The 71,512-nt window shown below is 41.5% G+C and overlaps 2 protein-coding genes and 1 long non-coding RNA gene across 11 annotated transcripts in view; all 3 read left to right on the forward strand.

Moving 5' to 3' along the window:
* The first annotated feature begins 329 nt into the window (after window positions 1-329).
* LOC140509863 (uncharacterized) lies at window positions 330-28,766 on the forward strand. Of its 7 annotated transcripts, XR_011968955.1 has the most exons (7): window positions 14,738-15,128; window positions 15,295-15,416; window positions 15,874-16,041; window positions 22,979-23,106; window positions 24,103-24,248; window positions 28,056-28,224; window positions 28,330-28,766. It is a non-coding gene; the product is annotated as an uncharacterized lncRNA (long non-coding RNA). The 7 variants fall into 7 exon arrangements; XR_011968962.1 differs by lacking the exon at window positions 14,738-15,128 and adding an exon at window positions 330-434 and having other exon boundaries at window positions 28,056-28,766; XR_011968956.1 differs by having other exon boundaries at window positions 24,042-24,248; window positions 28,056-28,766.
* Window positions 28,767-55,504: 26,738 nt separating this feature from the next.
* Window positions 55,505-66,485, forward strand: AEN (apoptosis enhancing nuclease). 3 transcript variants are annotated; one of them, XM_072617925.1, is made up of 4 exons: window positions 55,505-55,588; window positions 60,126-60,759; window positions 62,332-62,535; window positions 63,342-66,485. In XM_072617925.1, the coding sequence occupies exons 2-4, from the start codon at window positions 60,163-60,165 to the stop codon at window positions 63,543-63,545; spliced, it is 1,005 nt and encodes a 334-aa protein (XP_072474026.1). In that variant the 5' UTR covers window positions 55,505-55,588; window positions 60,126-60,162; the 3' UTR covers window positions 63,546-66,485. The 3 variants fall into 3 exon arrangements, with proteins under 3 accessions (XP_072474026.1, XP_072474022.1, XP_072474015.1); XM_072617921.1 differs by lacking the exon at window positions 55,505-55,588 and adding an exon at window positions 55,804-56,089 and having other exon boundaries at window positions 63,342-63,617; XM_072617914.1 differs by lacking the exon at window positions 55,505-55,588 and adding an exon at window positions 58,524-58,573 and having other exon boundaries at window positions 63,342-63,617.
* A 4,376-nt stretch (window positions 66,486-70,861) lies between these two features.
* Window positions 70,862-71,512, forward strand: part of ISG20 (interferon stimulated exonuclease gene 20) — a 13,140-nt gene continuing 12,489 nt past the window's right edge. Inside the window, exon 1 of the mRNA XM_072617936.1 lies at window positions 70,862-71,184. The gene's annotated coding sequence lies outside the window, so the exon portion shown is untranslated. The remainder of the gene's footprint in view (window positions 71,185-71,512) is intronic.

A 71,512-nucleotide genomic window follows, 5' to 3' on the forward strand; every position in this document is an offset into this window, starting at 1 on the left:
GAGTTTACATAAAAATAATATCTTTTAGAGATTCTCAGAGACAAGTCCTAGAAAAAAAAATATTGTTCTTACTGCCCTAGCCCCCACGTGCTCATCCAAGCCTTCCTCTCAGCGTCTCACACACTTCTCACCACCTCCCCCCTTTCCCTGTACCCATCGTGATCGATTTCCTAGCTCCCATTAATTGGAACTTGCTTGAACTGAAATGGGGATGAGTGATTTACTATTTTCTTTCAGGAAACAGTGTGAAGCTGACCTGCTGTTGGTTGCCAGGCAACCTTGATGACTGAACAGGAAAGACAAACTTCAGGATAGAGGTGGGTGTGAAAGCCTTGTTAGCAGCTATTGAATATGAGGCTCTTCTCTCCCCCTTAACGTACAAGAACTGTCTGGATGGCCTTGTCTTTTGGTTATTGCGACTATCTCCGTGAACGGTATGTGTGCGTCTGTGCTGTGTTAGGGGAGGCCATGGATACTCACAGGTGGAAAATAAGGCCTTCGAGGAAGAAATAAGTGTTAGAGAATCAGAGAGCTAGCTGGAAGACCCCTGGAGACATCACTTAGCTAAGTGCCATGGAGTCATTCTATTTCCTTGGTTCTTGGTTTCTCTCCTCCATACCAAACAAAGCTTTGCCACCCAGCCTTCAGTCCTCACCAGACAATTCCACTATGTTCTCACCTGTCTCCTTCCCGAAGGCTTTCACTTTCCTTTCCCAGCCTGCAGAGCCTTGTTTGCGTATCTATGTGACTAAGAGGGCAAATCTCCTAACTTGTTATTAACATCTCTTCATATTCTGTCATTTAGAATATCACTTTGATATTCTGTTATTTGGATTGCCTGGCTATCATTAGAACTCAACAAGTTAAGATTATTGTGGTTGCTTTCATTTTCTTTTTAAAATTCTGAACTTAAACATCAGAGAAGAGGATTTCCATACATACAGCAGAATACAAAATGAGGATTCTGTATGAACAGCGAATCCCCATTCCATATTACTTGCTTTAAAAAAAGGAATAAATTCCAGACCTTATTTTCCCAATTGCTCTGCTTGTCTGTGCTTTCTTTTGAATTTCTTTTCATTCTCTTTGGTGCATTTTTTAAAATGGTATAATGGCCCTCTTTTTTCTGTCATTACTAAAGCACTCCCTCATATTCTAGTGCTTTCCTTTTCTTTTTTTCTTTTAAGATCGGAAAGTTTGTTTTGATTGTGATCCTTCCCTCCCTGGTACCATCCTCTCTCTTAACCTCATTCCCTCCCTATCCATGTGTGTTTCCTTGTCAAGTTTGATGTATTCCTGCACCAGATGGCATGTGTATGTATTTAACCCTCCTTTATTATATTTCAGATAAAAACAAAGTTCATATCATGATCACTCCCACTCCTTCCTCCATGCTTATGTATTCTTCTTCTCATGTATTCCAGTTATGACAAGTAGTATGTTACACATACTCCTTCCACTTTTCTATATTAGTATATCCCTCCATTCAGCCTCCCTTCTACTCTCCCTCTTCATAACAAAATCAGTTACCTGCTCCTCCATTTTCCTTTCTTCCTTTTTTAAACTCTAGCCATTCCTTTGAAGACATTAGAGTTCTTAAGGTACATTTGTTTCTTCCTCTTCAATAGACTGTTATTAGGATTTATATTTGATCCAGAAGGTGTTCGGAAACCAATGGAACACAGTGATATCATCATACAGCTCCTTCTAGTTGCTCAAATTAATTTACCTTTCTAGGTTTATGTGGACTCTTGTGCTTATATTTCAAAGTTCCCACTCAGCTATGGTCTCGCTGTCAGAAATGCTTGAAATTTCTCTGTTTCACTAAAGATCCATTTTTTTCCTTGTAGAAAAAACTGTACACTCAGTTTTGTAGGATTGATTATCATTAGTTGTAAGCCTATATCATTTGTAATGTTTTATTCCAAGTTCTGACAAGTTGTGTGTGTGTGTGTGTGTGTGTGATCCTGATTCTGGTTACTTGGTACTTACAGTCCTATTTGTCGAATGCCTTGTAGTGTTTCTTTGGCATGGAAGCTCTAAATTTTGGCTATGAAATTCCTGGGACTTTTCCTTAACAAGTTTCTTTCAAAACTTTACTCTCTGAGATTATCTTTCATCATACATACATATATGTGTATATCTATCATCTATCTACTTATCTCACTATCTGCTTATCTGCCTTGTCACCTACATGCATCTCCCCTGTCATAACATTAACTCCTTAAAGACAAGGGTGATTTTTGCCTTCTTCTCTTTCCATCACTTAGCATGGTGCTTATCATATAGACTCTCATAGACTTCATCTCTACTTAGCTTTGTATCCTCCCTAGACAAGAAAAAGGAAACTCAGCCTATGATCTCCATTTTGTTGCTGGATAAACTGAGACCTACTGAGGAAACTAACTTTTAAAGTATTGGAGACTGCTTGAAGATCAGAAAACCACACAATCATAAACCTGGAAACTAAGAGGTACAGGTGAGGCTGGAGAGTATTACAGGCATGGGAATCAGCAGTTGCAAAGTATGGAGACAGACAACTGGGGCAGTTAACTGTATCACAGAATATGTGGAGGGAAGTAAAGTATAGGAAGAGTAGAAAGGTAGGAAGAGGCAAATTTAGGATATAAGAAGTTAAATTATAATGTTCCTTACTGCATAATTCCTATGAATATCTCAGAAAGAGTGTCTTCCTAAAGAAAACAAACTTCTAGGACCTTTCAACCAAGAGAAATAAATTTTGAGAGTCTTATAGTGACTCCATGTTGTGGAGATGATTGTTGCCCAGTCTTCAAGAAAAACCATTGAGGAAGAACTCTGAGCCAATGGCATCTTATTAAAGGGTCCATAAGAAGAACTTTAAATGCCAAATAGAAGACTTTAAATTTGATCTTGATGGTGATAAGGAACAACTGTACTTTAGGAAGATCATTTTAGCAAATGAGTGCAGAATGGATTGAAGTGAGAATTGATTTGAGACAAAGAGAGTAATTAGAAAGCTATTGATTCTGCCATTTCCAAAAATATTTTTTATTCTGTGTCTTGAATCCATCAGCCCCTTGTCAGAAGGTAGATAGGATGCATTACCATTGGTTCCTTAGAATCATGACTAGTCATTTCATTGATCAGATTTCTCAAATATCTCTAACTTGCCTTTACAATGTTGTTGCCTTTATATATCATACTGCATATAATATTGTTATTATACATATTATATGTTATATATCTTATGCTTCTAATTCTGCTCACATCATTCTGCATCAGTTCATACAAATCTTGTTAGGTTTCTCTGAAATCATCCCTTTCACCATTTCATTCATACTCTCTAATTTGTTCAGCCATTCCCCAATTGATGAGCATACCCTTAATTTCCAGTTTGAAACCAAGAAAAGAACTACTATAAATATTTCTGTACATATGGATCCTTTTCATCTTTCTTCTACCTCTTTCTATCTCTAAGTGCAATAACGGTAGTGCGGGTTGATAGGAAATTGTATGCATAGTCTAGTAACAGTGGCAGAGTTCCAAATTGATTTCCAGAGTGACTATGCCAATTTACAGTTCTACAACAGTGCATTAATGTGCCTGTTTTCCCTTAGCCGCTCCAACATTTGTTATTTTCATTTTTTGCCAACTTTGCCAATTTGATGGGAGTAGGCAGAATCTCTAGCTTGCTTTAATTTGCATTTCTCATTAATAATGATTTGGAGCATTATTTCATATGGCTGTCATTTGATTTCTTCCTTTGTTAGACTGCAAATTTGTAAAAGAAAAAATATTTTTCTTTTTTTCAATTGTGAAGGAGTTGGAAGGAGAGAAAATATTTATTGAAATTGTGAATTGTTAAAAATTGTTAGTTTTGTTCACTACAAAAAAGTCTAAAACAAAAAAAGCTATTATAATAGACTATATGAAAAATGATGAGGACCTGAACTAGAATGGTGGTTGTGTGACTAGAAAGGAGATATCTACAAGAGATGCTGTGGAGTAAGAGGATTGGGCAGCAAACTGGATGTGTGAGGTGAGTAAGAATGAGGACTCAAGACTGTCACAGGGTTGAAGACTTGAGAGATTATAAGAGAATGGTGGTGCCATTGCCAGTAATAAGGAAGTTCTAAAAAGGGGATTATTTGGGAGAAAATATAATGAATTCTCTTTCAGAGGTGTTGAGTCTAGATGCAAAAGTGACATTCAGTTCAAAATGTCTAAGAATCAACTGCTGATATTGGACTGCAGACCGTAAAGAGACTAGGGCTCAATATATGGCTAGGAATCATCAGCATGGTAAGGATAACTGAACCTATGGGAGCTGATGAAATCAAGAGAGAGCAGAGAACAAAGGTTCTTAACCTTTTTGGTGTCATGGACCCCCTTTTCAGAATAATGTTTTTAAATTCATAAAACAAAATAGATAGGATTTCATAGGAAACCAGTTATGGTAAAATACAGTTATCAAAGTATTAAACACACAAGCTCATGGACCCCAAGCTAAGAAGAGAGATATGGACATGGGGTAAAGTTCTGTCCTCTTATGATCCAACTTGTTACCCTTTAGTGGGCTTTATAAAAAAAATTATTATGCTAACTATATATGGTAGATGTAATCCTTGCTGCTGGGGGAGGCAAAGGCTGGTACATTGCTTGAGCTCAGGAGTTCTAAATTGAAGTAAATAGTTTTCACTTGAAGATGTATCTTGAGAGACAGTCTTGTGAGGAAGCCATTTCAGTTTTGAATAGCTCTTAGTATTAGAAAGTTTTTACAAATTTCAAGCCTTTATTACCCTTAAATCCATCCCAAGTCTCTCTTACATCTCACATAGATACTTTGGTCCTCAGGTCTTGGGTCTTCATTATTCACAGTCACTTTAAGAAGCAGCATTTCTCTTCCCTGGACCATCAATAACTTGAAGCTCTGGGCTCCATGGCCTTTCCATTCAGATAACTGATCTACTACTTTGCCTCCTAACTTCTATAATCAAGGGATTACCTGTAGATTTAAATTCATAGCTTCCACCCCTTTGGAGCAATTTTCAGAGACTTTAGTCTCCCTCTCAGGAAATCTTCTCTAGGATCCAGAGCCATTGTGCTCTGGTGTGTGCAAAACTGAATGTAGAACAGGCCAGCAGAATATCCAAAAAAAGGATTTCTCATTTTATCTGTAGTAAAGAATTAGAAGCTAATAGATTGACTCTCAAGAAGAGATGCATGTGGGTAGATAGATAGATAGACAGATAGATAGATAGATAGATAGATAGATAGATAGATAGATAGATAGATAGACAGATAGAGAGAAGATAGACAGATAGATAGATCTATATACATATATCAGCACCTACAGATCTTATACCACCAGCTTACCCTAAGGATTCTACAATGAAGATGAATTCATGAAAATGACCTAACTACATAGACTGGAAAAAGAGACTGTTTTATATTTTTCATTTGCTCAGGGAGAAGGGGGGAGTGTTTTTGTTTTAGGGAGGAAATATTATTTTGGAATGAAATCCCAGGCAAGGCTGCCATAGGGATGCAGGACAACAAAGAGAGTGATACTACCGAAGATCTACGGCACTTGTAATATGATTCCAGCTTGTGATGAAGGAAGAGGTAGTTTTCTTGCAAGTTGCCTAGGAAACTAATGCTGTGACTGTGATCACCTCAAACACTAACCAGAGGTCTTAGAGCTGAGTCCATTTTTCCTTCTCCAGGACAGAATTTCCCAAGTATGCTAAGTATCTCATTAATTATCTCATTCTAACAGAGACTTTCACTCCAGCCAACCCAGGGTGCTGAAGCTTAACTGCACAGTACCTAATCTCCCAGGTCTGCCTGTTTGCAGGAAGTCAAGATCTCAGCTCCTGAATATCTCAGATCATTTGCTTCAATAACAAACCAGTCTATGGCTGCCACAAGCTGCTTTTTGACTGCTGTTTTTCATTGAAAGGCTGCTTTAATGGACAGGATAATAAACTTCTCATAGGAAGGATTTGTATTCATCATCAAAAACCAAAACTGCCTGGGCAGAGGCCCTTGTTTTTACTGCTGAGAACACCCTAGATCATGGAGAGAGGAAGTACCTTCATGTGCTATCTTATACTCAATCCAACCATCAATTAAAAATCACACTTTATAGTTACCTATCTTGAATTAATTTATTCCTAACTCACTCTGAATTCTTTTTCATTGCCGTCATATTTGGTGTAAAACTATCAATGTCTGACATTAGTATAGCACATTGTACTTTTAACATGCTTCCTAATCTGTGGATCTATTCAATCTTCTTAACAACTCTATGAGGTTGGTAGGGCTGGAATTTTTGTCCCTATTTGACATAGAGAAACCTACATGCCAGGAAAGTTGAGCGAATTGGTCAACACTCTGTGGTGAATTAGTGACAGACCTGGAACAAAGACTTGGTACTCTCATCTCTGGAGTCTGGAGGATCTGATTTCAAATCTAACCTAAGACACTCACTAGCTATGTGACCTTGCGAAAGTCGCTTAACCCTGATTGCCTCCCCAAGACTTGGTGCTCCTTTTTCTTAGTCCTGTACGTTTTTCACCAGGACAAGCAGGCCCTTTATGCTATGGACAACAATTTGAGCATTAGCTAAGTATCCGAGAATCATATACTTTATAATTTAAAAGATTCATTTCTAGTTAGGTAATAAATACTCAAAATTGACATCAATATCTGATGAATTCCCACTACCATGTGATTCTCAAGGTATTTTGATCTAGAGCAATAATGACTTTCTATGACGGAAAAGTTTGCTTTGGGGATGGAGAAGCACATAGTCATCTGAGGAAAGGTAGCTAAAGGGACTATGGACCCCAAATGATAGAAAGAAATGCCTGTTATAGACTCCTGAAAGGCATTGACCCTTGGAGCTATGGGTATAGTAGACAGCTACACATAACATGGAATTCCCTTACAAATCTACAAAGGAAAAAAAAGACTTCAGCCAATTAGAAAACATTTATTAAGTGCCTACTGTGTGCCAAGTATTATGCTGGGTGCTAGGGATACAAAAGGAGGGAAAAGAGAGACCCTGACATCAAGAAGCTTACAATATAATGGGGGAGACAACATGCCAACACATATATACAAAGCAAGCAATATAAAGGAAAAATAGAAATAATTAAAAGAGGGAAGGCACTGGAGGGATTGGGGAAAGCTGGATTTTAGTTGAGACTTAAAGGAAGTCAAAATCAGTAATCAGGATGGAGGAGAGAAAGCATTCCAGGCATGAGGGATAAGTCAGAGAGAATGCTTGAATCTGAGAGATTAAGTGTCTTGTTCAAGGAAAAGCCAAGAAGCCAGAGTCACTGAACTGAAGAGTAGGTTTTGGGGAGTAAAGTGTAAGAAGCTTAGAAAATGAGGGAGCTAGGTTATAGAGGGTTTTGATTGCCAAAAAAAAAGATAATTTTGTATTTGCTCTTGGAGTTGATAGCAAATTATTAGAGTTTATTGAGTAGGATGTATGACATGATCAGACCAGCATTTTAGGAAAATCACTTTAGTGGCTGAATAGAGGCTGGATTGGAATGGGGAGAGAGTCGGGACAGGCAGAACCACCAGCAGGCTATTGCAATAATATAGGCATGAGGTGATAAGGACCTACACTATCAAGGTGGCCATGTCAGGGTAGAGAAGAGTTGCAAAGGTGAAATTGAATGGCCTTGGCAACATATTAGATTTGGGGAGTAAGAGAAAGTAAGGAGTCCAAGATGGCTTCTTGGTTTTGAGCCTGAAGGATTGGGAGGATAGTGTTACCCTCTACAGTAATAAGGAAGGTAGGAGGGAGAAGGGTTTAGGGGGAAAGTTAATGAGTTTTGTGTCTGGACATATTAAGTTTAGATGTCTACTGGACATCCAGTTTGAGATATCTGAAAGGCAGTTGAAAATTGCAGGTCAGTCGAAAGATTGGTGCAGGAAAAATAGATCTGAAAATCATCAGCATGGTAATTAAATCCATGAGAGCTTATGAGATTACCAAGTGAAGTAGTATAGAGGGAGAAGAGAAGAGGGCCTAGGACAGAACTCTGAGAGACAACTAAAGTTAGAGGATGTGATCTGAATGAGGATCCAGTAAAGGAGACAGAGAAGGAGCAGTCAGGTAGAAGGAAAGCTAGGAAAGAGTGCTGTCCTGAAAATCAAGAAAGAAGACAGTATGAAGGAGAAGAGAGTGATCACTGGTATCAAAGACTGCAGAGAGGTCAAGGAGAATGATGACTGAGGATTTAGCAACTAAGAAATGATTAGCAAGTTTTGAGAGAGTAGTTTTGGTGGAATGATAAAGTTAGAAGCCAGTAAGGAATTAAGTGGACTGTGAAAGGAGAAGTGGAGACATCTATTGTAGATGGCCTTTTCAAGGAGTTTAGCTACAAAAAGCAAAGGAGGCATAGGATGATAGTTAACAGGGAAGAAAAGGTTATGTGAGGTTTCTTTTCTTTTCAAGATAGGGAAGACATGAGCATATTTGTAGGCAGTAGGACATTTCCAATAGAGAGGGAAAGATTGAACATACGTGAAAGAGTGGAGATGAAAAAAGGGAAAATCTATTAGAGGGATTGAGTTTAGTCACTTGAACTTGTAGAGAGGTTAGCCTTGGTAAGGTAAGTTCTTTATGTGAGAGAGGGTTGAAAGGAGAGTGGCAGAAGGCACTTAAATGATAGGAACTAAGGAAGATGAAAGGAGAGGGAATTCATGGAGAATGGCCTCAATTTTTCCTGTAAACTATAGAGCAAGGTGTTCAGCTGAGAGTGATGGGGACGAGGGGGAGAAATAGGGAACCATGAGAAGGATTGGAAGAGCTACTGTGGAGAGTGGCATAGTGACTTCAAAAGGCAGGTATAATAAGATTGCCTAACAGCAATGAGGGTCCAATTGAAGTTATATAACATTAATTTGGAGTAGACACAGTCATAAGGGTTTCCTGATCTTCTCTACCTTTTTTCAGTAGAACATGTGTAGGGTCAAAGGTGATGAAGTCTGAGAGTGATCCAAGGTTGAGACTTGACTGGGTGTAATTAATGACATGATAAGGGAATTAGGGAATTCAATAGAGAGGGACAGTATGGAGCTGAATTGCTTCACCAAGGAATAAATATTCAGAGAGAAGTCAAGGGATTAGAGGCTACAATGTGGAGAAAGAATGGGGTTATGTAAGGGAAGGCAGAAGGAGAGGTGAAAAGCTAATAGATTGTGGTCAGATAAGGGGATTTCAGAATTCTTAAACATGGAAGTGTACATTTGGAAGTGATGGCAAGATCAAAGAAATGACTATCTTTGTGTGTGGATGGGGTAGGGTAGTGGAATACTCATGGGAGATAAAAAGGTTGAGGAACTTCAGTGGTTAGGATATTTGTGGAAGAATTAATATGGTATGAGGGCAGTTAGGAAAGAGAAAAAAAATTGTAAACCAAGTATCAGACTCACTAAGGAGGGAAGGGGAATGACGTGCGGATCTATAGACAATAATGAGACTGAGATTGGGTGGTAGATATGAATAGCACAAAGCTCAAAGGAAGGGGGGTTAGTGAGTAAAGAAGGAAGGGAGAGAACCTGGAAGTGACACTGGGGAGCAAGCTTCAACCTAACTGCCCTTCCTCAACAAATGACCCAAAGAGAATGAGTGAAGATGCAACCAATACTGGAAAGAGTATCCAGGGAGTCTATATCACCAGGGGGAAATCCAGTTTTCAGTTAAGAGCCAGTAGATAGAAGGAATGGGAGAGGAATAGATTTAAGATGAAGAGAAGTTAGGTTGTTTATAGAACAGAAATTCCAGAGGGAATAGTGAAAGGGCTGGGTAGAGTTGGGGTGAAACTTTGGGGTGGGAGGATTGAGGAGAATGCATTTCTAGTTCAGGAGTTAGATGTTCCCTACACCTATGCCTCTCTAATTGTACTCTAAGTTTAAATCTATTGTTGTTGTTGTCCTCTCATTCTTGAAGAGGAACACAACATCAAGAAGGTGACGGATGTCATGACTTTCAACTGAATTGATTTAAGTGAGGGAGGAAACCCAATCACAATAAGCACCCCAACATGGGGGGAGGAGAGGAGGAGAGTTTGTTAACCACGGGTTCTTTGATCTGCTTCTCTAAAAGGAAAAACAACTTTTGAGGGGTTAACAATCACTTTAATCAAGCACAGGTATCAGAGAAAATCAAAATCAAAATTTCAGAGAAATCAAAATTTCAGAGAAATCAAAAATCAACAGACAACACTTCCAAACTGCCTGACAATTAACATTTTTACCAGAGTGGGAAGCACCAACATCTGGGTTTTCAAAGCCAGAGGGCTTCTTAGTGGCTTCCTAGAGTCTCTGGCACACAAAGCTTCTTCCAAAAACTAAGCCCCAAAGTAAAACCTCACCCTCAGAGTATTTATACACTTTTCAGAGCCAGAGCACATGACCCTCTGTCCCAGGGCCTCAATAGAAAAAACAATAGGTACTTGGAACCCTCCTACAAAACAATTCCAGTAATCAAGCTTCCCTCAATGGGCTGGCACAAAGATGGGGGGGGGGGGGGAAGATCCTCCTTAATCACATTATTCAGAGGTAGTATACTTCTTAGGATAAAGAAAAACAGCAAAAGGACCCTAATTTGTTTGCCCTCATAGGAGGGCTGTGCAAAGTCTTCAGCCTGACTTTCTCCTCTGGAGCCATCTGGTCCAGTGGCAAGATATAGATCAGGACAACGAAAGATAACCTCTAAGGCCAAGTAAGAAATGAGGCTAAGAATGGCATCTTTTACCTCATAAAAAAAATCAGTGTAGGAGGGGAAGACTCTCAGGGTTTCTGGCCAAAACAGAAACAATGGCTATTTACGCTCACTCTGAGCCTCCACTCTTCTCTAGGATACCATGTGTATTTGTTAGAAGATATGCCCCAGTTGTTTGTTGTCATTTTTGTGAGGGTGGGAGGGGAATGTGTATACTAACTCTTCTCAGTAAATACCTTCTCAGTCAATACCTTTTCTAAAAGTTAAGTCGGGCAGGCTGAATGTTAATGGGGAGCACATCAGTGAAGGTTTATGAGTGACAGATGAACTGACTAGAAATAATAGTCTATCATTAGAATCCTGATAGAAGGCCAGTCACCTTCTGGAAATCCCAAACCACAAGTATGAAGATGAGTTGGGTAAGTGTTTCCAGAGCTGCCTATTAAAATAATAGGAGTGGTAGTAGTAGTGGTGGAGGCGGTGGTGATGATGATAGCTAACATTTATATACTGTTTTAAGGTCTGCAAAGTGCTTTACAGTAGGATTGAATGTTAGCCAATCCTAGGAGCCTGGGTTTGGCTTCTCACTCTGCCACTAACTTATATGGCCTTGGGCATCTTTCTGAGACTTAGTTTGAGCATCTGCAAAATAGGTGATCTCTAAGGTTTATTCTAGTTTTAGTATTCAATAACTGTGAAATAATTTTCCGCAGAGCTACCATGGGGAAACATGATAGCTGTCTTCAAGTATTTGGGGGCTGTCATATGAAAGAGGGATTACATTTATTTAATTGGGCCCAGAGGGAGAACAAGGTGCACTGAATGGACAAATCTCAGGAAAGCAAATATGTTTAATATAAGGAAAAATTTCCTTATATTTCCAAAAGAATAACAGACTGCTTCTGAAGGTTGTGGGTTTCTTCTTACTAAATACCCTCAAGAAAAGGCTGTATATACATTTGTCATGTGTAATTCCTGTTCAAGTACATGATGGCCTCCATAGTTTCTTATAGCTCTCATATGATGTGCTTTTTGATTAATTGGCACAAAGTAAGGTTTCTACCATTACATTGAGAGCCTGAGGCTCTAACAAGCAATACTAAATTGTCAAAAGTTGATCAGATGAGAAGTAGTTGAGAGAACCAACAAGAATGCCACATTAAATGGTGACTTTTCTATGCTGGGCTCAGAGAACAAGTCTTGCAAGAAGATGAATCTGTTGAAGATGAATGCTTTGTATTGAGAATGGGTAGTGTAATAGTAAGAGCAGTGGAGGCAAAATTTTAGTTTCAGTTCTGTCACCAGCTATGTGTAACTCTGATTAATTAAACCTGTACCTCCAAGAGCCTTTCCACCTTTGAATATTATGGCTTCTACCTTCACTTTTGCTGAATCTTTAAAAATTCACATCAGGAGCAGCTCCCCAAAGAGACAAGACAAAGATAAAATATGAGGATCAGTTGAAGGAACTGGGAATGTTTAGAATGGCATAAAGAAGATTCATATGGGCCATGATAACTGTCTTCAACATTTGAAAGATTTTCGTGTATAAGAAAGTATGAGATGGCAGAACCAGGACCAATGGGTACAAGTTATAAAAAGACAAATTAAGGCTTAATGTCAAGAAAAACTTCCCAACAGTTCAAGCTGTCTTCAAGTGGAAAGGGCTGTGTTTAGAGCTGGTCAGTTACCTTCCTTGGAGTCCTTCAAGCACAGGTTGTACGACTATATATTTTTTAATGTTATAGTGAGGGTTCATTTTGTGTATAGGTGGAAATAGTTTGCTCAGCTCCCTTCCAACTCTCAAATTTGGTTACTCTGTGATTCTGAGAGTTTTAATCAAGAAATACTAGTAGAATTATGTATTAGAAAAATCACTGGATTTGGATATAGAAGATGTGGGTGCAAATTCTGTGTCTGCTACTTGTGTGACCTTAGGTGAGTCATTTTGTTTCCTTGAGCCTGCTTTCCTAACTTGGAATATATAAGAGTTAGACTAGCGAGTCTCTAAGGCCCCTTCTAATTTTAAATCCTAAGTTGCTTTTTGAGGGGATACTCTCTTTAATAGAATTAAAGAAACCTATGTCACTAGGAAATTGTCAGGTAAGCCATCAGACTCTAAAAGTGGTAGAAGTAATGAAAATTAACAATGGTATTCAGGTGCACACATGTAGGACACATGGACTTCTAAGGAAGTGAAAGAGAATCTACATAAAGAAAGCATAATTTATTTGTGGATGTGAATATGTGAGAAGATATTTGTATGTACATCTGTATAATTTGTCTCTGCTGGTATTCATATAAATGACTGTGAGAGACACAGAGACAGAAAAATATACTTTTATAAGCACAGTTAAAGCAGAAATCTTCCCTTATTGCTATTGACATAGGAACATATACATATATTCTCTCAAACATTCATGCCAAAATAGACATAGAAACATAGATTTAATTTGTGGGGTGTGTATGTCTCTATGTCTGTGAGAACAAGACACTAACCATGGAGATGAAAGTGAAAAAATGATTTATTTAAAAATTTTCAGAGGTGTTATCAGATACCAAGTGTTTGACTAAAATTGCCTCCTTCATATACAAGGTGTTCCAAAAGTTTCAGTGCCATTTTAATAGCTTAAAATATTTGTAATAGTTCTGTTTATATAATGACTAGTTTTAATAGCTTCAAATTGAACTGAGACTTTTCAGACCACCCTGTATTTTACAGCTCTTTGTTTCCATTTAAACATCCTCAAAGTCTGAGTTGAGTCTATGACTAGGTCTTCAAAACACCAAGAAATCAGGTCCTAAAGCAAAAAATTAACTAACTACCTGGTCTAAGTAGTGTCAGCTGAGTTTCTAAGTACTGTCAAGTCCAGGTCTTATGCTTGTACCTTCTACTGATCTCTATTATGTATTCAATAGAGGAGCAGCATGGATAATGAAAAGCAAATTCTGAACTTGCCAGGTACATGTGAGTTCAAATCCCTCCTGTTAGATTTAATAGCTATGTGAATAGGAACAAGTTACTTAACCTCTGATTCTGAGTTTCTTCATCTAGAAAGTGGAGATAGCAATATTTGTTAGAGTATCTTCCTTGCAAGGTTGTTGTGATGCTACAGTGAGATAGCCTACATTCAGTGCTGTTCTAATTTTAAAGCCCTATGTAGACATTTGTTATTGGTTAATGCTGGTAGATCAATTATGTGTGTGTGTTTTTCCACAGATGGCCATTTTTTGATTGAGCTAATTGTGGTGCCTTCAGAAGCCTATGCCATTATGTCCCAGCCAGTTTAGACTTTTGTGAATCATACCTGTCTTACTCTCTATCTGAAAGGTTCCCCTTCAGTGTGTTTGTGAAAGTGCATGAATTAGTGTCTGCTTTCATGTTACTATGTGGGGAGATGAGAAAGATGGCAAATCAAACATCCACAAAGGGATGGAGAAGGAACTAGGAGCTGCCATATTTCCCTTCGTAAAAAGAAGCTTAACTCGTCTATTGCTCTTGTCTTGCCCTAATAGCTGCCGCTAGCCTTCCTCAGGTTCCCTTCTTCTCATACTGATTCATTAGATGAACAAGCAAATATGACACTTGAGTATGTGTAAATTTTTCTCAAATCCAGGAAGCAAAAGAGGATTTTCTTGACTGGGGCTGGGAGTCTTTCTCTGTCAAAGGTTTTAGGGATCTGAAGCTGTGTACGTGTGTGTCAGGTCAAACGGATATGGAGGGAACACCATCTCTGGTTCCTGCTCCACTTTCTGACCCCTTAATGCCTCTGCCTGAGTCGGAGAAGGCTGGTCTCGCAATTAATTGCAAGAGTTCTGCTCCTAATTCCTGGCAAAGGGCTGTGGGGGAGGGAAACGAAGAATGAGCTGGAAGGATGGCTGTGGAGTGTGCAACTGATATTTGCAATCTGTTGCCATGGTACCGTGGGGACTTTTGTTTTGAAGTAGGTTTTATCTCCTCCCTCTCTTTCAAGATGACGTTATGCATGTCCGTGGCATTGACAGGCCACCTGTGGGTTGATTGGGGTTTAAAGAGACTTCTCCAGTTGCAACAAGAACCAAAGCTATTGTCTCTCCACAAGCTACGAGGGCTGTGGTGCATGCAGGCTAGACTCCGGTCCCAGCACCTCTCTAACCCTAGGAGGCAGTGGCTCTTCACCCGGGGGAGGCCACTGGGGATGGGGAGGAGAGGGTATTCAGGTATAAACCCCTGCACATATACCTCCCTCTAATCCAAACCCTCACCCTATTCTTCGTGGTTTGCTCCCTCCCGGCTTTGGGGGAAGAAGCAAATAGGCAGGATGTGTGTGTGTGAGGAGGTAGATATCCTTACATATACATCCCGAAGTTGTGAGAAGGAATAGACACCTTCCCTCATCTCCAGGACAGGAGTCAGGTAAGCTTCTAGCTGGGATTCCCTACTTAACCCCGCAACACATCTCCGGTGGAGGGCAGGAAGCGGCCAGATGCCGCCTGGATTGAGGGTGGGAGGAGGTGAACCTGACACTGGGAACCGGCCACCTTTCAGAAGTGCTAAGAGATAGGATTTGGATCTGCAACAGGTGGACCGCTACGCTGAGCTCCATTGCCAAGTTAACCGAATGTGGAGGAGGTGGAGGAGGAGGAGGAGGAAACAGGAAACAGGAGCGGTAGCGGGAGCAGGAGAGATCTCTCACTGATCAAGGTAACCCTAAAGTCGCGACCGAGGAGTGCAGCGCCAATCTCTTCCAAGTGCGCTCAGCTCTAGTAACATTTGATACCCTAACCTGGAAGAACGGTCCCTGAGATGGTGAGAACCCCACATACCCTGCCATAGCTGGAACTTTGCCCTCGTCTTATTTAGATCAGAAATCCGCCATAAGTTTGCAGATTCTAGAGAACAAGCTATCGGGATCTCTCCCGTGGCTGTTTAAAAAGACAGACGAGTCTAGTCTGACCCCTAAATCAAGAAAAAGGCACACTGCAAAGGGGGCAAGGTTCATTCTAAGTCTCAACACTATCAATCTGGCCATTTCAGCTCCTCCCTGAGCACAGAACTGCTCTAGATCTCAAAGGCGCCACCCGATGGGATTGGCACAGACTTGTAGCATGCTGAAAACAGAACTGTCTGACAGGTTTCAGAGCTTGGTTTCATTCCTCAGGTCACCTCTGCTCAAGATGTCTCGGAAGAGATAAAGAAGACACACGGAGGGTGCCCTAGGTCCGAGATGCCTCTACAGAACCTAGGTTTCAGGAGCTAGATGAGGGCGGCTGCAGAAGGCTGGTGATGTTTTTATACCAAAGGTCCTGAGAGGTCTACTTTTTGATAGGTGGTTATCATTTACTATTAAAAGGTGGTTGGGAGAAGAGGGTAAGACTGCTGCTGCCAGGGTGTATCCTCTCCAGACAAAGGACTTCTCACAGCTCAACACACCCTACTACCACACCCCCACTCTCCCTCAAGAAATGATTAAAGAGGGTACCTGTAGGAGATCTCGAGAAGTCTTAGTAGCTAAGAAACAGGGATGTCCCCAGGGTTTGGGTCCTGTCTGTTGGGGTATCTACCTATTGAGTCCTCCTAGATCTCTTGCTGGGTTATGGGAATCACCTGCTTCACTTTAGGTTGTTCATTTTCAGGCTAAGGTGAAATGCCCTGTACTACCTGCTCTACTCAATTCCTCTGGGCTTACACCACCTTTGTTAATAATTTACCAGGCAGCAATAACTGGTATGTGTGCGTCTCCAGAGGTTGAAAATCCGAGCCTCTGGCCAGGCCTTTCTCTTCTCCTCCCCCCACCACATCCTCCTTCCGTTCCCCTCTCCATCCTACCCCCTCCCCGACTGGTAAGTCTTCCCACACCCCACAATTCTGGGAAAAAAATCAACTCCTTGCTGACAACAACCCTGCTCCTGGCCTATGCTGGTAGAGTGTTTCAGCACCAGAAGCTCGGACAGCGCCCCAGGAATACGTAACCGAATGGAGTCCCCGCCCCTTTTGCCTCACTGCATGTCTCATTTCCCCAACTCCCAGTCGACTTAGTCTTCACCTGATCGTGGAATCCTGTAAGTGAGAAGACAAGTGGAGAAGGGCAGGGTTTCTTCCCTCATTCCATAGGGTTATCTTCAGTCAGCCTTTTTCTTCCCTATTTCTACCCCCAACTTAGAACAGAATTATGAACTTGGGCTGAGTTGCAAACAAAAGCTTAACCGGAAACACTGGAAAGGGGTTGAGGAGGAGGGAATGAGAGAAGGTCTGAAGAGGTCCCTAATCCTGTGAAAGATGAACTGAAAAAATAAGTTTGGTTTCTCTGGAAAATATCTCCATGGCCATCCCATGCATCCCTTTCCCTCCTGTGCTTAGTATAGTGCATTTGAAATTTCTCACTCCCTCCCTCAATCTCCATTTTTCTCAATGACCCCTGTGGGGTGAGACAGAGCAGGGAGCGGAGCTGGGACATGAGCTGTTAGTGTAGGATGTAGGAATGGGCACTGGAGAGCTCTTCGAACAGTGAGAATAACAGAAAAGATTTTTAGATAAATACCTATAGGGCTAATTTAGAAAAAGGCAGAGACAATTGTCTCCTCCCAGCCGATGGAGACTGCAAAGTCCACTTATCTTCCAATACAGGTAAGGAATTTTAAAATTCTCTCTCTGAGATGGTAAGGGATTATTTGTTTTATTTTCAATCCAGTTTTGAAATGAATGATTGAGGTTAGTCTTAACTGTATATTTGTGTTTGTCTTTGGGAGAGATTATACATCTTTATACAAGTGAAATCTTTTAAAAAGTAACATCAAGTTAAGCTTTAATTAATGGAACCTAGAGGACAAGGAGTAGGAAGAATAGTAGATAGATTACTGGGAGAAAAAGGGCATCAAAGGAAAGATATCAGAAAAGGCAACCAGAGTGGTGTATGTGGAAGGGGGAAAGAAATTGTTACCTAGCAACCCACTTCAGTCACATCTCTTGTTGCCGTGGTCGTGGTGGGTGGGGTCACTTGAAAAAGAATGCTTTAGTTCCTTTTTGTAGTGGAATGTAGAGGCAATAGTACTTCCATCTCCAAAAGGCTATTCTCCTGAGGCATTTCCAAGCAAAACTCCTGCCCTCTAATCCTACAGCAGGTGGGGGATCCTCCCCCACAAAAAAAGGGAGCATCACACCTATTTGCCGAACTTCAAGCTGTGAGGTGTTAGGTATAGGGTTAAGTAATCTATAGGAAGGATAACTTAGAGCAATTACTTCCCTTTGATGGTTTGGTGTAGTGTGCTCTGCTTTGGCTGGGAATTAGAGCTGACCCACCTGACCCTGAGGATTGTAATAAAATATTTTGCTCTTTTAAATTCTAGTCCTTCAGTGACAAGGGCAGTCTTCTCTCTCTCCTTCAAAAAACACCCCCTGCAGGACAAAAGAGAGAAGAAAAAGAATACTATTTTTTTCTCTATCAAGCATAAAGGGAGGTGAATACAATGTATAGGGAAAGATAAAATGAGAAAATTTTCTTTTATGATCATAGGATTTTGAATCTAGAAGTTGGATTACAGGTTCAATCCAGCCCTCCTCATTTTACTGTTGAGGAGACAATAGAAGTGACTTGGCCAAGGTTCCACAGCTTTGAAGTTATTCCCTTCCCCCATTTATTTATTTAAGAATATCTGGGCTGTACTACATCATGAAAGTCGATTCCTCTGGTTGCTTGGATACAGGAACAGAACTTGGGGTAGAACTTAAGAATTATATTACCAATAGGGCAGGAACACTTTTGTGTGATGCAGGCAAGATTTGAAAACTGCTACTTTTAACGTCCATACACTATCAACCTTTGTTGTACTCTTGAGAGTTCGTAACTGAATATAGCTCAGAATTTTAGGCAATTAGAATCCGAGAACTAGGGTTTGAATTCTGACTCTAGCTGTATTATCTTTAACTTTAAATTGTTTAACCTTTCTAGGCCTCAGTTTTCCTCATATAAAAATAAAGAGTTGGGCTACATAGCTTCCAGCTATAATTATCTGATCCTATGAAAACATTTCTTCCTTTCCTTTCCTTTATTTCACCCATCTTCCTTTTATCCTAACACAGTTAAAAGTAAATTCCCCATCTGATCCAAATCAAAATTTAAAGCTAAAAATTTTCTCTGTTATCTGACAATGTTAGTAAAGGGACATTTATAAGGAAAGAATCCTTTATATTTCCATGATTGTATAAATGCTATCAGTTATTTTTAAGGAGAAGTAGGGCTGATTCTGTGTCTCATGCCTTTTGCGTTCTGTGTTTGGTTCTCAGCCAGGTAAGATTAGCATACCTTATCCCTTGGATTTAGTATGAAACTTTCTGAGACATCAATCTCTAATAGCATCAATATTGTCACATAGAAATATTCACTATTTTTTTTTCCAATCTTCATTTGTTTTCATGGACAAAAGATCTATTTTCATTTCAAAGAAGAGATACTGGGATTTCATTGGCTCACTGGGGAGAAATATCCTATTACAGATTGTCCTGTGTTGCCTTCTCAACCAATCAGAGAATGCCATTTATCTTTCTCTGACTAGTGGAGTGAAAAGAGCACCTTAATGCTATCAGATATTGCCTGATTCTTGTATATCTACAGAATGATCTGAGCTCTGGGATCTAGGATGTGAGACTTTGATTTAGCTAACCCAGATTGCAGTGGATTTCTATGGACTCTTTTGTTATATCCTTTTCTCTAGTTTAAAGACCAGGTAGCTCCCTTGCTATGTTTTTATTCATTTTAGCAACCATTTAACAAATATTTACTGAGCTTTAACTGTGTGTAAGACATTTAAAAACATGATTTATAAAATTTCTATTTATGGGCAACTTTTTGGAAAAATATTTATTTTTATATGTTTAGATATTTATTATTATTATTAATTTTAAAAATGTAGTGTTGCATAATGTATGGAGAGTCAGGCTTGAAGTCACAAAACCTGAATTTGAGTTCAGCTTCTGATATGTAATAGCTGTGTGTGAGAGACACTGGGAGCCTCACTGATGAAATGGTCTGGTCAGGGATAAAAAATAAAGAAACAAAACTCCACATAAGCTTTGAGAAACTCAGTGGTACAGCACAGTTTTCTTCTTCCTAAAAACCTCTCAAGGACTTTGATTATCTAAATTGTAAGATAGACATGAAGCCACAACTTACCTTTCTGCAGAGTGAGTAAAAGACCTGAGTGCTGCTCCTGTGGGAGGAGGGGAGGGAGAGGAAGGGGGTGGGGGGAGGGAGGAGAGCCTGGCAGGTGGCAAATGCAGATTTTTTTTTTTCAGCCTCAAAGCAGTTTAGTTATTTTCTTGTGCCTTCAGGACCTGAAGAGGTGATTCTAGCTACAATTTATGTCCTTCTGCTGGAAGATAAGTATCTGAGCAGGCACCAAGGAAGCCAATGGTATTCTGCATCTAGAAATCCCTGAGTAGGCTCTAGTTCCTTGGGCTTTTTGAAGGTACTTGGCCTTACAGGGAAGGAAGGAGGGAGAGAAAGGGGGAAAGAGTGCTAAGGTACTCAATAATGACATTCCCTTCGTGAGCTAGGTTGGAATATAGAAAAGATCTTTTGTCATTTTTCTCTTACGCCTCAACTTGTTTTAAAAATCAGGTCCTCCTTTGCCATTTCAGGTTCTTAGAACCTTCCTGGTATTTGATCAAGCCCCTTAACTAAATTACTTTGGAGGAGGGAGCATATACCTCTGGGAATAAAGCCAAATCAGCGGCTCTAATGACTCATGGTATTTTTTAAAAAGTAACTCTGTTACTCGTTACCATGGTTACAGAAAGCGATCAAATTGAGAGATCCATGTCACCCACCCATTGCCATCCCAAGGTGAAAGGAAGGAATGGTTAAGTGCTAGTGTTGTCATGGAGGAAACCATGACAACTAGCTTGCTAAGGGCACAGCTGAGAGTTCAGAGGCCAGAAACAAGAAGAGGGTGGGGTTCATGGGTCCAATGGGTAGGTCAATTTTCCTTCTATAAACCATCACCTCTGGAATTCTAGCATTCTCTTCACCACCACTTCCAAAGTGTTCCATAAATAAGAACTATTAGGACCTGGGACCCATGAACAAGTCCAGCTACTACCATCGGATGAGCTTACAAAAACAAGAATTTCTAGGGCTTATTCAGCAGGATTGACTAGAATGTATCGCAGATTCAGATGGCCAAAGAAATTATCTGAGACTATATGAACCCATTCACTGAAATGAAGTTTCTCCCACATAATGGCTAGAGGAGTTAAAATTAGATTTGGGGGCAAGGGAATTTCTCAAGGTTTCTATTGCCTTTCTGAAAACCACCAAGGTTTTGCCTCCTGAATTTGTGAGTACAGAACCTCCATAGTGAACTTAACCAGGGGCTGATTGAGCTCAGTGAAAAAAAACTTGATTTATGTAGTCACAATTCTTAAAAGAATCAGTGATTTTCAAAAAAATGAATTTAATTGCTTGCATCTAGAGCCATCTTCAAGTAAGGGAAACTAGATTAAGGTAAGATTACTTGGTAAGTGAACAAAAAGGATCAGAAGCAGGAAGGAAAGGAGAGATTGGTTTATCCAAGGCAACTAGACTGGGTACCTCTGAATTATGTAATTTTTCTTTCACAACTCTCTCTTTTTTTGATCTTCTGGTTGTATAAAAGAATCGCCACTGGATTTAGGGCAAGGGCTTCTAGGTGACATCCTTTCTTGTTATCTAGTACCCTAGTGACTTGGCCCCTGAAGCAACTAACCTAGCATCATGCCAGGCACATGGTAGGTATGTAATAAATACTTGTTTATGACCTAGGAATGTATGATAGATATAATAGATCATGCATATTATGGAAAAATGAGCATTTGTTTTTGTTTGGAAATAAAGTGAAAGGAAGACAAAATCCGTCTCATCAAATGAGTTAATATCGACCTGCAAATAAATTCTTAACACTTAAAGTTCATGAAACAATAATATCAATGAAGTCATTATTTCATAATGGTCAGTTCTTCATCCTGTATTATTATTATTATTACTGGTTCTGGAAACACAAGCAAGGGATTTATGGAAGGCTGAGGCAGATAGGTTTTCTCTGGAATCTTATTACTTTCTACCTCTCACTGTGGTCATTTGGGAAGTAAGGAGAGAGTTAGAGTCCTCCTGCTAGTTAAGAATGATGCAGGAAACCCAGTTGGGTCTGACTCATGCTAGTTTAATCCGATTTTTATGCTTTGAACACAAGAAGCTTTTCTTGTATGAGTATGGTATCTATCCTTTAAGTCTGTTGCTGTTTTCCAGAATCTCCTAAATTCTGGGTCTTCTTCATTGTCAACTCTTAAGGGCTCAAGAATTATGCTTTCTATAGTGTTCAGGAAAACATGATGTGAGTTTAATATACTAGATGTTTTTGATAATATTGATAAGAATACTATCTTTTCTATATGAGTACAATTACATAGACTCACAGTAGTATAAATATTTCATTGTCAGTTTGGAATTTTTTTTAGTCTTGGTGATGGATTTGTCCATTCCCCTTGTTTGCAAAGGTAATGTATTAGTGCAGAGGTTCTTTAAAAAGAATTCCGACTACTGTATTTTAACATAATTGATGTTTTTGTAATGCTAGGTATTTTATGCATTTTAAAATATTCTGAGAGGGAGTCCATGGCATAAAAAAGGATAAGAGTCAACTACATTAGGGAGACAGGTGTAATGTGTGATCGTGGGATTAAATGAATGAATGAAAAAGCATTTATTAAGTGCTAAGCCCTGGGGATATGAATACAAAAGCAAGCCAGTCTGTACTCTCAGGGAGCTCACATGATGAAGGAAGTTCACCCACCAGCTCAGGAAGGGATGGAAATCATGACCATGGTATTATTAGCATGATGACAAATGAACTAAGTGGCCATATATAGGGTGGTGCTAGTGATGATAAATTGGGAAACTTTGAAGGCAAAACTCTTTCTCTGAGGACATTTAAGATCACCTCCATAGAAGTTTTAGCTACATCCCTACACTTTATCTTTCAACGTCAAGTTAAATCTCATGCTAGCCCCCTAGGCAGATGGTCGCACCACCGTCACCCATTAGCAGGGAGCACACTGAAGTGCATTCAGGGGTACCACAGAGAATGATCACTAGACCAAATGAGATATTTGTAAAGAGCTTAGCACAGTATCTAGCACAGAAGCAGCTGCTTAATAAATGCTGCTCCCTTCTACTCCTCCCCTTTTCTTTCTTTCTCTCACTGTCCCCTGTCTTGTTTTTTTTCCCTTCACAGAGATTCTTTGATCTAGAGACTGATTCCCAGAGGTGGGACTAGGTCTAATCAAAGTCCAGTAATCACAGGACATGTGAACCGTAGGAAAGCAAACAACTCGTTCAGTCTGCCTGCTTGGATCCCATCTTGTATGTATCCTTTATCTTCTTCAGCCCCCATAACTCCAGAGAATGCTATATACATCTGGAAGGGATGTTAGATATGCTCTAATCAACTTTACCCTCATTTTACAGATGAGGGAGCTAAAACTGAGGAGTAAAGGCTTTTCCAAAATTACACAGTTAGTGAGTTGAACAGGCAGAATTTGAGTACATGTGTTTGCTTTTCTGACTCTACTGAGCTGTTCCCTTAGGCTTCCCAACAGTATCTGACTAGGGGCAGGAATTCATTGATCAATTCTTTCAAATGTAAGGATATGATTGTATAACCCCCTCATGATGCTTTAAGGATTGCAGAGGGAAAAGAAGAGCAACCAAGATGGAAGAAAGAAGAAAAATAGGACCTGGGTGAAAAAGCTAATGGAACAGACTAACTAGGAGGAAAGAAAAGCTAGGAGGGTTACTTAATCTCAGTCTTTGCATCCATGAAGGGTTATTGGATGGAGCAGTGTGACCAGCCACTGATATACACAGGGTGGGCTTAAATTGCTATATCGCTAGATACAAGAATCATGACAGCACATACCCAGGGGATATTGGAGCCTCTCAGAAATCTGTAAGACAAGAGTGGGGAGAAGCCTTAGAGACCAAGAGGCATTTCTTTTATTTGACAGAAGTGTAACCTGAAGCATAGTGAACTGAAGGGACTTGAGGGAGGTAAGAAGCAGAGCTGGTATCTGGGCTGAGGTCCTCCGATCCCTTGTTTTGTCTGTGATGCTGCCTCAGAGGGGGAGCTCTTCTCTGGATTCCACAATGGATTTTTCATATCTGTGCTTTAGCATTCTGTCCTTCCATTATAGGAATTCATTTGCATTATCTTTAAAGGTCAGCACTCGTAAAATCTCTCTAATGGATGGGAAAATAGGAACATTTCCTCTTCTCGACGCTGGTTGTCTCCCATTTAGGAGTCATCCTGTCACAGAGGTCCCCAACTATTTTCAAAGAGGAGTTATTTTCATCTCTCAGCAGCCTTGAGACCAGGGCAGAGGTTGGGATTCAGCCTGCTGTCTCTATGGGAACTTAGAGTGGGCGCTGCTGCCGTCTGTGCTCTTCCCACTCCGAGAAATTGCTGAAGTGATCACGGTGGAGACACCTGGCTCCCAAGCTACCATGTAAGGCTCTGGAATCTACTGGATGGGATTCTGCTTTCCACTCCTTCCCCTGAACAGAGGAGGAGCAAAGGACCCTGGGCAAAGGCATTTCATCTCCCTGTTTCAGTTTATTGATCTGTGTATTGAGATGTTTGAACTAGCTCATCACTAAGGTTCCTTTCAGTTCTGACACTCTCTGATTCTTAAATCCCTGAAAAGAGGAGTCCTGTGACTGGCCTTTGTAATAGCTTTGTATGGCCAATGTGGCCACAGCTGCAGTTGATTTGAAATAGAGTAACCCCTGAGGATGAGGAGAACTTCTAAAACATATACACCCGTTTCCCCTCTGAGATCTTAAATCAATTCCTTAATTTCTGGCATGGGATGAAGAGTAGACTAAGCATGCATTTAGGGAAATATCAGAGGCTGTCCTGGACTAACTAGAAAATACTGAGCTTCCTGCACTGGATGTGCAGTTCTCTCTCTCTGTCTCTTTGTCTCTGTTTGTCTCTCTGTCTCTCAGTCTCTATCTTTCTCTCTCTCTCTCTCCCTCCCCCTCCCTCCCTTCTTCCCTCCCTCCCTCTCTCCCTTCTTCCCTCCCTCTCTCCCTTCTTCCCTCCCTCTCTCCCTCTCCCCCCTTTTTCCTGTTCATCCCATCTGAGCAAAAGGATAGGGCCGGCAGAGTGGTAGTTGAGTGGGAATTGGGGGCAAAAGAGGAAGAGATCAAAATTAAAAGAGAAGATGAATTAAAAGCAGCAGCTATTGGGAACGGTAATTATCCCTCAGTTACAGCAGAAATACAATTAGGTCCATGCTCTCTGAGCCTCCAGGATATTGTGGCTTTTGCTAATTAGGGAGCGGATATGCATTGAGCCCAGTAGGGGCAATTTGAGGCCAGCCCAGGCAGCTAGAATCTTAATCACATTCAAGCTGCACCAATCTGCTGTGGAAATTAACAAGGGGAATGAAACAAACCTGGGAGGAATGGCCAGCAGCTCTTGGGACTGCTCTCTCCTACCTGCCCCAAATCTCTCCCTTTCTGACTGGCATTTTATCTCCCTCTTCTCACACTGGGGCTGGGGGCACTGAAAGATACTCTTTCTTGAGTCATTTAAAGGATGATAAAGGGAGGTAGGAATTATTGTGCATGTTGGAAAGGCTTTGAATATGGTCCCAGCAATAGACTTGGTCCGTTGTACGTCCTACGTTAAGTATGGAGAGGTTTATCACCAGAAGACTGGCTACTAGGTGGTGAAATCTGTGCCTACAGTGAGTCATGAAATGTATTTTTTAAAGCTCCCTTCCCTATGACTTACCCTCATCTTGCATACTGATTAATTTATAGCAGCTATGACCATACTGCTTGCAATAACTTCTCCTTTACCCTTCTCCTCTAACCTTTGACTGAGTCTGGAAACCGGAAGAATTTCTTCAGTGAGTTATTACAAGTTCAGGGTGTGGGTGTGCTCATGAAAGCACACATGTTTTTTGCTAATAGCAGAAGCAGGACTAGTACCAAGGTTTACAGATTTCTAGAGAGACTGTAGTGGAAAGGACACTTATCTACCCTGCTAGAGGGAGAAGTGAAACAAGAGAGAACTTTACAACTATTCTGATCCTAGAAGGCAACTAATATCAGCTTAGCTCTCCCTGACCTTCTCATCCAGCCCCCTTCCTCCTCCAGACTGAAAAATCACTGCTATTTATGAAAGAACATGTCTTGCAAGTCTGGACAAACCAGAGAAAGGAAATTACAAGACAATCCCATTCTCTGTTCTTCTAATATAACGGGCCATAAAGCATCACATCGAGGAGAAAGGAGGAATAGGGATCAGGAGGTTCTTTGCCACGTTGCAGGGAGAAGGGTACCCAACTGCTGCTTTCAAAAACATAGAGAACAAAGGAGTAGGAGAGACTCTCAGAATCAACAAAGGGGGAAATCACCTAGATGTGACAATAGATCCTATTCAATGGAGTCCTGCATTTTGATTCACACAATCACTCCCTTACTGTGTAACCTGGGTCAGGTTACTTCTCTGTTCCCTGTGTTAGTTTCTTCCCTTCAGGAAAACGAAACAAAACCAAAGAACAAGCGAACAGACTTGGTTCTGTGGAACCAAAGACATCATTGTGTAGAAAAAGGACAAGTCAGAAGACCAAAGCTTTGCAACCTAAGCTAAATCCTTTAATTCTCGGGGCCTTGGTTTTCTTATCTGTAAAATGGGTGGAAATGACTTAGGAAGGACTTTAGAAGTCATCTAGTCCAGCCTTCTACTCCATATAGAAATTATCTCTAGCATTCCTGATGGGTGGCCTTTTGCTTCTTTGCCTCACGCTTGTTGAAAGAACTAAATGAGGTGGGTATGAGAACATGCTTTGAAAACTGTACAGCATTCTAGAAATATAAATATTTTTAATATTCTCTTGGCATCCAGAACACTTCCTATGCATCCTTTTCCTTGCAATGTGGAGCCTGAATAGGGCCATCGATCCCCATTTCACAGATGGGAAATAGATGTCCTTTATGCAACTATGACTTGTCCTGGGCCATGCTGCCATGGTATCTAGTAGAGGTGGCAGGACCAGAAAAAGCACCTGAGTCTTCTGCTCTCCAGTGTTAATTTTGTCCCTATCCTACTTGCTGAAGCTCAGACTGCCAGTTCTGACATCCTTCCTGAGTTTGCTGTGAATATGATCCCAAATGAGGCTGAGAGCTGCTTTGGGCGAGCTGAGAGCAGCCTGTTTTCTGGTTCCCCTGGGTTGCTACCTTTTGGGAAAACCCAAGATCAATCTAGGCTAAGTGTTCAAGAGCACCTGACCAGGAAGGAAAGGATAACAAAACTTTGTCTCCTACCATAGTCAAAATGGGTGGGGAACTCATTGTGGGGAGAGGTTATCTGCAAAGAACCCAGAGTCAGACTAAAGGACTCTTTACCTAGGAATGGCTGCTTTTTTTTTTTTTTACAGTGCCCAGAGTTTGATACATATGCACAATTCGCATGTTTATTTATATATATTTGCATATTGAGGTCAAAAGGCTCCAACTATGAACATGTAAAATGAATAAATTTGTGCCATGCTATTCAAACTCATTATTGGCTGAATGGTATAGATGGAACAGATACTTGAGAGATTTTTAAAAAGTAATCAAACTGGAGATTAGGAAGGGCAAATAGAACTATGGACAGAGTGGGAAAAGACTCTGGGACATAAAGAGGACACTCAACGCAACGCAATTTTGAAGGTTTCTTCACAATTCTGTGGTCTGCTGCCTTCAAGATGGCTGTGGTACTGTTCCATGGAGCCTTTCTCACTCAGAGTAACGCCTACCTTAGTTAGACTATACTTTTCACCTGTATTTTCTCGAGAAGAGCTGGGATTACACATCACATGAATGAAAGGCAGAGAAACCAGAGCAACGGGGGAAGGAAGAGAAGAACATTGGAGCCAGTAGAGGGACAGGGCTGAAATGTTGAGGGAAGGTGGGTGTGAGTATCTGGGGACAAGAGCAGCCTAGGTTATCTCCTCCCTCCCAGCACACACTGAGGCTCCCCGCTCTCTCCGGCAGTCTGGAGATCTCCGCCATGGCGCTCGGGGCAATGGGGCTCAGCGGTGCGAACCCCGGCCTGGCCCCATCTGGAAGACTAGTGATTTTGTTGTTCTCTAACATAAAGATTGACAACAAATCCCAGTCTGCCTCATGGTGCCTGGCCACGTCATCGGGAATGGAATCTGGGGGAATGGCCGCAGTCTCCCCCCTCATGCCCCTAGGCTGCCTCCCCAAGCACTGTCTCATCTCCTCAAGGTATTTCTTTGTTTCCTGGAAAGCAGTGAGAAGTCTACGCTGAAATAGCCCCGAAAAGCTCTTGGCAACTATCTGCGCAGCCCCAGCATCTTCCAGAAGCAAGAGAATGAACAGCGTATGGGGAGAAGGAACTCTATACTGAAAGTTTCTGCTTTCTGAGGAAACTGGCAGCATGGCAAACAGCTGGCTAAAGTGAGGAGTGAGAGTTCCAGTCCCCTGTGGTCATTCAGAAAGTATTTGTGAAATTGTTAAATTACTACGTACTTATGTTATGGTCTTCCTTGCTCTCTTTCCCAGGGGCCACTCTCCAATGGGCTGCATGGTACCTTTTGTTTCTGCAAGGAGAGAATTCTATGAAAGAAGACAGGACTTAATATACTAAATGCCCAACGGTTGAGTCTGTTTGTCTGCATGTCCCATGTATTTAGAAACTATATCTGTTATAGGTATGCATATATAGCTCATCCATTCAACCTCCATCACTTCCTGAGAACAGTATGTCATGTAAATCAACAAGCTTTATTAAATGCCTACCTTGTGCCAGGACTGTGCTAAGTGCTTTACAAACATCTCATTTGATCCTCACCAACTAGGATATATGATTATTCTTTCCAGTCTATGGCTGCAGAAACTGTAATTGTATATAATAAATAAATACAAGGATGATAAATGTATATGTGATATATAGACAGTAATAATGAAATACAATAAAGTGAATACAAAGACAAGTGAAACACTCCCTGTCCTCAATGAATCTCTATTCTGTTAGAAGACATAGCAATTATATCTGTAGGAATATACAAAATAGGATGATTTTGAGAGGGAGACCACCAGCAGCTGGGGTAGTGGTGGTGGAAAAGAACAGTAAAGGTAGAAGAGGGCCTGAAGAGCCAGTGTATTCCAGGTAGGGGGTGGGAAAGGCAGCTAATGCAAACATACAGAGAGGGAAATGGAGTCCTGGGCCCAAGTAATAACAATAAAGAGGCCAGTTTGTCTGGACTTAAATGATGTAATGAATAGAGCACTGGGTTCAAATTCCATCTTGGACACTTGGCGGATCACAACCTCTTGAGTCTCAGGCAGTTCCCTAGGATTTATCTATCATGTCACAGATGGACTGCAGTCCATTTCAGGGGGAGGGGGAAAGCCCAAAGGCCCTTGGGAGTCTCCATGAAAATCCTTTTAATACTCCTCTGTGTATACATAGTGTTGAAGCACACCGTGTTTTGACCCAAGGGCTTGGAAGCCTGTCTTCCTGTACCCAAACAGAATGCAACAATACAAAGAAGTGCAGAGTCAAATGACCTGTGTTCAAATCTTGACTCTGCCCCTTACTCTCTAGGTAACCCAGGGCAAGTTTTTTTCTCTTTTGAGGTCTCAGTTTCTTCCTCAAAAAATAGGAGGGGGGATTGGATTATAGGACCTCTAGGGTCCCTTATACCTCCAAATCTATACTCCTATGTCCTTGTCAGTCACCTGTGGAAGATTCCTTCTAGCCCTGGCTCCTCTATTCTCAGGGAGCTGGTGTGCCCAGTAACACAATCCAGAAAGAAAATTTTCACCTTATTTGATCTAGACAAGCATAACATTTCCTATAATGCTTCCTGGAAGACAGTGACTGGCGACCAGTTCTTTCCCAGTCCATCCCCCAATCACCCAGGGGACACACTCCTTTCTTCAAACCCTCCTGACTTAATCAAAGGCAGAGCCTGAGATCTTTCAGTTGCTATGGTTATGGGCACCACAGCAACAAAGTACTCCAAGGGTAGTAAATTTTAAAGACAACACCTACACACAATCACGCTAATATACATGTTCCTATATAACACCACATAGTGGGCTGTACACAGAATCCAATGCTCACCTCTCAGAGGACATACTCTTTTGCCTTGAAATTGTTCATTAGGGCTCTGAGATAACCTATAGGGCTGGGGAAATCTCCCCTCTCACTTTGGGCCCCTCACCATGTCACTGATGCTCTCCATTAATTACATGGCTTAGATCAGGTGAAGCAGAAGATGTTAAAAGGCTAACCCACATACGTAGGACCAGAGTAAGACCTCCAATGAAGGGTCCCTCTAGGCAAATGTATGATTCATGGGTCAATCTGACTGAGGCCGAGGGCCCTTGTTACTTTTCCCAAATCAGTAAAGTGACTCCCAGGAATGTTACTTCAGCAAGTCAGTATCTGATTGCCAGTCTAAATTCTAGAAGAGTATGCCACTTCCTTGGGTTCAGCCTCTTTCTGTGGGCCCTTTTTGGTCAGAACTTGATGCTGAATTCCAGGAACCCAAGAAGCAGCATTTTGCAGATTCTGACAGCACACTTTTGAGAGAAAAGCTATCTAATCTGAAAACAAACCAAAGGAAGGCTACCTCCCTGGCAAAGAAACAAAAGAAGTTGTGATACCCCATCATTTCCGTCCAGGAAATGCCTGCAGTTCCTATAAATTCCCAGTCCCCTAGTTTTAGTTTGGTCTCATCTATGTTTTGAGTTTTGACTTAGCCCTGAGACAGGACCCAGACCTCCTTTCAGCCCAAGCTCTCTCTTCTTATTCCATTCCAACCCTTCCTGCAGTCAGCAGGCAGCCAGTCCTATTAGAAATCCTATTCACACTGTCAGAAGGCTGCAAATTGGTGTCACTCTGTGGGTGTCTTCTGTTCCTTGAGATCACACTGGCCAGGATGGGAGGGGCAGGAACTACAGACTCATAGAAGAACTAAGCTGAGTCTCTGCCAGGACAGCATCCTCCTCTCTCCCTCCCTCCTACCACTATGGCCTGAAGACAAGAGCCCTGGGCAGTAGTGGTCTCCCTCAGGTCCAAGCCTTTCTGCTGCTGCAGGACCCAGACTCACTTCATAGCCTTTTGACCCAGGGATAAATAGAAATAAATGTGAAGCCAGAGTATCATGGTAAGCATCAGGACAGACAGATGTATATAAGGGGAAAGAGAATCAGTAAGGGGTCTAGAAAGCTGAATGGGGGAGAACCTCCTTCATAGGAGCCAGGAGAGATGCAGAAAGGTAGTTCTCAGCTAGAACTGTAGAACCTGGGGAAATGGCCCCAGGAAATCCAGACCTGAATGTTGAGAATCCTAGCTGGGATAGTCATTAACTATGTTGTTTCCACTGAAAACCTGGATCGCTATGAGTTCCATATTGACTTAGAAAACCACATATTAAAACAATGTTTTATTGTATATCTATTTCATTAAATATTTCCCAATTACATTTTAATGTAGTTTAGGATTCAACTGGGGACTGTTGAGATACCTCTGGCCTATGGGACAAACTCAAATTCCTTAACATGGCATTTAAGGAACTCCACAATCTAACTCTAACCTACTTGTTCAGCATTGTTTCACACACTCTGTTCCAGCCAAATTGAATGGCTAATTGTTTCCTGACCTCGCCGTGTACTTCTCTGCCTCTCCTCTGTACATGCACACCTGCCTGAAACCACTGCTTCCTCATCCCCACCCTTGGAAATCCTCCTCAAGGTCCCAGTCAGGTTCTGCCTCATCTATAAGGCTTTCCCTTATCCTCCCAGCTGAATAGAACCCTTCTTCCTCCAGTTTTCTTGAGCACCTTCTTCCTGGATCTCTCCTTTTCCCCTATCCCATTCTACCTTGTGCTACAATTATTTGCATTGTATTTCCTAGTAGGTTCTAAGCTCCATCAGGGCAGGAACTGTATCCTTTTGTATGTTTGCATCAATGCAAGGTACATGGTAGATACTAATGGATGTTAAATTTAATTAATTTGACAACTTTAATTTTCCTAAACCATGACAGTCGGGCATAGGCAGACTTTTAAAATAATAATGTAATCTATAATCCATTGGATACCAGACTGAGACTGGAATAAAAGCAAAGGCTAGGCAATGAGAGAGCTGAACAGGGGATAATTCCAACTGTTTGGTGGTCTTTGTACCATGGTCAGGAGCCATCAAAGAGTGGTGGTGACATTGCATTCCTAGGGGCTTTTCAACTAGGGTACAAGCTTTGGCAGTTCACCACTCAGCTACAGATACAAACATAGGCTATGTGTATGACATTTAAGGCCCAGTCTAGCTAAGTCTGGGGAAGCTCACCAGCAGAAAAAAAAAATAGAGAGAGAGTAAAAAAAAGAGAAGTTTTTGTAATTATAATCAGCTTAAGTGGGAGGAATCCTGAAATCATGAATCTTTTAAATGATTAAAATTAAGTAAGAATCTCAATGCTCCAAGAAACTGAGAGGTACTAGCAGAAAAGAATTTTTTTCTTAGGTGGCTGTGTCATAACAACTATCCCCTTCACCTCCACCATTTTTCTGTGGACTCTGCTAGGATTGGGTTATAAAGTGGAACTGATTAGCCCAATAGTTTGTCATTTGCTTGGCCATCTGAGCACTTCGGACTTTTCCAAAATGGACAGAAAAAAAGTAGAATCCTGTCACCTTTGGAAATTTTACCCCAGAAACAGTATGATGTAATAGAAGGACTGCTGGACTTTAAAACGCTGCTGTCGGGAAAGAAAACCTCATTTCAAATCTCTGATATGCAATTAAACAGCTATGTGACCTTAGGTCATTTAACCTCTTAGAACCTCAATTTCTGCAAAATGACGAGAACAATACCATATAACTGACTTTTCAAGGTTGTTGGGAAGGGTGGGGGAGAAAGTGTGTGGTAAATAATCACTGTACAAATGTGAGTTATTATTGTAAAATTCTATTTCATACGGGAGGTAGCATAGTATTGTGGAAGGAATACCATGTTTGGAGTCAGAAGACCTGGGTTTGAATCTTTGCCCTTTGGCTTACTGACTTCCCTTCTCTGAAGCTCAGTTTCCTTATCTGTAAATTAAGGAATTGCATAGACTGCAAGGTCTCCGGGGCTCCTCCTAGCTCTGGATCTTATGATTGGCATGACAGGATTTTCCTCCAGCGTTATTACTCAGGTTATCAAATATGATGGCCCATAGGGTTGTGAGAACAGTACCAGGAACAAAGCACATGGCATAGGCGGGGTTGCAATATTAGATGCCCTTGGAGGAAATGAAAAGCTCTAAAATCCTGAAGCTCTTTAGGCAGCAAACACAATTGATTTCTTTCCTAAAACTTGGTGATGCAACCATGAAAAAACAATTGACAGAGTGGTGGACTAGTGCCCTCTGCTGGATATATCAAGTAGCTGCACCAAAGAGAAATTCAAAGACCACAAGGCAGAATGTACAGAACTCATCTGCCTGGAAGTCACCAGGAATGTTATTGGCAAGTATCCATGCCAGTTATTGCCTGGCCCCAAGATCTGTGTGCTAACAAGGGTAGAATAATCCAAACACAAATTCCCAGTAGTTTTGTGGAACTGGGTAAGTAAAAGCAATTGCTTTGGGATAGACTGTGGGAAATGGTCCACTCTGGAGTAAACTGAACTGGTAGAGAAAGAAAGAGTCATTAATAATACAAAACAACAGAAGAAAAAATGTAAATTTGTCTTGGCTATATAGTCAGAGATATACATTTATCCCACTCCTCTTCCCCCCGCCAAAAAACCAAGTATACATACAAAATATTACTTCTCCCAGCCAAAGTTCTGTCAGCTGCCTGGGATTCAACTAAGTAGTGGGCAAGTGGAAATCTCAGTCACCATAAATAATCCTTCAAGTAGATATCCCACAAAGATTATAAAGACTATGGTAGACTGCAGATGAAAATCAGATTGAATGTTATTAAGCACTGTTATCATGAAACAATGTGCCACTGTGCTTTGTCCAGTTAATCAGTACGGTTATGGTTCAGTGGAGTTGTGGAGACTCATCAGTATCTTAGAGGCTTTGTGATGTCCACTTGCTCCAGAGGGGCAGATTGCAAGCTCTCCTCATTCTTTCACCTTATGTCATTCTTGTCCATGGCTTTCTATCTTATCCATGGAGGGTATGCCCAATGTGTTGGAAACTTTCTTTGGATTCTTTTAATATTTCAAGGATACCAGGACAGTACTTGACTGTCTATATCTCTTATTGTCCTTCACTCTCATAGTATGACTAACCTATTTCCTTTCCCAGTCATAATGAGTATAAGAAATTAAAACAGAACTATATCCCATGGCTAGTTTCTTAAAGTAAATGCCATTATTATACCACTACTTTTTTCTTTTGTACTCTACTGGGTTGAAATTATAGCTCAGTGGCTGACCTATCTTAATTGGTATCCTTAGACAAATGACATACTGATCATCAATATATAGATCTCTTCTATTCTCTGAAACTCCAAAGAGTCAATCAATGGGCAGTCATAGCTCTTATTCAAACATCAACACGTATTGAATAAAGCCTGTGGCATCATGTCTAGTAATACATATGGGGAGCTCTTAAAATACCAAATGCTACTTCCACTGAGCCTTCTGTTTGGGCTCCAGTATACTTGGCATGTGTAGCAGAATGCAATTTAAATGTTGTGGATGTAGGTCTCCTTGAAGAAAACATGGTCTAGTTGTAGACATTTTCCTTCTTTCCACAATGAGTTCAGCGCATGGCTTATAGTCTTTTCTCTCCTTGCCATCTCCTGACCTTATACTAGGGAACTTCTAAATACTTATTGAAACCTTCTCAAAAATTCTAATGTCTCAGGCCCCCAATCTACTTCTTTCCTATGACCTACTCCTCTCCTCCACATCAGTTACACAGAATGATCACACCTCCGACCTTATCATATTGCCCACAAGGGTTCTACTTCCAGGTTCATTAATTCCAAAATTCTCTTAGCTGATCATAATCTTTGATCATTCTATTTTTCCTTCTGACATATGGCTCCTAAACCTGTTCTTTATCCTCATTGTGATCTCAATTCCCTGAACTCCTTAGTTCTCTTCTCCCACTTAGTGAACCAGGTCAAATCTGTACTATTCTCCTTGATTTCATTGCCCCCTGGTCTTATTGCAAACCATGTCTTGCCAAGCCCCAACCCTGGATTACTGGATTATCTGCCCCTCTTTGCTCCTATTCACACGCTGTCCAATGGAGCAGAAAGAAACTATGAAATGATGCTGACTAGGCTATAAATTTTTTGTTATTTAATCTCAGCTGGGTCTTCACTCAAGAAGGCAAACATTCTGTTCCTCTCTAATTGATTCACAATCCTTATCTCCGTAGTGACCTTTCGAAATCTTCTTGTCTCTCCCAATTCTCCCACAGTACTCATCCCTCCCTGTACTATCCACTGTCCTCATATGCTTCACTGAAAAAATTTGAGACCGTTTACCAATAACACTTCCTTAAGTCACATTAGTCAGATGTTTTCCTCCCTAACATTCTTCACATTGGTCTCCAATGAAGAGGTGGCCCTTCTTGCCAAGGCAAACTCCTCCATCAGGTATCTTAGATTCCATCCTTTCTTGAATTAGCCAACAATTTCCCTCCACTATCATTCTTAATCTCTCAGTTTTAGTATCTTCCTATCTATGGACTCTTTTCCTGCTGCCTAGAAAAGTGTGGTATCTTCCCTATCTTTAAAAAATTCTCATTTGATTTGATGATACAGGCAAGTTATCATCTTGCTATATCTCTCCTCTACATCATGGCTAATCTCCTTGAAAAGGCAATCTAGAATTGGTGCCCCCACTCACTCTCTTCTAAACTCTATGCAAATTGGCTTCCTAACCTCATCCTTTAATTGAATCTACCCTTCCAAAGATACCAACAATCTCTTAATTATCATGTCCAGTGGCCTTTTCTTAATCCTCACCCTTCTTGACTTCTCTCTAGCTTTTAATACTGTCAACCTTCTTCTAGATACTTTCTCTGCTTTCTCCTCATGATGCTGCTTTCTCCTGGTTCTCCTCCCATCTGTAAGACTATTTGATGTCCAGTCATTTCAGTCACTCCAGTTGTGTCTGACTTTGTGACCTCCTTTGGGGAGTTCTCCTGGCAAAGAAAGTGGAACAGTTTGCAATTTCCTTCTCCAACTCATTTTACAGACTGAGGAAACTGAGAGGAACAGGATTAAGTGGTTTGCTTTGGGTCATCCAGCCAGTAAGTGTCTGAGGCCGAATTTGAACCCAGGAAGATGAATCTTCCAAACCCAAGGCTATACGCAAATGAGAAGTTATTAGTATAATTCAGGAGACTCTGCAGTGTTCTAAGATGATGCAATCAGTAAAATGCCATCTACCAACTGGCATCCAGAAGACCTAGTCCTCTATAGGTAATCCTTCTCCTATTTGCATCGTGGCCTGTATATCCTCCATAATAAAGTAAACAGCTGAAGAGGCATCTTGGTATAGTAGAAAGGGACATGGTTCAAATCCTCTTCCTGTTGCTTACAATCTGTATGACCTTAGACAAGTAAGATAATCCTCTCTGGACCTCAGTTTCCTCATATGTAAAATTATGAAGTTGGACTAGTCCACTCAAAGATCCCTTACAGTTCAAAATATCATCCTATGATCTGATAACTTTTTGAGGGCAGAGGTCACTCTATGCTATGCTTCACATGACAATGAAAAGATTGTAATTATCTCTTGTTGCATCTATCAAGAAATACCATCTGATTTCAACATATGCGTGGAAAATTCCTTTTTGGAGAAGAGATTTTAAGACTAACTTTTAAGCTACCAAATCAAGGCTATTTTTAAAAAATCTACAAACAATATAGTAGGATCTTGTATTTCTTTTCTGTCAATTTTGTGGCTAGAAATATATGAAGGTCTCCTGTATTTTCTGGGAAGCTTTCAATACTCATGTGACCATGTTTATTTAGATTTGGTAAAGCTGAGAAAGCAAGTATATGAGCTGTTAGTCACTGATATCTTCTCTACTTAACCTCAATGCAGAAACTCTGGAAATATGGTTCATGTCTGGACCCACCAGAGTATACACCTCTTTGCTGATGCCCATGACTTTCCTAAGAAACTTATAGAATCATAGATTTTAAGCTGAAATGGAACTTGGAAGTTATCTAGTCCAACCCACTCTTTTTTACTAATGAGGAAACTGAGATACAAAGAGGGGAAATTATTTGACCTAGATCACTCAGCTTGGTGATAGTAAAGCAAGGTTTTGAATCCCTTTCACTGACTCCAAATTCAGCCCCTTTTCTACCAACCCATGCTGTCCTCAACTTTGATAAGATAGCTGTGAAATTGTTGGTCCTTTCAACTAAAGCCACAGAATTTGGTCTTCTAAGACAATATAAAAGACTATATCTCAAATTATCTTCATAAAATGATTTAAATATAGTCATCACAGGTGAGTCACTGTCCAGCCCAAACAGTTTGCTCATTATAGCTTTGATACTGACACTGCTTCATGGGTTCCTATGAGTTCTAGTGGAATAGACCCAAGGAAAGTTACTGGGACCTGTGAAGGTCCCTGTCCTCTGCCCCATATCTTATTTCCTGACAGTACTTTCTGAACAAAAGAGCATGATGTGGGAAGAATAGTGTTTAGCCACAACTGTGGATGAGATTAGGACATTTGAAAGCAGATTCTGTCACTGGTCTTTCAAGAGTTGAGTTCTACAGAAAAGATTCAAGTCTTGACTGAGGATGATCTGCCTTCCTCTCCTCTGGCAAGGGCAGATGCAAATAATAACTGATAATAAAAATAAATGATATTTATAATTTGCTTCAAAGTCTTCGAAGGGCTTTATATACATTGCCAAATATAAACTGCCAACAGTTCTGAGATGAGTGTGGCTAGTATTCCCATCCCCATTTCACAGATGAAGAAACTAGCGCTCAGAGAAAATATAATTTCCCTAAGATCACAAAGCTAGTTAAACTCTGAGGCTCAATTGGAACTCTGGCAAAGACCTCTTGCTTTTGATAAGGAGGGATTCATTTCATTTTAACACCTTGTGATCACAGAGATGGAAGGTTCTTGAGCAAATCCAGGAAAGGACTGCTGCTGCTGCAAACTGTACTCTCTTCCCTAGTGAAAGTCCTGGCACACCTCAGAGAAAGGTATGTGTCCATAGTTACCAGTTAGTTTCCCATATAAGATTTACAAGTAGATCTCAATTGACTGATTGGAGAGCCCCATAATAAAATGAGGGACATATTACATAAATACAAGCCAGCAAATCATTTAATGAACAACAATTTAAATACCCATTGTGTGCAAGATATTATACTAAGTACCATACATAAAAAGGATATAAATCATCCCCTGTTCTCAAAGAGCTCACAGTCTAATGAGTGAGACTATGTATAAACGACTATTTATAAACAAGCTACATACAAGATAAATAATTGGAAATACTATTTTCATGATGGCCTCCTGGCAATTAAGCTATTTAATATGAAAGCTGTCAATTGTCTGATTTCAGAACTCAATCGTTTTCTTTTCTGTGGCACCCAGATAATAATGGAAAGATACAAACCCATTTTATATTTTGCCACTTGGTACACAGCTGTTCATTCAGTACTCACTTTCTGCTGGTATTTTTCTCTGGGTCCTTCTGAACATCTCAAAGTCAGGAGCTCACAGAGTCTGCATATTTCTACTTTGAATGCATGCAGCCTAAGTCTCAGGGGTTTTCTATTTAAAATATTAGCACCGCTCTCCAAGGTCAGACAGTTCTTGGCATGCAAAAATAAAAAATCCTAGCTTCTATTTTTTTTAAAGCAAAGGCATTATTAGTCTATAAGGTTTAGAAGCAGCACCACAGACAGCACAAGGTGGATCCCACAAATAGCTATTAGTGACACATGCTGCTCATGCATGGGTGTTTGGCTCCACTTGAGTCAAATAAATTTCCACTGCATAAGGTCCACATATTCAAGCAGTAGCTACAAAGAAGTTAATTTTGACATCAATAATGTTCCCTGAATAACATCCCTATATAGATTGCAGAGACTTTTGTTTCAGGATAGGCTTTAGGATCACAAGGATGAGACAGTTAAAGCTGAGAGGTCTTAGAAGACTTCTTGTCCAACCCTCTTATTTTACAGATGAGTAAACTGAGACCCAGAATAGGGATTGGCCTGTCCAAGGTTAACATGTCTTATACCAGTCCCATTTTGGTATTGTAGCACTTTCCCTCTGGGGTACTCCATCATCCACCAAACTATCAAACTGATCTTCCTTAAATACAGGTTTGACCATAGCAACCCTTACTCCATACTCCATTCACTAAACTCCAATGTGTCTTTCTCACCTCCACAATCAAATATAAAGTCCTCTGTTTTGCTTTTAAAGACCTTCATAATATGTCGCTTCTCTACCTTTCCTGTCCCTTACATCCTTACTCCCCTCAGCGTACTCTTCAGTCCAGTGACACTAGCCTCTGCTTTTCCTCACACATGACACTCCATCTCTGAACCTTGGGCCTATTCATTTGCTGTCCCTCTATACCTGGTGTTGACCTGAAAGTTTGGTTAAAGAAAAGGCAACAGGCTAAATGCATACATTTTTATTATTCTTTTTAAGGTAACAGTTACGTGGATCCACAGAGCCAGGATTACACCTGACTGTTCAGTACAGGAATGGTCAGGCTTAAATATCTTTTACCGTGATAAAGAAACTCCCTTAGTTGAACAAATTCTAAATTAAGTGAGACAAGACAATTAACAAAGTAGCATCAGTTGGAATTTATGATTCCAGGATGTGTAAATTTCCTCTCTGTAGCATATGTCTCTGTGACATATGATAATGAAAAAATCTCAGCACTCCAATTGTAGGCATCCAGTCATAAACAGGACGTTGAAACTGCTGACACAGGAAAGGGTATTTTTAACAGTTGACAAAGTTTCAATTGAAATTACGACCCAGGATATCTGTGTTTTCTTTACCATTAACATGCCATAGGAAATGGAAAATGTCCCATTATTCAAGACAGTGTAAGGGTCTCTTAAGGAATGCTAAGTCAGCCCCATCTGCTTTGTTGACATAGCAAAAAGCATTCTCTGAGTTTACTTCAGGGAACAAAGAGACTATTAGGTCTAGACTCTTCTTAATTCAAGCTCTGGCCCTTATTAAAGTCCAAAATTTATATTAATGATTATCACTGGAAACTCTCCTTTCTCATCACTCCCTCCTGGCTTCCTTCATGTCTCAGCTAAAACCTCACCTTCTGCATTTCTCATCACACTATATTCTTAGGGCCTGCCCTCTGAAACTATCCCCAATTTTTTCTGGCATAGTTCTTGTTTATACATAGTTTGTTTGGCATCTTGTCTCCCCTTTGAGACTGTAAGGTCCTTGATAGCAAAGACTGTTTTTTACCTTCCTTTGTACCTCCAAGACTTTCAGAAAGATGAGGGATCTTTATCCTAAGGATGGCAGAAGTTTCCCCAGTTTGCTCTCTCAGGTCCTCAGCTCTTTAACCTGTCACTTCCTAGGCAGGAGGGCAGAGTTTGGTTTTCCCAGCAAGCTAAATGCCCTTTAGACTTTTCTCTTCAACAGCCTTTCCTGGTACTGGGCTGAGTTAACTTATTGACTCACTTGAATTTATGGTAAGTATTCAGTACGTTTCTCAAATCTCTGTTTTGAATGCTAGGCTATGTAAGGAATGACAGAACTTTTGTTTCCACAGAAATCATGGGGTACATAATTTGCGAGACCTACAGAGTCATACACGTCAGAAAATCTCTCCTTATTGGTCACTTACAGCTTAGAGCAGGAAATAAACTGATAGTAGAAAAAGTAGTTGAGGATGTTACTAAAGTGAGCACCAATTTAGCAGCACATTTCTTTGTTTTCTGATTAAATTTAGAGAATACCTTTTCCTGTGTCAACAACTCTCCATTAAGAATGAGCCACCTTGGCTCCAGGCACAGTCTTAAGTAATGGGACTTTTCTTATGTTAATGGTAGGGGAAACACAGATATCCTGGGTTGTACTTTCAATTGACACTTTGTCTACTCTCTTATTAAGAAAATTCCTTTCTTATGCTATGGTTAAACACATATGGAGATCATAAATCTGAGTGGTGAGGACCTCCTGAGTTGGGATTGTTCTAAAAAGTTAGGGCTCGAAATGTGGGAAATGGGAAATGTAATCAGGTGCTGAGACTCATGTGGAGTTAGACATTTTTGATCGGCTGTCAACTCTGCAGTACCCACTCAATGGGGAACCAGGAGAAGGATTTGAGTTTGGAACCGGAAAATAAAAGATTGTATTGTTGCACTACAAAGGTGTGCCTACTTGCTAGTCACCCTTCTCTTGCCAAAGAACGTTAAATAAAAGTTCTTCCTGAATTCACCAATGGCCATGGGGAGTTCCTGATAAGGTACTTGTTTCTTACATCTATAACCAAGCAATGGCCTTTCACCCAAAAATCATCATATAGGTTTGGAGTTCAGAATCCTATAATTTAAAAAATTTCCTAAGTCTCTTCTGTCAGTTCATGAATCAATGAAAAAGCATTTAGTTGCTATGTGCCAAGTATGTATTAAGAAATGGGAATGAAAATATAGAATCAAAAGCCCTGCCTTGACATAGTTTGCATTTTAATAGGGACAAACAACATATAAGAGAGGTGTCTGGGCTTGGAAAGTTGCATGGATGGTGGGTGTATCTATAAGAGAACAAACCTCATGGTTTGATTATGGAAGGTAAGCACCAAGTGGTAGGAAGAAGCCTGGGAAGTAGGTCGTCAAGTGAATCATGGCAGAGGTCTTCCTGAAATAGTGGGTCAGGTGAGGCATCCACCAATCAGGATGGGGGGGATCAGGTCACAGTTGTGGGGTGAAAGAATAATACCTCTAGGACTTACTCTAGTCTAAAGAACTAGGCTAATGAGTTGGGGGGAAATGATACTAAAGGCAATCTATGCCCTGGTCAGGGGTGGGGAACCTGGGGCTGTGAGGCCATATGTGTCCCTGTAGGTCCTCAAGCTGGCCCTCTTTGACTGAATCCAAACAAAGGAAGTTCATTGTCTTGGACAGCCACCTATTGCAGCTTTCCTAGTCTTTTTAAATGAGATACCTCAGAGCCTCCTTTCCTTTCTAAGGTATAAAAGAGTCTACTCTGATCTGTAAAGGGTCTACCCTTTAAAAGGTATGGAATGGGACACATTCATATATCTTATTGTCTTTGTTACTTGTTCCTTATATTCTTCAAGTTTGGTAAAGTCTAAAAGGTACACCAACTTATAGTATTTTAGTTAATAACATAATAGCAATAATTTAGTTAATGTTGATATCTTGTTGATACTTTCACTATAATATATTGTCAACCTTTTAAAGTTTGTTCTGAGAAAGAGACAAATGAAATAGGTGTGTGTGTCCATGTTTTAATTTTTCTCAAGCTGGTGACACACATTGCATGGGAGTTACAGTCCAGAACTGGTTAAATTTGGGGGTTGGGGTGGCCATTTTATATATCTTTTCAACAGGGTTTGATATCATCCTGTTATAGAAATACCTGTTCTATCAGACCACCCTCCAAACCAGACCAGACCACTCCCAGCCTTGGGCTGTCTTGGCAGAAGAATCTGTCTCCACCCAAGCCTGAGCAGCTTCCAACACAATCTTACTATCAGTTGTTGTTATGTGCCTCTTTTGTTTTCAAAGAAGACCATGCCATCAGAGAAATGATGACATGACTTGCACTTGACTTTGATTTGAAAGCAGAGGGCTGTACAAGGTCACCAGCCTCACTTTCTCCTCCAGGGTCTTCTGGATCCAGTGACCAGATATTCATCAGGATGACTGGAGATGGCCCAGGATGAAATCTGAGACCTTGGCCTTTTAAGACTAAGGCCTTTTCAGGTACTCACTTAGAGGGAGGTAACACCCATTCAGTGAATAGGCCTCTTTAAGAAGTAGTCAGCGAATGAGCAAAAGCAAAAAATAACTAAATCAAGCTGGAAGGCAAAGGGAAACAGTTACTATTGATAATCACTCTAAGCCAGTAGGGTCCAGAGAACTGGCTACCCAGTTAACTTGGAGTTTCCTGGCTAGATATCTCTCTCTTTCTTTCTTTCTCCTTTTTTCTTCCTTCCTTCTTTCCTTCCTTCCTTCAGTCTTTCTCAAAACTTTAAACCCAGTGCACTCTGAAGCCAATAGATTGGACAACAATAGGTCCCTGCCCAAACTATTAGTAATGTCCTTCTAAAAGACTTACTAAAAAGGCAGCTGGGGGTGGGAGCTCTGAGTCTCCAAGATACTGATTACTAAGGATAGTCATTTTCCACACTATTAAAGGTAATGTAACCTTTTATTAACAGAAACAAAGCATCCTTGTGCTGGATGCCCTATCCCACTGCATACTTCAATGATCAGATCACTTCTGATGTACTGTATTTACTTCTGAGTGCCACATTTGAGGAAGGAAAAGTGCTTTCCCTCTGTTGATTATTTCTAATGTATCATGTATATCATTTGTTTGTACAACAGTGAGTCTTGCTATAAGTCTTGCTTTGAAAATGCAAATTTGTCCCAGTGTATTTGCTATGTTAGGGAACCACTTGGGCATAACAGGAATTTCACATTTATTTAAGTGGGATTTCATAATGGAGAAATAGAAAACTAGCCTGCTGAACTGAGTACAAAAGGTACACACCTCAAGCATCCACCAGTTATCCTTGTTTACCATTTTTGTTATTCTGTGAGGCTGGATGATAACTCACAATATGCAACCCTTCCTCCACCCATTTCCACAGGCAAATTCAAGGTAAAATTCCATATTTATTGTATCTTTTGGTACAGCAGGAGCTGTGGGTGGAGAGTCAGTGATACACTACCACTATTCATTAGAGTATTGATGTATTTCTTAAGCATTTAACATATAAAACTGTGCTTCCCTTTTTATTAGCTTCCTATCTTTTTTTTCACTGTGTCACTGCTATAAGGTTTTGAGTATTGTTCCCTAAACCCCATTTTCCCCATAAGCCCTGTGGTTTTTATTGTGTGATTTTGCATAACACAATAAATTTAGGAACATATATGTTGTATTAATAATAACAGCTAACATTATATAGTGCTTACTATGTGCCAGGCACTTGTGCTTAGCACTTTACAATTATTATCTTATTTGATCCTCATAACACCCTGAAAAGTAGGTGCTATTATTATCCCCATTTTACAGCTGGGATAACTGGGGCAAACAGAGATTAAATCACTTGCCCAGGATCAAAAAGCTAGTAAGTGTCAGAGGCTAGACTTGAACTCAGACATTTTGGACTCCAGGTCCAATGCCCTCTATCAGTTATAGTTATTTCTGCCTCTGAAGTAAATATTCCTTTGTTAAGGGGTTAAATGGAATTAGTGAATGCCAGTTAACAGGTACCTAACGATGTGTATGGGTGGAACAGTAATGAGAACAAGGTTACCTGGGGCTCAAACTAATAGCTTTAGAGAAGAAAACACCCTACACTTTCAGGTTACCCCAGCTCTCTAAAGGGGTGATGTAAACCAGAACAGTTCTGGGAGAGGGATCCAGAGCACAGATGAGGAAACTGAGTTCTAGGGAAGTGACTTGTACAAAGTCACACAGGTAGTAAGTAACAAAGGGAAGAACTTAAGACATTCATCCTATCTTCAGAGGGAAAACTAGGAAGAATGGATGGAAATTTGAGAAGCACATTTTATTTCAAAATGTCAATGTGAAATAAAGACAACTACCAAAGTAGCAACAAAGTAGCAAAAGTCTTTAATTGAGGCAAGGGAATTGTACTGCAGGACATCATGCAGCACTGAAGTACTAGAGTGCCTGAGAGGGGTAGAAGGGGCAAGGTTCAAATATACTTCAACAGAGAGGGAGTCTTATGCTTGTGAAGCTGTTACTTAAGTTGTTTTGCAAAATAGATGAACGTCCATAGAGAAGGCTGAGGAAGCTCAAGGAGTGGTGACCTCTGATCAGAGCAGTGGATTCCAGGTTGCAGCAACAGGGAGTTTCCAGAGAAATCATAAAATTGGTTCCAACTGTCCCATGGGGTCAGGATCAGGTAGCCCCTCTGATGGCTGGATTCAATAAATATAAGAAAGAACTTGCTAATAATTTGAGCTTCCTGAAAATGGGATGTTATTGCGGTTGCTCAGTTGTGTGTGACTCATCATGACCCCATTTAGAGTTTTCTTAACAGAGATACTGGAGTGGTTTGCCATTTCCTTCTCCAGTTCATTTTACAGATGAGCAAACTGAGGCAAACAGGGCTAAGTCACTTGCCCAGCTTGTGTCAGAGTCCAGATTTGAACTCAAGTTAACCTGACTACAGTCCTCTATCCATTGTGCCACCTAGTAGATTGCCTCAAAAAGTACCGAGGTCTAGTTGTCTGAGCAAAAGCTATGTGACCTTCTATCAGTGACATTGTAGGGGGAGATACATGCTGGGGGGTGGGGGTATGCCAGGCCTAGAGGCCTGTGTGGGCTACCCGAGTCTTCTTACCTCACCTCCGAGGTCTTCGGTTGGCCGAAACCGGATGCTCATATGAGAGAAAGGACGTTCCAGAGTCGAACAAGGGTTGAGCTTTATTTCAGGGTCTAGGTTACAAGTGCAGGGGGTCTTCCTTAGGAGGAAGAGGGGGAGATTTCCTAAGGAGGCTAAGATCTTAAGGGACTGGAAGTAGAAGTACAAGCGGGGAGAGAGGGGGAAGGGAGAGAGGAAAGAAGAAAGTGGAGCCTACTGTCCTCTTGGCTCCTCACGTGCTAAGAGAGCTTTCAGGCTTCCTCAATCCTACTTAACCTTCAGCCGCATAGTTTGCATCTGAATACCGTGCTGTTAGGTAACTAGGTGTGCCCAGGTCCGGGACCATCTTGAGGGCGGGGAGATCTCTCCCCCATCACGTTTCTCACGGGAAGAGGCGGAATTACTCGAGATAGCTCGGTTCACCTCGATCCCCTGCCGTTTCCTGGGAGGGTCTCGTGAGAGCTCTAAGATTTAGAAGCTCCCACCTTTACCCGCCCGAGACTGTCCACACGGAACTGAGCTTCCAATCCCAACAGGGGTAGGGAATGAAGCTGGATGTGCAGAGTGCCTTCCAAATATAAGATGCTATAATGATAATGGGTAATTATGAATATCACAATTGCCTCTAATTAAGCTTTGACCAGAACATGCATACTAATGTATACATTTTCTATATTCCTTCTTCCTCAGCTTCTCTGACTGAGTCACACAACTTACTGCTAGAATTGCACATTAGAGAAAATAGAGAGAGTAGGCAGACACGGAAGGCCAGGAATGGACCACTAGAAATCTATGCTAGGTCATAAATAGCACCAGGTCCAATTTTGGAAAATGTCTTATTACATTGCCCATTTCCCTAGCTGTTGCATAGACCCAGATGGCAATCTAGAATTCTATAATCCTATCTCTCCTCAATAAATGCTTATTGAATTGGAGCAGGCATAAGATTCTTTCCTTTGGGTTAAAAGATTATTCCTCATTAAAATACAATTTCCTTTAGGAGGTATTTGGCCTTGCCTGTCATTTGTGCCTCTTTCCTTCTGGATAGTAGGTTTTGAAAAGGGAAGGAGAAAAATGGTCTTTGGATACTGGGAGCATAGTCCCCCCCAGTGAGGGATACTTACAAAAAAAAAACTTCATTATAAACAATAACAAAGACAATTAAATTTACATTTATAATTAAACTATTTTAAAAGTTTTTCTGCATACTTCGGAAAAGGGAGAATTTTTAATTTTAAAAATAAAGGCTCATACTTTTATATAAGCCAGAAAATTTAGCTATAACATTTTAATTTTGTGTGAGTCAAGTTCTATGAGTCACAATAAAGACTCCAACCATGAGGGGAAAAGAGGACAGGCTGTCAAATCCTTGCCTAACTTCAAAAAGATTCTGTCTGGAGTTGCCATCATGGACCCTAAAGTGGAACACAGGAGAATCTGAAGTTGAACTTTACCGGAGTTTCATCCATTCATTCAACAGATATTTAATCAGCATTAGATGTCTTGCTGTGCCTGGTGCTCTAGGAAACGGAAATATTTGAAAGGTTGTAGGAACCTCTGAACTATATATCCCAGAAGCCTATGTGTTAGTTCAATAGTTTTTAGGGGGCTCAGTTTGAAAGAGGGGTGGGAATCTCATTAGCCTGATCGAATGTTGTAAAGCCAATGTGATATTCATAGCAGCTGTTATGAATATACATATGTATTTTCAGAATTGAACCACAAAATATAATAAACTCTCTTCATTCAAAACCAAACCAAAACATTTATTTGGAGCATCACTATTGAGATACCAGAAGGCAAAACTTAATAAAATAACAGAAATATTTGTATGATCACCAATCCAGGGAACACTGACATTTTAAGCATTCTTTCCCTCCAGCCTCCCTGAATCAAGCAAGTTCCCCTAGGGAAGTTCCGCTCTCCACCCCCTCCAAGCAATATATGTGGTTTTCAAACAAAGACTCAGAGGACATGGGTTAGCCCTGGGAAGTTTGAAAATCTACATGGCTCAGCATGCATTTAGCAAAATATCAGAGGCTGTCCTCCACTACCTAGAAAATGCTAAGCTTCCTGCCCTTCCTTCCTTCCCTCCCTCCCCATGGCCCAGAGTTTGACTGGCTCTGCATCAGGGCTCTAGGTGACTCAGGATGTGTCAAAGCTGTGAAATGGACTGGAGTTCAAAGCAGCAAGACATCAGTGATTGAAGTATCTATGTACCTTAAGACCTGGAACATGGCCCATGTTCCAAGGGAAAAAGGAACACGTGGTCACACAGGCCTAATAATAGACAGGGAAGATCTTATATTCCACTAACCCCACAAATGTAAGCCCTTTGAGAACAAGAATTGTTTCATTCTTTGGAGCCATTGGTGTGCTGGTAAATGTTTAACAACTTGCTAGGGGACATGGATGATATACTGCAGGACACATTTTCAAATTTAATCTGTTAAGTTTAATCATTAACATTTTCTTCATCACTTTTTAAAGTGTAGGTTAGGGGTTAGAAAACTATGGTTTCAGGCCAAATCCAGTCAACATCTTGTTATATTGTAAAGAGCCAAGAATGGTTTTTATATTTTAAAAAATAAGCTATGGGCTGAGGATTTGGCCCAAAATCATCATTTACTGTCTCTCTCTAGTCTAGACAATGAACAAATAAACAAATCTCCTATCTGTGGTGGATTTTCAAGGTGTAAATGTTCACAATAAAAATTTAACAATAAGTTCTTTCCCCTTCAAAAGCTCTACAAAGTGCTTGTATCCCCAGAACTCTGTACTGTGCCTGGTCCATAACAGGCACTAAAAGCTTGTTGATGAATTGATTGACTCTGATTAGATCCAGTAAAAAGAAAAAAAAAGAGAAGAAAATAGGGACTATCCATCTACCCCACACTAGTGCTAACTCACCTAGTAGAAAGGAGTTTCTCCCAAGAGGTAACAGCAAATTCTCTGGAATGTTTCTGAGCTGTCTAGGCATTCAGGCTTTATCATTGTTCTGCTGGGCAAATCTTTAACACCCCTTTTCTCATGGTCGGTATGAAAAGCCACTCTGGGAACTGGGACAGGTAGACTCATAGCGTCCAGTCCTTGGAAGTTTGGAAAGTGGTAGCCTTGGGAAATGGGTGGTGAGAATGCTTGCTGTTCTATTAAACAACTCGTTGTTAACCTTGCATTCTATTATAAGAAAATGTCTTTTGCTTTATCACTCTGCTGTATGTATTATTCTGGCTTCTACTGGGAAGATTCCATGAAAATGGGTGCTCCTTAACTGTGGATTAAGATAGATGATTATCCCTGGAGCACCAAGGACCTTCTAGTAGCCAACAGGGGAAAAGTGAGGGAATCTAGTGGCTAAAAAAGGTAATATACAACCTCTGGTCTCTAGGAGCTTTAGACTAACAGGGGAAGAAAAGTCAATAATGAAATAATTAAAAAGTAATTAAGATTCTAAGTTCTCTAAGAGCAGGAGCTGGGTTTTTTCCCTCTAGTCCCCACCATGTTTGTACCCCTCAGCACAGGGTCTAGGGCATCGTTGGAACTTCATAATCAAGAAACATGTATGAAGTCCTACTATATGGCAGTCACTATGCCTGGAAATACAAAAACAGAAGTGAAAGAATCCTGGCCCTCAAGTAAAAGTCAAATGAGAAACACAGATAAAGGTTGTTCTAGGACTTCCAAAGTGAGATAAAGATTGTGCATCAACTAATTCACAAGTTGATTCATCACCAAAGGACCTTCCATCTCACATCTGGGATGCCACTTTATTTTGCAACTCTTTAAGTGTCTGGTTTGGTTTCAGAACACAGCAATAAAGAAAATCGCAGAATTTTTTTTGGTTTCTCAGTGCATAAAAGTTATGCTTACACTATACTGTAGGCTATTAAATGTGTAATAGTATTATGTCTAAAACAAACCAAAACCAATGTACATAACTCAATAAAAAAATTCTTTATTGCTAAAAATGCTAGCCAGTATCTGGGCCTTCATTATCTGACCCATCTTTTTGTAGGTGGAGGGTCTTGCCTCAATGGTGCTGAAGACTGGAGTAGCTGTAGCCACACCCTGGAAAACCCATAGGTGAGTTGGGGGGGTGTCTAACCCAAGTATTCCCCTGCCAAATGGGCAGATGAGAGAACAGTTTGTTCCAACAGAACAATTTGTTCCAACAGCCATGAAGGCAGTTGTGGAATATTTACAGCTTGATCAGACATCAGACACCAATGCTATCCACCACATCCTGGGCCATTGCTAGTTTTCTCAACTTTTGAGAAACTTTATCAAAGTCACTGGACTTTGATAACTATGGAAAAAAGAATGAGGCTGATGACTTTGTGCAACTCTGCCTCACTTAAATCCAATTCACACGCAAGTCAAGATATCAACCCATGATGTCATTGGCCTTCTTAAAAAAAAAAAAAGACAAACAACATTAATTGGCTTGATTTCAGTGATGTCCCAGGGAACAGGGAGGTCTGAGGGGCTGGTTAGTGAAGCAGTCAAAACACAAACAACATTTATCGATTAAGTTCAAAGTCTCATATGGGCCTGGTTAATGGCATCCCAAAACAATTATGATAGTGATATCAAAGATCACAGATCACTATAATATGTATAATAATAATGACAAAAATTTTGAAATATTGTGAGAATTCCAAAATGTGACTCAAGGATACTCTGAGCACATGCTGTTGGAAACACAGTGCGGATAGATTTGTTCAATGCAGGGTTGCCACAAACAAATTTGCAAATTCCATTTGTAAAAATGCAATATCTACAAAGTGATATAAAGCTAAGAGCAATGAGGTATGCCTGTACTTAGGATCATATAGACCTAGATTAAGATAATTTAGAGATTACCTAGTTTAACTCCCTTAGTTTCTCTGTAGATTCTGACTATAAATTTAAAGCTTTAGAGGACATCTGGTCTACCCTCCTCATATGAGGAAACTGAGGCAGGGAGGAAAGTGCCATCCACAGTCTTACTGGTAGAACCCTATGTTTTCAACAGTACCTGCTTCCTCCTTAGATAGCACTCTTTAGGGACAAAAGTCCCATATTGAAGTGGGAAAACATGAGAACACTATATATGTCTAACACTATATACGTCCCCTTGACTAGTCTCACATGATCTGGTAAGAGATATTGCAACGGTCAAATTAACAAACCCTGGCAACAGATTGGATATTGGGGGTGAGAGAGGATATTGGGAGGGGGGATTGTTAAGGAGAACACCAAAAGTTTGATCCTAGAGACTAGAGGGATGGTGGTGTTTGTTAAGAAGAGGGGAAAGTCTGGAGTGGGGGCGGAGCAGAATAATAGGTTTGGTTTTGGACATGAGTTTAAGATAAATATTCATCTAGTCTGAAATGTCCAATATGCAGCTGGAGATGGGACACTAGAGGCTGAGGTTAGGGCTGGATAAATAGATTTAAGAATCATCAACAGTGATAATAACTGAATCTATAGGAAATGATGAGATCACAAAGTGTAATAGAATAGAGGGAGGACAGAAAGGGCCCAGGACACCCAGGTTAGTGGACATGATCAAGATGAAGATCCACCAAAGGAGACTGAAAAGTAGTTACATAGGAACCAGGAAAGAACAGGATAACCAAAACCTAGAGAGGAGAGAATATAGAAGAGAAAGGGGTGATTGACAGGCAGTGTCAAAGGATGTAAACAAGTCAAGAAGGATGAGGATTGAGAAAAAAAAGCCACTAGACTTAGCAATTAAGATTGTTGGCAGTTTTGGAGAGAGCTGTTTGAATGATGAGGTGGAATGCTGGCCTATAGAAAGTTAAGAAGAGAGTGAAAGGAGAGGAAAGAAAAGGAAAGAAAGTGGAGGTATCTATTATGGACAGTCTTCTCAAGAAGTTTGGACGCAAAAGAGAAATGGCAAGTATGGATGGATCAAGTGAGGACAGGGGAGACATGGATATGTTTGTAGGCCATAAGGAAGGAACAGGTAGATGCAGAGAGATTTAAAATAATCGAGTGGGGATAATGGAGGGGGTGATCTGCTGGAGAAGACAAGATAAAACAGTATCATTTGTAGCAAGTAGAGGAGTTTGCCTTGGAAAGGAGAAGGGCAGACTCATTATGTGAGACAGGGATGAAGGGAGAGACAGTGGGAAAAGGCATCTGGGTGATACAAGTTGAGTAGGAGAGGAGAAGCAGCAGCTCTCGAGAATGACCTCAATTCTTTCAGTGAAATATCAGGCCAAATTCTCAGCTGTGAGTGTAGGGGCAAGGGGAGCTATGGTAGGTTTGAGAAGGGAAGAACAGGTTTGGAAAGGTTGCTATGGTGAATGGGAAAGTGAGTCAATTAGAGAAATGTAAAAGGATTGATTTGCTGCAGTGTGGGTCCAGTTGAGATTATGTAACATAAATTTGCAGTGGATCTAGTTAGTCCAGTTTTGTGATTTTCTCTAATTTGATTTAACAGCATATGAGCAGGAATCAAGACACCAGATGATGGGAGTATTCTAGGACTGAGGTTTGGCAGGGCAAGATCTGGGACAGGAGAAAGGGACAAGGGATTCAAAAGACAAGTACAGTGTCAAGCTGAACTGGTTATTAAGGGGTCAAGACAGCGAAGGGAGGAGTGTTGCCATAACAGGGGTGATAAACTAACAATTCAGGAGTAATATAGGGAAAGAACTAAGGGGATATGGGAATGGAGGTCCATGATGTAGCAACAAGCACCTTGGCATACACAGGAGGACCTGCTGTACAAGTTCTTAGATCTGCTTTTCTAAAAGGAAAGCAACTTTTGATGGGTCAACAATCTACTTAATTACATTCACCAAAAGAGAAAATACAAGCAGAGAAATAAAGACCAACAGAAAGAGCTTCTGCCTGACCATAAGAAATACACACATCACAGATCAACAGACAGATCCAACTGTCTGACCACTACATACATAGTTATCAGAGAGAAAAGCACCAACACCTGGGTTTTCAAAGCAAGGGAAGGAAGGAGGCAGGCTACCCAGAGTCGCATCTGGCACATGAACCTTCTTCCAAGCCCCCAAGGCAAAAACCTCACCTCAGAGTACGAATACAATTTTCAGAGTGGAGGGCAAGACCTCCTGACCCAGTGCCTCATTAGTAATTAACCAAATGTGTGGGCCTTCCGGCAAAACAAGCCCCCCCAATCCCATTATTATTATTAGAAGCCCATTTTTGGGGGGGGGGGGAGAAGAAAGCTCTTTCATGAACATAAATCCCATTAACGTTATACAGGAGAACAAAGAACAGGTTTGGATTTGCAAGGAGGAGAGAGGTGGAGTAACACCAAATTATGATTGGATAAGGGAATTTCAGAGTTCATAACATGGAAATTTGTGGTTGATGGTAAAACCAAGAGTTTCCCCATCTGTGTGAAGCTGTGGTAGGGTGGAGGGAGTCATGGGAAATGAATAAACTGGGAACTGAAAGGCTAGAGTATCCAAAGGAGAATAAAAATGTATGTAGAAGTACTCTAATATGAGGACAGGAGTTGGGGAAAAGAGAAAGACTAAGCCAAGCACTGAACTGATAATCATTTAATATAAATTTTGGACTTTAATGAAGGCCAAAGCTTGAATTAAGAAGAATCTGGACCTAATAGCTTTTGTGCTCTTAAGCAAACTCAGAGAATGCCTTTTGCTATGTCAACAGAGCAAATGGGGCTGATGGCATTCCTTATGAGACCTTTAACCCATGACACTATCTTGAATAATGGGGTGTTTTCCATATCTTAATATTTTGTAGACATATACTATGGTATGGCATGTTAACAGTAAAGAAAACACAGACATCTTGGGTTGCAATTTCTATTTTGAAACATTGTCAAATTCTGTTATCTTATTGTATTTACAACCTATGCAATTAAGAAATTCCTTTCTAATGGTCTAGTTAATTACACATGGAGACCATAAATCTGAAGGACACAGACCACTCTGGATTGTCCTAAAATGTATTTAAGTCTGTGGAGTCAGGTATAATCCTGGCCCTGTAGGTCTACTTACTGCTAGCTTACAAGGGAATTAAATAACAAAACATATGCATTTAGCCTGTTGCCTTTTCTTTAACCAGACTTTTAGGTCAACAGAACTCATTGAGGAAAGGACAGTGTCCTGGAGTTGGGTTAGACAACAGTAACCAGAATTTTGATTGGGTGGCAGATATGGACTGAGTGAACCTCAAAAGAGAAATTACTGAGTGAAGAAGGTTACTGAGTGAAAGAGTATTCCAGTTTCCCACCCAGACCAGTGAGTTGGGGTTATGAGTGGAAGTGCAATCAGTGTTGGAAAGGGTATTCAAGGGTGGCCAGGGAGGTTGTGTCATCAGGAGGGATCCAGATCCCAATGGGAGCCAGGGATGAAGGGAGTGGAAAAGGAAAAGATTTAGGATGAAAGTATTGGTTACCTACTGAGTATCTATTCCAAGGAACACAATGGAAGAAGTGGGTAGCTTCAGAGTGGGACACCGCAGTCAGCAGTGGGGAGGGGTATATGTGAATAGATTTTGTATAATGGAGGAGGGGCACTTCAAGATGATTTGGATGGGCTGTATATGATGGGGTTGGGTATTTTTTAATCATTGTCAAATGAGTTCTGGAGAATTAATAACATCACTAGATCCATTAGTCTCAGGGTGATGACCTCTCAGGTTGTTAGGCAGCTCAGGCTGGGGACTAGTACGAGGACTTGCCAGAAAAGGTTTTCTCTCCTAGTGCTTCAGGCAAGTCAGACCAAGCCAGGAGATAAGTGGAAGAACAAGAAGGAATGACCTCTCTGTCGCCTGAAGGAAGGAAGGGTGGGTCCTCTCTAAGTGGGACAAGAATAGCCCAGGAGATCTGGGCAGATGAAATAGTATTGACCAGAGTTTTAAAGTCAGAATTGTTTAGTTTTACAGTTACTGTAATAATTAACTGTATAATTCGTTCTCCTGGTTCTGCTCCATGCACTCTACATCAGAGTGCCAGTCTTCTCAGGTTTCTGAAACCATCCCCTTCATCATTTTACTAACCCATTCTTAGCACTTTCCACACTGCTCTAGTTTATATTCCTGGAATTTAAGGCAGGTGTTAGATCAGAGCACAGGTGCTCAAGCTGTGGTCCTATGACCCCGAGAGATCCCCTAGACCCTTTTCTGTCCTTGACAAAAATTTCAGGGGCTCGATGAGGTCAAAACTATTTTTATAATAATACTAAGATGCTATTTAGCTATTAAAATACTCTTCTCCAACTACATATGTCTGTGTAAGTTCAGATTTTCTTCATTTTTTTAAAAAACCACAACAGCATATGACAACAGATGGAATGCAGAAGCAGAAAAGAGAATCCAGTTGTCTTCTATTAAGCTGACATTAAAGAGATATGCAAAAATAGGTAAAAACTACATTTCTTTTTGTTTTAGGAAACACTTTTCATACTTTCCTTCATTACCGGTTGGCTTTTGATTGTTATTTTTAAATGGATTAACGCTATTTTTAAAAATGACCAGTTTCAAATTTTAACATGGTAAAATATCAAGAGATATAATCAAAAGCTCTTGGAGATCTTCAATCATTTTTAAGAGTGTAAAAGAGCTCCTGAGACCATAAAGTTTGAGAGGTGCTGGATTAAAGCAGTGACAACTGAAACGCCATAAGGTGAGAAAGAGAGTTAGAAAGAGGGAGCTAGGAATTGTATCTGAAATTTTTATTTTAAAAAATTTTCTTTTAAAAAAATGTTCTTTTTTCTGCATCCGGGTCATTTCTCAAACTCAGTTTCCCACCCTCCCCACAGAGTCAAGCCAAACAAATCGATACACGGACCAGGATTGAAAACAGAAGCCCCGTCTGTCCCCAGGGTCTCCAGGAGAGGCTGGGAACGGCTGCAGGTCTAGATCAGAGCTCGGAAGTGTTTCCGTCTTCCTTTACTACCGCGCTAAGGGTGCCTCCGGCTCTGTTTACCGGGCTCGGTCCCGCAGACTTTACCTTTAAATCCAGCCCGCAGGTGAGGAGGACGAGCCCGGACACCCCGCCCCGTCCTCGAAGCCACGCGTCTCGCGGCTTCCGACGGCTCGCCAACGTCAATCCCGTGACCAATCAGAGGAGCGTAGGGGAGGGCAGTGCTGTTGAAGCAGCCAATCGGCGGAGAGCAGAAGCCGGGCTTGCCCGGGCATGTGGGAGCCTCTGCCTTCTGTGCGACCACGTGGGGGCCGGAAGGGGGACTTGCGAGTGTCCGGTAAGCCGTGAGGTCGGGGGCTCGGGGCCTTAGGGGAGGGAGACCCTCGGGAAGTGGCAGGGCCTCGGGGCGGGGGGCGCGGACTGAGCAGGCGTGGGGGTGGGAGGGAAGGCCGCGCCCGGAGGCCGGCAGTCGCAGCCTCTCCCGGTTGCGGCCCCCTTTATGACCTCGCCACGCGTAGAGAAAGGCCCTGGCGGGGCCGGGAGAGCTTCTGGATCGGGCTGGACCGTAGGGTCCGGGGGGGGTGGGGGGGGTGGTAGGGCTGGAGGAAGGGGCCTTAGGGGCCGTCCTGGTGAGCCCCTTTATTTTACAGAGGAGGAAATGGAATCCCCTCCCCAACCCCCCCAGAGCTTAACCGACTTATCCCAGGTCAGGGCCCGAGGCAGGACTTGAACTCAGGCCCCCTGACTCGGGGTTCAGAAAAAAAGCTTGGGCTCCGGGAGGCCAGCCGTCCAACGCCGCCCCTGCCGCTTGCTATCCGCGTGACCTTAGACAAGCCAGGTAACCAACCCCCCTGGGTCTTTGAGTGTCTTCCAGTCCGATCTTGGGACTCCACAGAACCGCAGTGCCTTCCCAGGATCTCGGCTTCCCCTCCGCTAAAACTGGGGAGCGGGTCTAGGTGAGGTAGGAGAGTCTGGGAGCTTTGACTTCTCCTGGGCCTTGTCAGCCACCCTGCGGCTCCTTGAAGGTGGGTGTCCAGTTTGAGGGCAGCCCTGACTGCGACCGCGTCCCTGGAGGCCCTCCTCTTGGGGACTCAGCCCCCATTTTCCTTCAGGCTTTTCTGTGGATGATAAAAGATTACAGAAATGTTAAAAATTGAAAGAGACTTTAGCTATCACCTCCTAATTTCACGAAGGAAACTGAAGCCTGGAGGGGCAGAGTGATTTGGCATAGTTGTTCAAGTAACAGAGTCAAGATTTGAACTCAGATCCTCCCTGTGAAGAGGAGTGCACTCAGGTCTATTTTATCATCAGGCTTCTCATTCAAGAATCATGAGTCTGTGGATGCTCCAGAATTCTGGAGGGGTGGTAGTGCTGAATTGGGTCCAGGAGCCTTGGTACTATAGAAGAAGAAAGATTGATCCAGTGACTCAATGGATCAATGACTCTTTTAATAAGACCCCTCTGGAATGTGCCAAGTCTGGGCTATGTTAGTCAGAGCATTAGTCACTCAAAGATAGGTCAGCACTAATCACAGCTTACTGTGGCTCTTGAGAGCCTATCCTTTGATGAGGTCATGCTTATTTCTTACAATTCAACCTCACCTCTTCCCTGTGGGGTGAAAAGAGGTCCTGGAGACTTCTCAAGTATCACCTAGTAACCAGAAGTCTAGAGAGTTTAAGTATTATAACAGAATGAAATTTTAGATGTCAGGATTTGGAAGGAACTTTAGAGGTTCTATCAGGGAAAAAAATCTCTGGGGTAGGAGTAAAACAGTTCTGAGTTCCAGCTCTGCCATTGTCATTGTCACTTGTGTAGTCTCAGGCAAATCACTTAATGTCTCTGAGTCTCAGTTTCAGCATCTTTTGAACAAAGGGGTTGGAAAGATGACCTCCACAGTTTCTTCCAGCTACAAATCTATGATCCTATTTGCTTAGTCCAACCTCTTAATTTAATAGATGAGGAAACTGTGCAGAGAGGTTGGTGACCAAGGTTGGTAGTCTTCTGACCCCCTTCCTCAATCTAGTGCTTTTCATGTGATCTGGCAAATTGCTGGCAGAGTCCAGAATGCTAATCTCCTGGCTCCTTGCAATCCTCTCTCCACTGGAATTCAGATTCTCTTACACTGTGTTCATGATTTGTTTCTCAGAGTCTTGACTAACTTGGATTCCCAAAGCTCTGGAACTTGGCTACCATAGTTACTCTCCGATGGTGTCTTCTTGTCCATTAGGGTTTATATATGTAATCCTACAAAGGAGCTTTAAGATTGCCTGCTAGAACTCATTCATTCTCTTCCCTACTTATAAACCTCTCAACTCCCACAGGGCCTAAAGAGGATCATGTGGCTCACGTTTTGTTTGTTTTCCAGATGACCAGATAATTGTATTGATTTTGCAGGATCAGGCACACATTGGGAAATTAATGTGTTGTGTCTGAAAATAAAGAGTATATGTTAAGGGCTCTTACCATCTCCATTCAGTGTTCTCAGGAAGCCAGTTCTGATGACCAACTGACCCTCGGTGGGGGAAAAGGGGTTTGGTCATTTCATTTCTCAGTGCCCCTCTTTCCTCATTTGCCTGATAGGAAGAAAAAGCACTGCTATCAAACCCTTTAAATTGGTGTTGTTGCTATTTTACATATGAAGAACACCAAGGTCTACCAAGGCTAACTGACTTGCCCAAGATGACAGAGCTACCTAGTGGCAAAGCCAGAAATAGAATCCAGGTCCCTGACTTCTGTCCTAGGGTTTTTCTATTATACTTGCACTGTAAATAAAATTTGAGTAAGGTCAGTCTATGCTAGACTCTTGACCTGAGGAAAAATGACTCCAAATGAGATTAGGAATTAAAATCTGACTACTTTGGTATGGGGATGTGTAAAACAAACCACCCACAAATTAGTGTCACTCAAGTGTGTTATCCTGCTGTGCCCTGCCTTTCTGCTGCTCATCCCTGTTCCCCTAGAGGAAACAGTCCAGCTCAGACTTAGAATCGGTTCCTTGCAAATACCAGGCAGGACAGATAGGATCTGAGCAGAGGCAGGGAAAAGTTTATGGCCACTGGGGTTTCTGCTTGTTCTATATATGGCCTAAGATATACCCTAATTCTGCCAGATAGGGTATTTAAAAGAAATCTTTTGAGATAAGCCCATTGTTTTAGATTCAGGGAGAATAGGAAAATCCCAGCTCTACTACCACTAACTGCTATGTGATTTGGGGCAAATCACTTTCAGGACTTCAATTTCCTCAGCTGTAGAATGAAGAGAAAACTGTCTTAAAAACATTGAGTGACATGCCTGATGTACTAAGATGTACTGAGGTTAAGAGGTAGGTGTTAAAACCAGGTCTTTTGACCTCATTTACACGTTAAAATGTTTAAAATAACAAAAAGGCAAAAATGTGGATTGGAGTATAACAACAATTTTATGATAAAGATTGAGTTAATTAGAGAAGACATCATTAGAAGAGGTGAATCCTGACCACAGTTTATAAACAAGGGATTCATTGATTGTAGATGGTAGAGAGGCAGCCTAAACCAGTAAGAATTAAAAATTTATAAAGATGAATTTGTTGGTCTGCTTCTAGATGGCAAGGAGTGGAACTACTGACATACTCTAAGTACAAGGTTTATTCAGAGCATGGAAACCATTGAGGGAAATTCCCACCAAATGATTCTAGGAGATGAGCGGCTGTCTTACTGAGCAGCCTTGAGTCCCAGTTATGGGACTGGGTTTGGGAAAGCAAAGCATATGCATAACCCAGGAAGTCTCTATCCAGATTGTAGATTCAGTGGCCCAACCCTGGTAGGGTTGCTGGAGCCTTTTGTAAAGGGATCGTTTTAGGGTAACAGAGGTCCCAGATACTTTTGAGCATCAGTCATGAGTAAAATCCTTGACCTTGGGCTCCTGCTGTCCTTGATTATAAGGACAATCCTTACCTAACTGACTATTTCAGGTAGACCCCAGACCATGTTTCCTCTTCTTGGCAGCCATCTTGCTGCCTTGTCTACTCTTGCTCTCATGACCCCTCTTCTCCATTTTTAGTTCTCAATCCATAATCAAATTAATAGTGCCTTTGCTTTTGGAAAGAGGGTGTGTTCATATAGCTCAACTCACTATATACTATTTTCAAAATTGAATGCCTGACTAGCTACCACCCCACCTGAGATGCCACAGGCTTTGGCTCCCACTCCACAATGTAAATTTTATCTTCATCTGTCCCATCCCTGGCCATCACTCCCCTTTTGTATTGTCTCCTATTGGAATTTCAACCCCTTTATGGGAGAGACTGTCTTCTCTTTTTAATTTGTAGCCCCAGAACTTAGTATGCTGTGTACAGACCCATAATAATTAAATGCTTTTTCATTCACTTATTCATGGATTACTAGAAGTTCTTTGCTGCCTGGGTCTGCACTAGTAGATTTTTCAGTCAGTCTAGCTGTTTCTTGTCTATGTGCGTTGTTCCCGTCACTGGGGGAAGGAGTCTGATCTCACCAGCTTGCATCCATCAGCAAGTTGTATGTAGGGTTTGTTTAGTAACAGTAAAGGGGAGGAGTTGGCAAACAAGTAAACTCAAGCAAGTAAAACTCAAGGGTACCAATTTAAAGGATTAGCCATACAACCATCTCATTGTACCTGGGGAAAAATCCATTCACTTCTATCTGATTTGAGTCTAGAGATCTAGGCTCCAATCTTGGCTCTGACATTTACTATACATGTGACCCTTTCTAGTAAGTTTATCTTATGACAAGGTAGTTTACTTTCTGAGTTTCAGCTTGAAGCATGTATGAAATGGATAGGGAGGGGTAGAGGAAATCCTTCCCCTGGTCCCTTCTCACTCTGATGATTACTCTGACATCTGTTTCTTGTCCCCTTCTTAGGGTGCTGAGCAATAGTGGATCAGAGCCTGGTAGAGAGATGGCCACCTACGTTCCCCTCACTGAGCTGACAGGTATGGCATCGAAAGACAGCTCCCAGTACTTTCAGTGCTCAGGTACACCTTCTACCGAATCCAGTGATAAGGACACGTCTCGGTGGTGGCACAAGAGGAGGAGCCGGCGGCACCAACGGTTCATGGCACACAAGGCGCTTCTAGAAAAGCGAGGTGTGCTGATTACACCTCAGGAGTCAGAGGGTACCCTCCAGTTGGCCAGATCAGAGGTTCTAGAGGATGCAGAGGCCACCAGGTGTAGTACACATCAGGTTACACTTGGATCACCTGGTACCCAGCCCAGAAAAAAGCCAATACAGAAGATTGAACCCAGCAAGGACACTGCCTCTGGCCATGCTATGCCCAACAAGTGTGTGGCCATTGACTGTGAGATGGTGGGTACTGGACCTGGTGGGCGGGTGAGTGAGTTGGCCCGATGCTCAGTGGTGAGTTACCATGGGGATGTTCTATATGACAAATACATCCGGCCTGAGACACCTATTGTGGATTATCGAACGCGCTGGAGTGGCATCACCCGACAGCATATGCAAAATGCTGTCCCCTTCAGAGTGGCACAGAAGGAGGTATGGAAATGGCTAGGGAAAGCCTTGTTGATATGCTGAGAAGTATTGGGGGAAGGCTTAAGATTCATACTTTCCTCTTCAGAGAATTTGGGGCAACTTGCAAATTGAGGACAAAATAAAATTGAAAAAATGGAGCAGGGAGGCTTGTGGAGTCTTCATCTGGCCCCACTTCTACCTCCTTTTTCACAGAACTTGTTTGTGTTACTAATAGCAGAGCCTGATTTCCCCTTCCACAGGTGACTTGAGCCTGGGGCTAAGAGTATGGTGTCTGACAATTATCTTGGTTCCATCCTGTGAAGGATAGTCTTGTGTCCTCGACTACCTTTTATAGTTTTTTTTTTAGGGCAAGAAATGACCTTAAACTCTTACATCTTCTATATACCCAGCAGTAGAGGCTGGTAGTATCATGTAGTGCAGAGAGAGCTGACCTCAAAGCCAGGAAAACCTAGTATATCTAATATTACATCTGACCCATATTGGCTGTAACTGAACAGATCAGTTAACCTCCCAAATTTGTAGGCAGTTCTCCAAGACTAGAAGTTGTAGAGAAGGGCCAACTTGTGTTGGAACTTGGAGTTCAGTGAAATCACAGGTCTAGTGTAGCACCTTCTTGCACACTGTTGAGTGTGTAGTGCTCAGTCCAGAAGTAGGGAACCTGCTGTCTTGCCTCTAGGCTGCAGGTTTCCCACCCCTGGCTCAATCAGTGGCTTTTGATAGGTTAATGGAGGTAGGATGAGGGGAAATCCTTACCCCAGCTGAAGAAGTTGTCCTAGGAAGAGGTACTTTGGAAGAATACTGGTTGGGCCAGATGGGAGGGGAGGTATCAAAACCTATTCTTAAAAGCTGGGGAATTAGGACCAGGGGGGGGAATAAACAGGAAAAGCTGTTATCAGAAGAAAGCAGGTACTATGGAAGATAGTGAAGATATAAAGCACAGTGTCCTCAAGTAATTTGTAGTCTAGTTAGGGAGACAAGATTTGTACACGTGCAAAACAGGCAACATGTAAGATATTTCTCTTACTAACTGGCATTTACGTAGTGCTTTAAGCTTTGCCACGTACTTTACATAGGCCATTTCATTTAGTCTCACGGTAACCCTGTGGGGAAGATTGCTGTTATTATTCCCTTTTCACAGATGAGAAAAACTGAGACTGAATGAGGTTAGGACTTGCCCAGAGTCACATAACTAGTTAAGTATCTGAGGCAGGATTTGAACTTAGCTCTTCCTGACTCCACCTTTGTCTACTGTGCCATGTGTGAAGTTGGGGAAGGGAAGAAATTAATAAAAGATACAGAATATGACCAAATTGAAAATGTGGTATTGCCAGTAAAAGCCCTGAAAGGTCAATGGATGAAATCCTCTTCATAAAAGAGGTATCAGGCTACTCTTGCACTAGGATGGTTGGAGCAGATGTGGGTCAAGGGCTCCTAGGAATGAGGGTGGTTCTGGATTCTGTTACAAACCTATTCCCACCCTGGAGTGTGTCTTGAACCCTTGAAAAATGCTGTCCACTTGTGGGGATTCATTGGTAGAGTGGTGAGAATCTCACTGATTCATTTCACATTTCTTAGATCCTTAAACTGCTGAAGGGCAAGTTGGTGGTGGGCCATGCGCTCCATAATGACTTCCGGGCCCTCAAATACATCCATCCCCGGAGACAAACCCGGGACACTCTTTCTGTCCCTAGCCTAATCAACCAAACGGATTTCCCGGTCCGAGTCCAATCCTCTTCTCTCAAGAACCTGGCTCTGCAGCTACTGAACAAAAGAATCCAGGTTTGTGAGGGTTGTGGGGTGGAAAGAATAGACAGGCGGATGAATAGAGAGTTCACGTTGTGGAGTAAGAGTCAAATCCTGTGACATCTCAGGTGGGGTGGTAAACTCCAGGCCTTGCTACAGCTACAGCCTGAGGAAATATCTATGTGTGCATGTGCGCACGCATGTGTGTGTATGTATGTATGCATGTGTGCATGTGTATGTTGATCATAGGATCCTGGATTTAGAGCCTCATTTTATAGGTGAAAAATCTAACAGCTCGAGTTGTGAAATGACAAATCATAAATAAGCAGTAATAGTAGAATTTTGATTTGAACCCCAGCCTTCTACCTTCAAATTATTACTCTCTCCACTATTATTTCTGGATTTACTTTTCCTTGTAATTCATTTTTTTCTCAACTCAAGCCCAGGACACTTTAGGCAGTGATCTTTTTTTCACAGGCCTTAGTACCACCATATTATGTGACCTCCTTCCCCTTTCCCTACCTCCCCCCCTTATTTGTGCCCTGGAAGATACCAGATCCTTACTTTATTGTTTTATTACTTGGAGGTTCTTTCTTTGCCTCCATTCTCCCCCAGCTTCCCATCTTAGCATCTTAGTTCCTGTTCAGCTTCTGTCTGCATTTAGCCTGTCTTATCTCCCCTAAAAAGACATGGAAGTTAGTCCATCTTCATCTTATTAAAAAGTCTGCCCCTTCATGGCACTGGACAGAATCCACCAGTGCAGCCTATATCCCTGTTCTCTCCTCTGGGAGTTCACAATCTCCTACAGGCCCCAAAGACATTGCTTCCTTTTTCCTTTGCAGGTAGGCCAGCATGGGCATTCGTCTGTGGAAGATGCCACAACTGCCATGGAGCTCTATCGGTTGGTTGAGATGCAGTGGGAGCTGAAGGAGGCCATTAGCCACCCCTCGAACTGTGAGGACAGCCTTCAGGACAGTGACACAGACACTGAGCACTACATGGAAGACCAGTTCTGGCTAGAAGATCAGACTGAGGGCTGTAAATGATCCAAGGGCTCCCAGGGTGGGAAGGGTTTGAGCTTCTGTGGGTAGCCCAATAAAATTGGCCTTGTAATGGTGTATGGGAAGAATGGCTCTTCTGATGCTCTGGCCATTGGGCCCATTCATGCAAATAAGGCAGTGGGTTGATCTGAAGAGATCTCTGATGTAGCATCCTTTGTCAGGTGGTAACAGGAGAATGCTTTGGTTTCTAGGGTAGTATGGATTGGGGACCCTTTTCTGCCCACCCTCTCTCAGCATTCTAGGAGCCAGTTTCCTTTGATTCTAGCCGTGTTATTTTGAAGACATAACTAATAGTAAACTGTCAAACCGGCTTGCTGGGGAGGAGGTCACATCTTTTGATGTCTCCTAGTGAACAGTGTTTTGTGGAATTCACAAGACATTCCAAGAGTTTGTGTATTCGTCTTGGGCCAGTGGTGCAGTGTCCCTGTACCACCTGCCTATCCCCAAGTTACTCTGGTTTTTAAGAATATACTGTGCACAGGGTATTTGTCTTCACTGTTCCTTTGGTTTTCACACTGATCCCCACCTATAAAATGGGGGTACTTGTCATTGCTATTCAGAAGTAGGCTACAGATAAAGGAAGAGAACACTGGATTTAAAGTCAGTAGACCTGAATTTACATCCTGTCTCTCACCTACATCTGTGACCTTGGGCAAGTCACTTAAATAATCTGAGCCTTAGTTTCCTCATCTGTAAAATGAAGGTGTTGGACTAGATGACCTCTAAGGTTCTTTCTAGCTCTGATCTGTAATCTAGGGGAATACAGGAATTATAACTTGGGTTTTGAGCTTAGGTTGAAGGTGCTATAACAGAGTAAAAGTTTGAAATTCTCTGATCCAACCAAATTTACAATAATAGGGCAAAGAAAAGGAGTCTGAACCTCAGTCTTCCTGTAGGACCAGTATGGATACTGCAAGGGGAAGGAAAGTCACTGAGAGGCACCCTTAGGTGGTTGGGATGTGTTGTATAACAGAAAGGGGACTAGCTTTGGAGGGAGAATTGGTTGGAATCTCATTTCTGCTGCTTACTCTCAGTGTGACCTTGGTTAAAGTCTTTTACCTCTCTTTGCCTTGGTTTCTTTCTCCGTAAAATGGTAGGATTGAACTGGTGTCTAAGGACTAGTCCAGTTCTGAAGCCTTCTGTTACCCTGTGATACTTCATAGGATCTAATGACTTTGTTTACATGCTTTCCTTTTCTCCATTTCTTGCAATTACAGTGGCTGTTCAGAACCTCTCTTTTTGTTGTTGTGTTGGCAGAAGGAGGAGGAGAAAACTGCTCAGCTTTCAGTGTGCCTAATTCACACTTTTCCATTGGCTTAGATCAGGAATTTTTCCCCACCACTAGTGCTAAACTTTTATAAGGGATGATCCTAAGAACAGGGCATATTTGTACATTTGGGGTTCCCTGAAAAAGGCCAACCTTTCCAGTCCATAGAGCGTTAAGAGTCTTATCTCACTGTATAGAGGAGGAAAGTGAAACCTAGAGAAGCATTGACTTGAACAAGGTCATCAAACCTATTGATTGGAGAACAAAGATTTACTCTCTAGTTGGGGGTGTTTGAAGAGTACTTAGTCCTATGAAAAGATCATCCCCTTTGATTTACATTCATTGTTAATTTTTATGTACATTGATTGTCAGCAATTCACTTCATTTTAAAGAGCATTTCCTCCACCTTTAATTACCCTTTAATTCTTCCATCTCTTTCCTTTTGTGTTGTTTTGCCCTCTTAAGTGCCATTTTACTCTTCAGAAGAGCAGTTTTTACAAATGTCTGAGCATGTTAGGATTTCCAAGAAAAGGGTTGAGAACCCTTGACTTAGACAGCACTATTTATTGTTTAAACTTGAATATTCCAGCAGGTGCCATTTGTGACCCAGACACAGGTGTGGTCACTAACTGGTGGGCTTATTTATTCTTAATTCAGGCACTGGAGCACTTGTGCCTCATAATTAGTAGAACATTGGCCTGGGTTGTTGAGAGACTCAGTATCTGATCCTGGCTCTCTTAGTTGCCTGAGACCCCCATCTTCTACCCCTCATCCTTTACTCCCAGCCAAACCAACAAGTCATTAACTCTGGTGCTTTGTTTAGCTGGTGCGGGAGAGGACATAAGAGGTTTCCCAGATGGAGGATCTTTGTGGCAACTAGGGACATTCTTTGTTTTTGTATCCTGGGCCCCATGGGGCTTAGCACATAGTGGGCACTTAATAAATGCTTGTTGATTGATTGGCTGATGATAGTTGCTATAGTCAACTCTCATTTAGTTGCTTTTCCCTGCATCCCTAGTGACTTAATCTGAGATTTCCTTCTCCATGCCCACTTGGTGTATCCTGGGAATGAAATGGATTTTCATATGAGCCTGATTGAAGGATGACTTAGGTACAGAGTGAAATCACATGATGCATTCCAAAGCCAGGTGTTGATAGCTTTGCGATTATCTTCTCTTATTTATTTTTACCACTGTCTCTATCCATTATTGCAGATGATTGAGGGTTGACTATAAATTTTAGATAACATTGTAATTGTTTGCCTTTCCTGAGGAGTTTTGTTCACTTAAATTGCACCATACTAGTCTTGCATGAGTTTACAGCAGACCCAGTCTGGTTTGTGAAGACCATATTCCTAGCATTTATTACTGGAATAGCAGTTCCTGTGGCTTTCTGGGGCTGGTTTCTTCCAAGGTTTCAACCTCCCAGTTTGACTGGCAATTATAGCAATGTAAGCCCAGGCCTTACTGGGAAGCAGAAAGAGAAGCAGAAAGCAGGTTGAAAGAGCTTGGATTGCTGAGTGGACAAAGTAGGGAGAGATGCCTACACTCTGAACTCCATTACTGTGGTTGGTGGGAAAAGGGAGGGACTGGGATAGACTTATGTGGTATTGGAAACTGTTGCTATTGAGTGAATAAATCTCATTTGAGAATACCTAACTCTGTGTGTATGTGTTCTTGATTTAACTTTTATCTTCCAACTATTCCTCTGTAGCGCCATGTGGTAGGCAGGAGTTTGAGCAACAGGCCCCTTGTGGAGAATAGGTTGAGCAGTCCTGTTTCATCTTTAAGCTCCAAGAAACACTGTCTTTAGAAGGAGGCTGTCCCAGCCTACCATCAGTAGGCTTGGAGTTTGGTTTTTTGATTAAATGGCTGTTCAGTTGACTCAGTATTGGGAGTGGTTTTGTGTCACTGTCCACATTTTTCTTCTAGTTCTCTTAGGGTTGTAGCACAGTTGAATGAGGCTAGGGGTTTGGCCTGTGACCAAGATACCCATTCACTACGGGAAGCCTGGTAGCCCATATAGACAGTTCTCATGTTACAAAGTGGAACGTTACGTAAAGTGATTTTTACATATTGAGAGTTGGCCAGAGGATGTGGGAAAGGGAAGGAAGGAGAGAACCAGTCAAGGACACATGGCATTGAGGGACAAAGAAGCAAGAAGATGAAGAATACATCGGCCAGGCCAGGCACATGGGTGCTGGACACCGACAAGGAGAGGACAGGTGGTGATACATGGGGTGGGGGGCAGACATGGTAGTTAGCACTGATGTATCAGGGTGAAGGGGGCTAATATCTGTTGGCACCAAGCCCCCAATCTGATTGCCCCACCATCTCTCCCCAGGTATGTTCTTTTGCTTTCACTTGGAGGGTTTTTTGGTTGGGGATGGGAGACCAGGGAGTGCCAAGCTAAGGGCCAAAGAGCATGGTACTATGCTAACCGATTTTTTTTGGAATATAGATTTCTTTCAGAATTCTTTACACGAAGCTGAGTTTATGCAATGCAAATTTATATACAGTGAGAACTATCTCTGTATAATGCCATATAATCTAAATCTTCTGGGTCCTGGTCTAGAACACGGTCTTTTAATCTTTGGTGTCCTGGGCCCCTTTGCAGTCTGATGAAGCCCATGGATCCCTTCTCAGATTCTTTTTTAATCATAATTGAAATGCTAAATTTCCGCATTCATATCCATGGACCTCCCCATCTGTAGTTAAGAACTGGAAATTACATGCTTCATGAAGGCAGGGATTAGTCTTATGTGAATCTTGTGTCATAAATATTCTCCATCTCTTCTTCAGATAACTAAAGCAGACATCACTAAATTCCAGAATTATTGGGAAATTGAGGTATTTCAGAGAGGTGTGATTTCATTGGATGTGGGGTCTTATTACTCAGCTCACTTATAACTTAGAGCTGAGGTTCTTACCTTGGGGTCCAAACCTTGAAGGGGTGTGTCCATGGATAGATTTCAGGGGAACTAAATTTGGATGAGAAAAAAGAAGTTACACTTTTTTCAACATAACTGGTATACTTGAGTTCCTATATATCTTATTTTGTGTATTTAAAACTATTCTGAGGAATCCCGAGGCTTCAGACTGCCGAAGGTGTCCATGACACAAAAAAGGGATAAAAATCCCTGACTTAGCACAGTGCTTGGTACATAGGAGGTTCTCAGTAAAGGCTTCCTGACTTCCTGACTCAAGTCACCCAGAGGTTAAGTGAATTCTTCACAGTCATAGAGGCAACTAAGTAGTGTGGTGGATACAGCACAGTCCAGAAGACCTAAATTTGTGTCCTTCCTCAGACATTTTAGTAGGTGTGTGACCCTGGACAAGGCACCTAAACTTGCAGCCTCAGTTTTCTCATCTGTAAAAAGGAACTAATAATAATATCTACCTCTTAGGATTATTGAGGCACAACTATATAGGATAGGTTAAAAAAAAGTGCTACATGAATGCTGGCTATTGTTATGGTCACACAGCTACTAAGAACAGATGATATTTAAAACCCAGAACTTCCTAACTCCAAAGTTGAGCCAGGGACTCAAAAAGTTCTCCAGCATTCATTTGTCTATTGAATGGTTGTGATTCCTATAAAAATGGGCTGCCAAAGAACAAGCATATCTCCTCTGTCTTTGAAAGAATGGTGTGTATGTAACTTGGTAGGCCAGGGGATCTAATGCCTGGGTTGATGTTGCCTCATCAAAGAGGCCTCGGCTGACTCAATTATTGCCTGGCTAGGTCAGCCTTCAGCTTGCTTCTCTGCAGATTTAATAGACTTTGAGTCATTGAAGATTCAAGGACAGGCCTCACCCGGGCTAGTGACTACATGCTCACCTGTCTCATAGCTGCTGTGAAGTTGTAGTTTTTGTGGTATTAGAAGCTATGGCTTGATCTTTGCAATTATTGACCCCACTTATCTCATTTGTGCTTGACAAAGTTTATCCCTTGATTAGAGAATGTCCTTAGTAAAATGTAAGCTTCAGTCAATCAACAATCACTTAAGAAGCACTTCCTGTGTGCCAGGTGCTGGGTGAGGACCATCTCACCTTTGTATCTGTATCCCTAAGCACCTAACTCAGGTGCTTAATAAATGCTTACTTGCTTGATTTTTATTAGAACAGCCCTGGGCAGTCAACTGGGCAGAGCAAACTCACATGGTGGTAGACCCTGCCCACACAAGGTCAAGAGATAGAAAATGTCTAGATGGAAATCTCCCATTGACCCTGTTAAATAGATATGTGAATGTTAAAAGCACAGCAACAATGTATGTTAAGCATTTAGTACATTGCAAACCCATAGTTTTACCAACCAGATCCATCTAATACCTAGCTCTATGCCCAGAAGCTGCTTACTGTTTAATTGAGAATTCCCCTTCACAATATTCCCTTTCTTGGCTGAATTACAGTAACAGGGAGTAGCAGAATGTTATTTTATCTCTCTGAGTCTCAGTTTCCTCATCTATAAGATGAAGGTAACAACTGTATTATCTACTCTTTTGGCTTTTGTGAAAGAATCACATTGTAAACCTTAAAGTACTCTATATGTGTTAGTAATATTAATATTGATGATCTCAGATTTTTCTGTAATATTCATATTGCATCTCTCCAATGGCTCTGGATGCAACTGGTGGTGCAGTGGATAGAGTATTGGGACTGGAGTCAGGAGGAATTGAGTTTGAATATGGTCTTAGACACTTACTATATTCTGGACAAGTCACTTAACCTGTATTTGCCTTAGCTTCCTCAATTGAAAATTGGGGAAAATAATAGTACCTACCTCATAGGGTGGTTGTGAGGACCAAATGAAATAATTTGTAAGAAACACATAACAGTGCTTGACACATAGTAGGGTACTTATATAAATGCTTATTCTTTACTCTTACCCTTAACCTTTTTGATGGTTCTGTTTCATCCTGATGGGGTACTTGAACCCCAGCCCTAGGACCATACCTAACCCAAAGACGCTATGTCTGGCAATAACTCATTAGTGGGCCCACTGGGGCAAACTATCTCTCCTTGTTACAAGAACAAGCTATAGAATTCCCCTTGTATGTACAGGACTGTCTTGTACCAAAAGAACTATCATATACTGATCCCCACAGTTACTGTATACAATCCAGAGCTGTAGACATCAAATCCCAAAGTTATCTTGTTACAGACATAGATGTGCAGATATACAGACACCTTAGAAGTACCCCCCCATGCCAATAGTGAATGATACCTGTTCCTAAGGTACAGAAACTGTATGTTCACCACCTAATTAGAATACTTGCCACACAACTCACTGTACTTTTTCTGTATAAGCCTTAGCATCACTCCTGTTAGGTTGTGAGTTCCCTAAAGGAACTCTGTCTGCCTTTATCAGCATCATAATAAACTTTTTGCCACCTGAGTAGAAGACTGCTTGAGTCGGTGAATTCTTTCCAGACAACTCCCCTGTACTGTGGTATTTTGGGGTCCCTGCTCCCCAAACCTCATCAATCCCCCAGAGCTTTGCACTCAGGGAGTCTCACTATGTTATTCACTGACTAACTCCCTTTTCCTGTCTCTTGACTACCCCACTTTCTCTGAAGACCTCGCAGGATGAATCTCCTTCCTGTAAGTCCATACGAATCAGAGTTGGAAGAAACCTTAGAGGTCTACTGCAATCCCAGAATTTTACAGTTGAGAAAACTGAGATCTTGTGCCTGGTTACCCCTGGTGAAGAAGATTCAGCATGTCAACCGTGGCTCCTCTGACTCAAGTGTTCTGTTATACACCATCCTGACCTCTTTTCCTCCTTCCAATCCCAAATCAATAGCCACAGGGATCCAGTTACTTTCCTTTCACCAAGCAAATTTCCCCAATGGTTTTCCCTACAGTATCAGACTGGCAAGAGCATTCTGACAATGTGGGGTATTCTCTAGACTCCAAACCTTGTTACATGCATTCTAGAGGGAGGAGACTGGTAGAAGAAAGGAATATGTTGTAATAGAATCAGTCAATTCAGATGACTCATTCAGGATGACAGAGCTGAGGACTTTCCTGTTTGTTTTGGTGGAGGGGGGCGAGTGGGCAAATGGGACACAGGAGAAAAGCACAGCCAAGTACCCTGTGAAGAAACGCATTCATCGAGGAAGAGAATCGATACAGAAACTTAAATGATGTGCCCCAGGCTCCTCTGATGCCACGTGATCACTACAAGGAAACTGAAACTAAGATTTCAGGGTTCCTAGGTCCATCGTCAGAGATGAGTCATTTGTGATACCAGCTGCAGAGGCTAAAAAGTAGAGAGAGAGCCGGTAGTAAGTTATTTTGAGGGCTGACAGGACTTTTGGTGGCTGGCTGAGTGGGGTCCTGTCTGAAAACAGAAGGTGAGAGCACATTCATTTGGGTTTCCACGAAGAAGTATGTTGTTTGTGGCTAAACTTAACTGGTGTTGATATCACCTGACTTGGGGCCAGCCAGGATCTGTTCCTGATCTTGTCTACTTGGTTAGGGAGGGCCCAGGATCTCTCTCTCTCTCTCTCTCTCTCTCTCTCTCTCTCTCTCTCTCTCTCTCTCTCTCTCTCTCTCTCTCTCTCTCTCTCTCTCCCCCCCTCTTCTCTCCCCTCCTCATGCTTAGTGTAAGGAAACTGGTTGGTTTGTCAGGGTGCCAACTCCTACTGTTGCCAGGTGGCATTTGTAACAAAAGGCAGAGAC

The sequence above is a fragment of the Notamacropus eugenii genome, chromosome 1 (genome assembly GCF_028372415.1).
Source record: "Notamacropus eugenii isolate mMacEug1 chromosome 1, mMacEug1.pri_v2, whole genome shotgun sequence".
Classification (NCBI taxonomy): Eukaryota; Metazoa; Chordata; class Mammalia; order Diprotodontia; family Macropodidae; genus Notamacropus; species Notamacropus eugenii.

Bases quoted from the DNA above. Each gene is read 5' to 3' on its own strand.
- AEN (XM_072617914.1), top strand. From the start codon at position 58,539: ATGCCTGATGTACTAAGATGTACTGAGGTTAAGAG. The intron at 60,760-62,331 runs GTATGGAAATGG...CACATTTCTTAG, and splicing joins TCAGAGTGGCACAGAAGGAG to ATCCTTAAACTGCTGAAGGG. The intron at 62,536-63,341 runs GTTTGTGAGGGT...TTTCCTTTGCAG, and splicing joins TACTGAACAAAAGAATCCAG to GTAGGCCAGCATGGGCATTC.